Source organism: Apteryx mantelli, chromosome 2 (assembly GCF_036417845.1).
Source record: "Apteryx mantelli isolate bAptMan1 chromosome 2, bAptMan1.hap1, whole genome shotgun sequence".
Taxonomy (NCBI): Eukaryota; Metazoa; Chordata; class Aves; order Apterygiformes; family Apterygidae; genus Apteryx; species Apteryx mantelli.
In genome coordinates, this window is record NC_089979.1 from 74,276,732 (window position 1) to 74,348,820 (window position 72,089).

A 72,089-nucleotide genomic window follows, 5' to 3' on the forward strand; every position below is an offset into this window, starting at 1 on the left:
GCTTTAAAAAAAGCCTCTCAAACAAAAGAAATTCAAATTTTCAATGCAGTTCAAGCCTCCCCTGTCTCTTTTTCTGTCTTTCTATTTTAACCCCCTTTGTACTTTGCACTCTTGTAATTTTTTTCTCTTTGCTTTAATCCCAGCCATCGTTTGGTTTCTTTTCTTTTGTCTTTTTTTTTTCATCCCTTCGTTCTTTAAATACAGTTTCATTGTTCATAGGTCAAGGAAATGACCTGCCACAGGAAAGAACGGCAAGAGCCTGCACATGTGGTGCTGGAGGAGCAGCCGTGGGTGCAGAGGCGGCTGCGCAGAGTTGGCCCTGCTCCCTGCAGCAGCAGCCTGGGGAGCAGGGGGCAGGCAGGCCCAGGAGCTTTTGCAGGCTGTGGGGCAGGAGAGCTGCCTTTCTTCGCTACACAGAGGCAAGAGGGAAGGGGAGAGGGTGGGCAAATGACTGGAAGCAGAAACATTATTCAGTGCTGCATCCAGCAAAATCTTAATTCATGGGGTAATACTTCCTTCTCTGCATCGTGTAAGAAAGGAAGACCTGTCAGCAAGGTCTTCTGGGACTGGGGCTTGGAAATTGTAATTCAGGATCCCTTTGTAAGGGAATTTTTTCCCTGACTTTTGTTTTAGGCTAAGGCAAATTTGGCATTGATTTATACACATGGCAACCATGCAAGGAGCAGTAAGGTGGCAGGGGACGTAAGTCAGGGCGAAAGCTGGTCCTTGGTAGCAAGGTGCAGCCACTGCCAGCAGTGCTTGGGTCAGAGCAGGAGGTGCTTCTCAAGTTACTCCCTGGAAGTAACCAAACTCGCATCCCTCTGGTCTAAAGAGGTGCTGCATCTCTTTTGAGATATCTTCCTCTCTCCTCGGGCATGGTATGACTGGGGTTTCAGAACACATGATGGGAAGGGTATGTGTCACAAAAAATGGGCTCAGGTGCCATCTTGAAGTGGCATTTTCTTTGACCTCAGTGACAGTGGGTACCAGGTCACAGAACAGGCTAACTGCTCTGAAGCAAGGGATCATGGAGTACCAAAAAGCTGCAGCTGTGTGTGGCAAATGCATGAGATGTGGGCCTGGCTGTAAGGGGTGGGTTGCTACAGGTAGCTTGCTCCACACTGATAAAAAGACATCCAAATACAGAAGTTTACAAAACAGAAAAGAGATCCTGATGGATAATGAGAGGGAGAACAAGTGCTAGTTAAAGAGGGATAAGGACAGCACAAAGATGGAAAGTAGCCCAAAATGACTCTTCAACTCCTGTTCTTCATTTGATGTGCTCAAGGTCAAGCAATGAGTCAGGGGAAGATCCAAGGTTAGCAGCCTGTATTCCCAGCTATCTGCTTTCACTGTACAGGCTTGATTTCCCAGAACACTCCCTTAGCTCCAGTCAACTCCAGTTAGAGGACAGTTACAAAATATCTTTGACAAATCAGGGCTGAGATGCTGCTGCTTCTCAAAACAGTTTATCAGTCATAAATGCCAGATCTGTGATGTGTGCTGAACAGCCCAAGTTTGCAGACTTCCTCCTGTGCTCAGACAAAAAGTTCAGCTTTTTTTCTGAAATTGAGTTTCTTTTCCTGCCATGTGATTACAGATATATTCTGACTTGCTATTTCCATTTCTCATATATATTAGTAAAAAGGAAAAAATGGTTGGAAAAAATCTCTATGGCATTATTTCTACAAAAATTCATTTCATATGCGAAGTGTTACACTGCTCTGGGAAAAGTGACACTGAAGGACTTATGTGTAATTATGTCTATGTATTATGCATATACAAACACACATGCAGAGCCTGGTGAGCTATAGTAATAAAGACACAAAAAATGGATGTGACATTTACCCAGCACAACAAACACAGGTCAATAAACAAATAATTGCCATGGAATCATTAGGAGCACAGTTACACAGGAATGGCTTTACTTGGCCAGCAGTCTTGCTAGACCAGTATCTTATCATCACACAAGCATCCTCAGGAACCCTGGTTCCAAGGAATATTTTAATCCTAGTCCCCACTCATTAGAAATGGGTTGAAACCTTGCAATTGTAGAGTTTTTCTTGTTTTTCTCAAATTTGTTAACCTGGCTGGATACTTTTGTTAACTGGTTAAACATCAGGCCCTTTAAAAAAAATTCTGCTACACTTGCCCACTGAGATCTCCTGGAGCAGTAAATATCTTACTTATCTGTATGTATGCATAAAAATCATTTCTCTTTCATTAGCTTTGAATTTTCCACTTTCCTATTTCTTTGAATGCCCCATGTTCTGATGGCAGGGTGAGAAAAGCCTCTTCTTTATTGTGTCTAGATCTTGTTCTTCATTCTCCCGTCTTCCAACACATTCATTGGGAGAGAGGCAGGGAGGGCAGGAGCTGCAGAACAGGTACCCGCTCATGCAGAGCTCTCATGTTTCCTGCCCAGGAGACCCCAGTCTGAAGCGCAGCTCTCAAGCTTGCCCAGTGAGTCCACACTTCGTGCATGCTCAGGGCTGGGTGACCCAGGAAGGCCAAGCATCAATCAAAATATGTGGAGATATTGCTCCAAGTGAGCTTCCAGGTGGCCAGGGAATGCTGACAGATGAAGTTTAAGAGGAGTGGGTCCATTCTGGCCCACTTTGCTCATGCTTACTTCAGACATGTTTTTCCTTCTTTGATGCTTTGCATGAGACACGTGGTCCGCAGTCTGAAGTAAGCATGGGCAAAATGAGCTGGCTGCACCTGCCCCTGAAGATGTATTCCCTTGTAAATACCCTGGCCCCTACAGGGATGCTTCAAGACACTGGTTGTCTAAAGCAGCTAATTTCCTCCTCTTCCCAATTCTCTACATGGGACAGAACTGAGGTCAACAGCTCCTTGTCTTTGCCCATATCAAAACATGGCTTGGGAAAGGGGTACCTCACCAGGAAACCCTTGGGGGCTGAGCAGCCTGCTTCACTTTCCTTTTTGGCAAGATTTCAAAGCACCTGCTAGCCCAACAAGGAGAGGGTGGAAAGAGCCCCTTTTGGCCATCTCAGCGCTGGGTCCCAGGACCTCTCCCTCTGCATCTATCTGCTGAGCCTTGTGACGCAAAACTGGGGCCATGATTGGTGCTCGGGCCCCTTCTGGGAGACAGATTGCTCCCACCTGCCGAGCTCAGCTGGGCAGTGGTGAGTCAGGAGCCATGCTTGCCCATTTCTCCACGTTGTTTCATGTTCAGTTAAAAACAAAGCTGTCAGTAATTAACAAAACATGAGATTTTTGAGAAACTAGATTTGCCGAGCTGCTATTTTAGCAAATCATAACGGTGTCACTGCCAAAATCATCACTTCCCTTCTCCTCTCTTGCCCCCGCTCCAGAATCAGTGGTGCACTGTGAAATTGAAAATCTCTGTGTACAGGAAGAGAGTGAGGTTCAAAGAGAACTGTGGTTTTCAGTTTGTTACACTACCAATGCAAAATATGCCATAAACAAATTAATGGCACTGTCTTAAAAATTCTCTCGTTTGAATTTTCTTGCTGTCTAAGTAATAATAAGCAAGCTGGTCCTAATCAAACAAAACAAGCACCTACTAAAGAGTTTTATGAAGAAATTGTCCTTCTCTTCCTTCTAAACAGAGGGAAATCTAGGCTGGCAGAGTTGTAGTAATTCATGCAATGTGGTTTGCAGGCCAGGAGCAAGACCAAGTATACAGCTCCATGGGCCCAGTCCAGCACATTAACTGCTGGACTGCAAAGTTGTCACTTCCAGTGGATGAGTGTGGTTGCAGGATGGGTACCCAACAACAGAAATTATTACAGAGCCTGATTCTGCACTAGGCTTATTTAGTCTTTTAAGATGTGCAGAACCCTTGTATCTCACAAACCACAACTGAAACTGAGAGTTCTCATCCCTTCACCAGAGATGCTTAGTTTTAGCCAAAAAAAAAATGAACCCTCTACACTACAGAACCTTATTGTCTAGACATTTCTATACATTTGCAGAAGCTGCTTATTCACCAATCTTTAGGCTTTGGTCTGAGTTCAACAGTGCTAGCAAATGACCTTACTGCAGCCAAGAAATCAGGCAGAAGTCAAGTACTGCATAGAATGAGATTCCCTAGGAGTTTTGTTACAGGAACAGGACTGTATGAGGTCAGACTTTAAATAAGTTGGAAAAGGCTATACAAAAGGCCTGAATCAAGACCTGTAAGAGTCATCAGAAAGTTTCTCTCTGACTTCTGTGGACAACGGATCAGGCTGTGAAAGAATGTTATGATTTAACGCTTTAATATTCAAACTTGAAACTTTAGGATGACAAAGTTAGACTATTTACTCTCTTCCAAGGCACTTGGATTTGACTGCACTAAGTTACCTCTATTTTTCATATAACAGTCTAATAGGAGATACCTTATTTTAGAAGCCATATACTAAACCTCTAGGAATTTGTTTTCATGCTGGGATGCTAATGTTAAATACACTGATGTAATGGATCTTTGTTGACTCATGGTGACATTTTCTAAAGTGCTTAAACAGCTGAAGACTATAAACCAATTAAAATGAATTTAAGTTTCTTTGAAAAAAGGGAGGCATTTTCAAAGGTGTCCAGTTTGGATACCTTTTCCCATTAGAAATGAATGAGAACTGAGTATTAACTTTCTGAAATTAGTTTTGAAAAATCTCATCTTTAATTCTTCCTAAAGTCTGTATTTTAATCTTTTTCCATCCCAATATGTTTATGCAAGCACTGTCACTCCATCTTGCTTTCCTAACGCTGCTACTTTCAACAAACACAGAGATACTGCAATACTCGCATAACGAAGATAACTCCTCCGTTGATAAATACGCTGCAGCATCACATTTCTCAACATGTGAGACAACTTGCGTCCAGGGATCTGATGGAATTTCCTGGAATGCTTTAGCTTCTATCTGGCATGTGAGGTTTCTCACTCTCCTCCTGGTGGTTGCTCCCTACCATTGACAATACCTGAAAATCAAAATAATTTGTGCCACCAGCAGTGAGTACACATGTGAACACAAAATTGCCCTTTTATCCCTAACTGTGACCCATCTAGGCTGAGAACCTTGCTGAGGACTTTGCATCCTATTATGCTCCTCTGTGGGAGCTGTAGACAGTCAAATATCTGATGTACTGTTAATATGCAGAGATTACTCTGACCTCACCCTAGAGGCATTTGCATAATTATTTCATGCTAAGTAGAAGAGCTTCATGCGTTGAGGAAGCATCTTTGCACCATTTTCAATAATGCACGTAGGATCACTAGATTTCCTTTTAGCATTCCTTCAGAACTAGGTGTCTCACATCTCAAGTTATTGGATACACAGACATCCCCCCTCTTGCTAGCCCTCAAGTGTGAGTTAGGTATGCTCTCGGAGCACCTGTTCATTTGGGCATACCAAAGCAGAGGAACCCAGAGCTTGAGAAACCCACCAGACCTTTGATATGAGGTAGACCTCTAAGCAGCTCAGCAGTAACATGGCTGAAATTGTTTTGCAGGTCAGCACAAGCAGAGAGGTAGCCAGTGGAAGGCTCTTGGTTAAGCAGGTGGTTAAGGGTCGTAAGGAGAAGGTCCATGGTGTTGAAACACTGAAATTAAACCATGGTCAGATATACTGTTCAGGCTGCTGGTCATCCACACTGAAATATTGCCTCTTTTAGCCCAGCCCCAGGTGTTTGTCGTGACTGGTGGCTACCACCTCCAACACATCTCCAGGCATGTGTACTCCAACTCGGTTCAGGCAAAACAAGCTTGTTTAGCTTCAACAATTTTCATGGGATTTTTTTTAACCTTAGATTGTTTTGGCCAGTTGGGGAGTGACAATGATGCTGGCAGATCTGGGAGATCCTGGAAGGGGAGAGCAAGGGAGATAAGTGACAAACAACTGAGAGCAGGCTGGATTTGGTAGTCTCTCACTCCATATCAGCTGCAGCCCAAACTGCTATTTTACATCTGATTACAACCTTTGTCTTCTAAAGAGCTTTGAGTGAGTCCCTGGGTGGATTATAGCAGTTTGAAGAAACTATCTGCTATCTGCATGTCCTACATTGCTTAGGTATACAAGTAAGATCCTCCTTACTGCTCCTCCCTCAGACACTCTGGAGACATGAAACAGACGATTCCAGTCTGGATCCATTCCACTCCAATTATCCACTGTTTTTTGTAACATATATTTTATTTAAATAAATCAGAAGGTTTCATTTAGCACATTGCGTTTATCTTGGCATACACTTCACACATGCAGAAATTCTGTGTTAAGGCTTTCATATAGCCATTAGCAGAAGAATCAGCCAAACGTATCCCTGGTGTAACTCTACTGACTTCAGTGAAGTTTCACCAGGGGTATCCCTGTTCTGTTGATTTGTCCCATTCGTTCTCTTTCCAAAAGACAAAAAAAACCCAAGAAAATGCATGTTTGTATTTAGTTAATACAATGTATTCCCTGTATAATACATATTTAATCCCCTGCACTTTCCTTCATTGACTGCTATATTGCATGCTGGTTTATATGAATTATTTTCACATTTGTATGTTATTCTGGTTTTAAAACAGATATCATAACAACACAGATATTGCAAGAAGAAGCAGTGGGAAGTCAGGAAACATAAAACTTAAAATCGCCATTTGCCCCATGCATATAAGCAGGCCATCTTGAAGTGAGTCTGTTTGCACCGGCAAACATCAGAACAGCAGGAGTCACTGGGGTGATAAATTATGAGTGCCAGTCTCCAGAGAGTAATTCTTGGCCCTATTAAAATATAAGGGTTAAAGCAGCCGTATCAAAGAGGCAAGAAAATGCAGATCTACTTTGCATGTTGATCCCAAGTACTAGGTAGGTGGGCAGGACCTCACCTGGTTTACAATTCAGCGCATTGCACTGCTTGAACAATCCTATCTGGGCACTGACATGGTTCCATATTTCCTGGACAAGGTGTCAAGTGATGTACTTCTCTCTGCAGTATAAAAACCAGGTAACCAAAACACTGCCTGCTACAAGACTCACTCCAGGAAGAATTGAAGCAGAGCAACATCAGTCAAGGAGGTGAGGTTTGAGTATCTCCCCTACAAATTAGTTCTTGGCTCTCTGCTATCAAACACCTCTATCAATGACATGGGTGGAAACATAACTGTGTTACAGACTAAGTCTACTCTGACAAAAAGAGTCAGTGGGAGTGATAAAGATTACAAATTGCTGAGGCAAGAGCAGTCTGGAGCACTTGCTAAATTAGGCACAAGCAAATGACGTGCCTGCTGATATAGGCCTGTATCTTACCAACAGAGAATTCTTCACACTGAAGGGGTGCAAAGTTTGCCCCAGCAATCAGTGTCCAAAGATGCAGTAGGTGATGTGGTAGGTGGCTTGCTGGGCCTGAATTCCCAGGGTGATGTGCTAGCCATTGAAATGCTCAGATGTAGTCACAGGAAATATTGTTTCTCCTTCGGCTCATGCTTCTCCTATGATTTGGCAGTGATGTGATCTGTGCAGAACCATGCCTATTTCTAAATGCTGAAGAACTGGAGAGTATGCAGAAAAGAGCTGGCCATGGGAATGATGGGCTTGGGACACATGACTAAGGCACAGACAGGCCTGAAGGTGAAAGGGTCAAGCAGCTTGGTGGGGTTAGCTTGTCAAGGAGAAGGCTAAAGACTGACTCAGTCACCATCAAGACAGGTAGCAGAATCTGATAAAGAGTGAGCTTTTCAGTTTACCAGATATATAACAAGATTCTGTGGCTGGAAGTTGAAACCAGTCAAATTCAGAGTAAAACTGACATGCAAATTTTTTAACATTCAGGATAATTAACTAGTGGAATTATTTCCCAAGGGCTATATAGAGTATACATCACTGGAAAACTTTTTAGTCAAGACAGGATGTTTTTCAAACAGATACACTCTAATTCAAAGAGAAATTAATTCAGGGCAGTCCTGCAGTCTGCACAATTCAGGAAGTCATGCTAAATGTAACCCTCAAAGCTTTGGGCATCTTTTGCTGCTTTAGAGGCCCAAAAGCCAGATTGTATGTACATAACAACAGTCTTATTTATTGCTAATACGTAGCAGTATGTCAGGACAAACATTATTAAGCTAAGCATTAATATGCTCAGTATCCATGGGGCAGTCACCTAACGAGTCTCTGCTGGCCAAGATGCTGTCAGTCAAGAAAAGATGTATCAGCCTCTGTTTCTACTTGGAAAAGGTTGATCCTCAGTTCTGTTGATACACTATATTCCTCCTTTCTGCTTCTGGGTTTTCAGATCTTGTCAAGTCAGTGATGGTTTTCTGCTTTTTTCCCACTGAATCTCTGATGATTTTACCTCTCTGCTTCAAACTCTGACTCAACAAGCTCACCTCTGTGGTCCCTCTTTGCTTCTGCTTTCTTGCCTTGCATGGTTTAGTAGCTTATAAAATCTCTTACTTGCAGATTAAGGTGGGAGCTACAGCTCATCTCCAGCAGAACTGGGCTTTGGGTCATATGAATGGTTCCAGTGGTACCTTCTGATATTACAGTGTACAAACATACAAAGATCCTGACTGCTCCAAGACTTCTGTTCATGGACTGCATCCCACGAGAACATGTACCTTAATGACAAGCTTCCACGCAGCCTGCTTCTACATGAGGGCTGCAAACACACCCAAAAGGCTGTAAATGGAAGGAATGGTTCCTGCCTTACCTCCTAGGAACATGAGCCATGACTAGAAAGCTGGAAAGTCAAGAATTAAAAAAAATCTGCTGTTGTACACAAACACTGAGGGATGTCTATGAAGCATGTGCTTTAAACCTTATACAGGCAAATGAACGTGTCAGATAAATAGATAGTACTAGGCACTGCTGTGCTCTTATGTTTCACATTTCATAACTCTCTTGATAACTTTAACTACTCAGACAACCCAAAGGCACAGCTGTGCTGGGGATAATGCATGTACCAAAGTTCAAACATCTACACCAATCCTCCAAGGTGTTAGAGTTGCTTAAAAACCATAGCAGAAAGAGTGCATTTTTCCCCATTCTCTGTAATTCAAAATTTAAGTACAAAACAAAATCCAGCAACTCCAGTCTGTGTCTTTGAAGGGATATATAATATTTCAGGTCAAAATGTCGACAGAATGATAAACATTCTGAAAATCCCCTGTAGAATAAAAGTATTTTAACTATGGGAGTCTCCAGAATGTAAAGCGAAGGTTTTTCTAGCACTAACAACAAGCGGTACCATACTCAGCCTTTAACGTCCTGCTGTATAAGCCTCTGCTAGCACACCACCGTCCTGCAAGCTACACAGAACCTGCTCTTGCGCCCCACTCAACACTGCTATTGCTAGCAATGGAAAAAACTTCCTTCAGTTTCAGTGGATGCAAAATCAGCCCAAAAACATTTTTGGTGGATATGCAAGTAATGTTTGTTCTGGCTGTAATATCTCTTTTAAATGTTATGTATTACAGTGCCTGGAAACTCCACTAATGGCTGTGTGTGAAACTGTGACAGATGGATTACAGAGATAGATAATACTGGACATTTTAATGTACTTGTAATCTGACCAAAAATATTTCATTTTTATGTCCATGGATAACTTCAAAGTGTAAAATGACACAAAGACCCCCCCCACACTAGCAGAGATGCAAAAGAATCTGCGAGGAAAATGAAGTTAATTATACATGCATCTACATCACCTTGATATAAGATTTAAGTGACGTTTCTGCAAGGATCGTACTTGGGCTTGAGTGTCAGTCACACCACCATGTACTGCCAGTATGTAGAGCTGAGAAGTGTTTATTTTTCTACACGAAGCTCAAGGGAGATGAGATCAAGCAAATTCATTCCTTTTGCATTTTCTTGAATTTGACCACTCTGCTGGAACTGCTGCAGGTTTGGAGCCTGTAAGGCTGCAACCTGCCATCCCTGCTTGCTGTTAACATGTTGCTCCCTGCAGGACTGGCAGTACTCTTGAGACAGGTTTGTTTCATGGTACACACTGAGGGCTCTCCAGTCTCTGAAAACTCCCCATGGGAACCTTGTTTGGAGGGATGTGACATGCTTTGAGTCTGGCTCAAAAGGGAGAACACACCTGATGGTGACTTTTGTCTAGAGTTGAAACCCCCTAACCTGAATGCCCCTTCATCTGTTTATGTTTATGAGACAAATACCTCCACTTCCTTTAGTTTGTGCAAAAGAAATTCAGTTTGTCTCTTCTTTCCCAAGCCCCTTCTTGCCTGTCTGCTCACCCAAACAGCATCAGAACGAGCATGGTTCCCAGAACATCATTTACTTTGGTTCCTTTTTCAAAGAGTCAAAAAAAAAAAAAGACAGGGTTAATGGTTCTCCAAGCACTTTGCTGCTTCTGCTTCTAACAGAAACAATGCATGGCAAAACTGTGCAAACAATTTGTTGTTTTTGCTTTAAAATAAAGCACTTCCTTTCCAAGAGAGACTGTTTCAGTCTGGATTTTGAGGCAATGTTTGGGTTGTTTCTTATTTAAAGGGTCTCATCCATTCTCAGTCACAGCAGAGACTCAGCACAGTATAAGGTGTCTGCCTGGGGTGTATATGTGTGTGTATGCATGCATCTTATTTTTGAGCTATTTTAACTTACGCTTCATATTCTAGTGCTTTTTGATAAGTGGAGTTTATGTCAGAATAATTGGCCTGAGGATTTTTCTTTCCAGTCCACTACATTTCTGAGGTACAGCTACATGGGAGATAAAGGAAATGCCTCTAGAGTATCTGTCTGACAAGGGAAACAGCAAGAGTAAGGAGTGAACACAAAACAGGGATGTTGTCAAAGAGTGTGCAAGTGAATCAGTCCAATCAGTCACTGTGGGTGACGTATCTGAACAAATTGAAGCTGACACAATGGTCAATTTGACTGGGAAAGTATAATTTTGGATTAGGGTGAACACCTTTAATCTGTCAATTGTGGCAGTCTTAAACCTGTAATTGAAAGAGCACAGCACTGCTTTACTCCAGATGTCAGTCAAACCTGTTCACCCTCTTCTAATCACTGATCAGTTTGCAGTCTCTTCTGCATTTACTTATCACACTCCTATTCATTTCCACTTTTAGACAAAATTCTTTGCTCCACTTTAAGATAACCTCATCTAATAAGGAGAGCCCTTCAGAATAACACTGGATGCACCTGATTTTCAAGCAGATGGTATTCAGGACACAGAAAACGAAACAGAGTATCACTATGTGTTTAATTTTAGCTATCACTCCCTGAACTGCTGTTTAAACCATAAAACACTATCTTATTTTTAGTCTGCATGTATGCCTGAAAAGTACCAGCCCAGCCATTCCAGCACCACAGTCTTGTCTCTCTAACATAGTTCAGAATGGGACAATTTCTTCCCTGGGAGCACCACTCCCTGAAGGTGGTCAAGTTTCCAGCCCAACCTACTTGTCCATCCTGGCCCAGTCTGGGAAAGGTAGGTGAATGATTTCCATAGACATCTTACCCACCGATCTGTCTGTGAAGCCACACGCCAAGAATATGGACTTATGGGATGCAAGGATCCCTTAACAGCTTCAAGAGAAGACTTACTTCATCTCTGCACACCTGCAAGGGGGATAGTCCATATGCTGCTCACAATCTCCTGAGACTTTTACCCCAACAATGCCTCTTCCAGTGTTTAGATTAAAGCAACATGAAATGTACAGTTCAATTGGCCTGACCTTGCAATGCACAAGCACATAACAGAATGATGTGCTGTGTGAGAGGGCCCTCCAGTTCTGTTCAGCACCTCAGGCAAACTCAAGAAGAGCATTTTCTTATCTTCGCTCGTGCTGCAGGTGAGTCATGCCCCACACTAAGGTCCTTTTCTGAATTCTGAACCTGACATTCTCCATGGCATTTTGATTCTAGTCTCTTTAACTCTTCAGTCATCACAGATACAGTTGTTTTAGATGTTTGAGGGGCCACTTCTATAGCAGCTCTAGAGGGAAAAGGAGAGGGAAACCTCTTGTAACTCTTAACAGTGATCTCGTCTTTGGGAGGCAGTCCACAGAGAAACACTGAAGAGAGAAGCAGATTCCCATCCAGTAGGATAAAATGCAGCAAAGGATTAAAGGGGCTAAGCAAACTCATTGCTTCAGCATGTGAGGTTGAAATAAACAGGCAAAGAAGCATCCCACCCTCCAGAGCTTCTCAAGAGTAAATCATCCAAACTGTTAGTTCTGTAACTATTAGTATCTGTCCTCTACTCTGTCATTATTCTCTGCCTGTCAACTCCTTGTAGGGGCTGACTGTTCCATCCCTCTTGTGTTATTATGGTTGCCATGCCCTCCTCTCAGCAGCTCCTATCAGTTATAATGAATAAGTGAGGAAAAAAAAAAAGGAAGAAAAAAACCCTTGGGTTCCCAAATTACCAGGAATCAAAGGAACAAAAACAAAATTGTTAAAAAAGGAATAACAGGAAAACCAAAAAGAGAGAATGAGAGAATTTTGCAATCTGCAGATGATTTCTGCTTCTGGGATTGCATTCGTCATTAAGATTTATAGGTCAGTCCAGAGCTTAAATAGCAGATGTTTTTTCATTATTTATCTTCCTGGCTAAGGCACAAGATTCCTTTTTAAGGAGATCTGCGTAACATATGCAATGAAAATAGACTGGTCCTAGGATCAGCCCTTCTAACCAGTGAGCTGAAACATCCATCAAAGAGAAGTTTCATTTCACCCTTCCACAACAGGAAGAAGTGTGCTTACTAGGGACTTACTAGGGACCAATCCTGAAAATTTCAAATAACAGAACTGAATTTTATGTCTTGTCCAGCTGCCCTCCCATTACAGTCATGAGCATTTGAACAGTTTCATGTACAAACAGTCAACTTGCTGGCAGGCTTCAGCTCCCCTCTGAGAGCTGTGCTTTTGAGTTTTAATCAAAAGTTGGCGTAGCAAGTACTGTTCTGAATAACATCACTGCTATATGTGTTCTTTATAAAGCACAACCTGTTAGTACTGGTCTGCATGTACTAATATTTAATAATTCCATATTATTAAATATGAAGCAAAGTATTTCACATATAGTGAAGAGCAATGTCTTAAGAGGAAAAGAAAAGTCTCAAACCATGCTGAGCAACAAAAAAGATTGCATTTCTTCAGTTCCTTCCATTTAGGTCTGGACTTTATACCTCATCTTATTCTATTACTTTCAGAATCAAAAATGGAGATTTACAGTCAAGTCCTTTCACCTTACTCTCAGTATCAATAGAAAACCCATCTCTGCAAAATACACCTTCCTCATTAAGATCCTTCTACCTACTAATAAAATTATTTCTCCTACCTACAAGAATTTACTGGCATGGTAGAACTTTCACTCTACTAGCATTTTCATTTTTCTTTACCTAGTCACTCAAACTGATCAAAGTGGTATCATTTCCACAGGCATCTCTCCTCCTAAGAGCCTTTCTGGGCTTTTACTGCTTCCTGGCGATGTAGGTAGCCACTGAACTGAAACGCCTTTCACAGATTCACATACCTAACCATTGTGCCCCTCTGCACAAACCAGTGGCCATTTTGTTTCAAGTTGTTTGCAAGCAGAGACTCACATGCCATTCTCTATCCTGGAAGAGGGGTGGGGTAGAAATCAAAACAAACAAAAAAATTCCCAGCAACTAGACTTCTGAACTTTCTTGTTATGTTGCTTAAACCAGAAACTCCTGATTCAGAAGTACAAGAATAAGCTTTGCTTCTTGGGACATACTTCCAAATCACGTTGTTCTGTAATACACATTTCTAACCTCCACAGCTTGTACATGTACTGCAGACTCAACAGAGTCTCCCTTGTCTGTTGCAATTGGCCTGGATGGGAATCCCACGCGTTCCCAAGCCAGCTGGGTCTGGGTCAGACCCTGGAAGTTTTTCTGACTCTGGGACTACAGGGTACACTTGCATGTGAAGATCCCTTTTCTGGCTGCTCCTCCTCGAGTGTGGGCCTCTGCAATTCTGCTGCTCCAGCCTTACAAATGCTGCCGAGACCACTCAGGCCTCAACATCTCCTTCAAAAGCACACACCCTCAGGATGATAGATTTGCTTTAGAACTGAAAGTAATGAGAAGAGAAAGAAACACAGGTTTGCATAGCAACCTCACTCTCAAACCACACAAAAGTTATAGCTCTTCAAGGAAAATAGCAAAAGCCTTCATAATCCCTGCCGTGTCAACAGCTTCTTGGGAGTCCATGGGACCTCCTTTCCTCTGCAGATGCTGAGGCATGAGAGAAACCATGTCCTTCCCTGATATCTCAGTTTCTTATGCCAGCTGCCCTGCTTCACAGCTTATTCAGGCAATTAAAGCCCAAACTCCATTGCAGATGAACTAGACAAACAGCTCAAATCATTCAGTCTGAGAAATGCAACTGCTGATCCCCACAGCAGCTGTGATGTGAAAAGTGGCCCACATTCCAGTGAGATACCATGTGAGATTTTAACTATAAGGACTGCCCTCTGTAAGTGCTGTGTAAACATCACTCTCCTGGTATAGGTCTACATTCAAGGACACTTTTGTTCATTTGCTGCTGGTCCAAACCTTCAGAGCACTTAAGTCACTGCACCCTCCCACTCCCTCAGCTAGATCAAATATAACAGTAACTGCACAGGAAATGAAGAACATCTATTTCATTATACAGGCAAATAGTCCACCCTCATCTTCCTCTGTTGATAACTGACACACACTGTAATGAAATGGTGAGAAGCCTTTGCCCTGCCGTGAAGCAGCTGTTGTACATTGCAGCTGCTACAACTGAGGAGAGAAGAGACAATTCTGCTGCCCACCTCAAGGCTTTTGGACTTACCAGCCCCTGTCACCAACTAACCATTCATGTGCATTGCCTTATAAACAAAAAGATAATACCTCTATACGTTGTGTGACTGCCCTCTAGAGTTCACAGGATACTACTCTATGACTACAGGGGCAATGCCCTCACTGACAGGGAACAGTCTCACCAGGTCTGAAGATGGCGGGCAGAGTTGAGTACCAGTAACAGGGTCCATTGACAGTCCCAGACAAATGCAAGTGACAAACCAAGTCCAGGGTCCATCTAGAGTCTCCAGTCAGGATCAAAAGGAGATGGGGTCAGAGACAGGGCTGGAGAAAAGCTACCACATAGATCTAAGAGGTCTATCCATGAGACAAGCCACCTAAAGAGTAGGTCCAAGGTCCATCCAGGAAGCAAGGCGAGAGACAGGACAAGAGACAAGCACACTTACAACGTAGCTCAGGCAGGGACCAAAAGCCTGGGCCTGAGCTGAAATGGGACCCTGAGCCCATGGGCAGGTCATGTAGGTGGAGGACCCACGCAAAGCTGGTCAGGGCCAGTAAAGCCTATTAGTGCACTCAGGGCTCTGACATCCACTACCCCATTATAGAGTATTGATTTTTGACCTTGACCTTTAGGTATCCAGGTTAGGCACCTCACTTAGGAGCTGACCTATCTATTTCACAGAGGCAGATATTCAGATTCACTGTAACTAGATGTTTTGAATTTGCTTAGATTAGCTAGATGGTGTGAATACTCCACTGCAGGTTTTAGCATCTGCCCCTCTTCAAGGAAGTATGATAATTTTTCTGTTCTTGGAGCCCTAGGATGGTGCAGGATTCAGCTCCAGGAAGACTATACTCTGGCTAATAGTGCAAGTCTCAAAATTTGCTCAGTCATTCTCAGAGCAAGTTGCCTCTAATACTTGTCTTTAACCCCTTTCCCAGGTATCTGCATAGTAACTCAAAGAAGTGTGTGTAGTGCCAGTCTCTCTAAGCTCTGTTCCACTACCTATGTCCATGAGGAGGTAAAGAAAATACATTTAAAAACTGTAAAGCCAGTGGTGTGTGCTAACCAGCCATGTCCCCTGGAAAATATTGGCACTGTTCATTATTAACATGAAAGATCTCTTGGTAATTCATACACTGCTTTTAGCTCTCCAGTATTCCTTCCCTCTTTGGCTTCCCTAAAGATATGTGCTCTACAGGCTAATACAAGTGTTCAGCAGAGTTCCAGTCCAGCACTTTTCTGTATTAGGCAAAAATGTTGTTTTCATTACTGATCTCTTGTCCTTACAAAAAATAAAAAATAAAATAAAATAAAAAAATAAATAAAAAATCCTGCAACTGAGACTATTTCTCATAAAGTCCACATTGCATAAACAATTGCCCCAGGTACTGGGAACAACAACCAGTCCACACATGGACTGCACCACAAGAGCAACAACTCATACTGGTCAGGCCAGGGCAGAACAAGGACGTGCTCATTTTGAGGGACAGATGGTATCTATTTAACTAAACATTCTTCCACTAAGGCTGTTTTAATGCCCAGATCATTTCTATCAGCTTCTTATCACATTTGGGAGCCCAGCATGCTTCTGGTGGAGGCTCTGTAAGTGCTTCCCAGAGACTGCTGCAGTTTCAGGGATTGAGGCAACATATCAGCATGAAGAGGAGGTGTGTGTTTGTGTGTGTGGGGAATAAAAACAACCCCATGCCATGTTTGCTGATTTTGAAATGTTCTTGGATGGATTTCCAGGTAGAATATAGATACAAGAACGTGGGAGGCCTCCTTCATCCATGCTCAGTTTGCTATATGTTCAGGGCCAGTCTGTGAGCCTTTAACTCTTCTATTCCTGTGCACTGTGTTGCAGACATGAATGAGCTCTACCAGTGCTCAGAGGCACTGGAAAATCTCACAAGCATGTGCAGCATGATACTTAGACCAGGCTATTCTGCTTTTTTGAGCTGGCTCACATCTGGCTGCAAAATTCAGTGTAGACATGCAACTTATCATGGCACCCACTCCTAGGAATGCCTCCTTTTCCAGATACTTCTGTTGTGAGGAGAAGGTGTTACTTATCCTCATTAAGCATATCACAAGGTGTCTTACCATCAGGCTGTCAGGCAGAGCTGTTTATCTGAAACCTCTACTGCAGTGAGGCCCTGTGTCAGTCCTCTTCAACTGTGAAAGTACCACATATGAAACTCTTAGCATGACATCTGCACAGTGTAGCATGCGCCCAAGCACCTTGATGTGAAGAAGAGCTGGAGGGTGGTCAGAGAGAGCAGAGAGGAAAGTGTGGGACACCTATGAAAGGCAAAGAAAAGTCTTTCTTCACCAGGGAATTGGCTCACACACTATTGCAATAACAAGCACTGGCAGGCTGCCCAGCAGCACTGTACTCTGGTTGTAAGTGAACTGTGAGGCTCAAGCAGTCTTCTGGAAAAAGTTCACACCAAATATATTGTATGTTATGCTTTCCCCTCTTTTTTTCTTTTAACCAAACCAGTCTATTATATTTCTTCCCTGTTGCATTATGTATTTCTTTAAGACCCCGGGAGCTGTCCTTTTGAAAACCAAACATTGAGTCATCTAGCAGATCTGTTTTTAAGGTAACAGAGATAAACCAGTAATCTTTCCCTCAAAGAGAGAGCCTTCAGAATAAAATTGGAGCACAACTCATTATGGTTTTCTGTTGTTGGGCTGCTGTTTTTTTTTTTTTTCTTAGATAAATCCAAGAAACTGAGTGTTAGAGAGAAGCATGTTATTAAAATACTATCATTATCTATATGGTGTACATCTTCCATAGACTGGAAGCCAAAGAACCCTAGACTTTAAAATAACAGTGAAGTAAAAGGGAAGACATTCCAAAGAGCATATTTTGTATTTGTTCTGGACCTTTCAAAACAAGTTTGACATGGTTTTACAAGATAGTCCTGGTCAGCTCACAGATACCAACTATAATTCCCAGTGTAAATTGAATGGGCACACAGAGATTTTATTAGAAGCACATGAATCTGTAGACCTTGAAGAATGAAGAGTTGCTCGTTCTGTGCTGCAGGCAATAATAAGATGCATTAACTTTTATTTTTGCTCATCTCCAAACATGGCTTTTACAGATTCATAAAAAGAGAAATTTTGTAAGTTCACAAAAACCGTGAACACATTGGAGAAGATTTATCTGACAAATCAGATCATGGGCAATCAGCTGGAAACTGGGTAAGAAAAATAGGCCCATCTATACATAACCAGCCCAAGTAATATCCCCCATTGCTTCACAAATGCAGATACTGTGAATTTATTAATATTATTTACTGTTGTTGTTACCAATTAATTTTACTGTATTAGTGTCTGGAGGCCTTTGCTAAGCTCTTTGTTGCACTGTGTGAGGTGTATCTAGGCACAGAAAATTCCTGCCTCAAAAGGTTTGGGAGATGAAGCTAGAGTCTTTTTGCAGATGGGGTGGCACTGTACAGAAAGTAAACTCACAGCAAAACATGACACAGTTCATTCAGCTTTGATTTGCAGTGGCACTGAGTACCTGTAATTCCTGGAGACCTCAGCAGGAGTTTTGGGTGTTCAGCACTTTCGAAAGCCAGACCGAAGTTCCTTGCTATACTTCTGACAATAGGTTCTTAGAAATTAGAGACAGAAAAGAATTATTAGGTTATCATCAGGCCAAATTCATCCCTGATGAAAACCTATTGAAGTCAGTGGAATTTCATCAGGGATGGATTTACCATAGAAAGATTGTTCCCTGTAGTATATTTAGAAGTATTTTGTCCTATGGAGTTTTAATTAGCTCTACATCAGTCGAGGCACTGTACCATTGTTTCAATCAGCTACACTGGCAGAAAACTGTCTCTAGCTATTCTTGTCCATGTTCCCCTCACCACTCCTACCTCTTATTACCTTCTTCTCAGCCCCTCATTATTTTATGTCTAATTTGGCTAATGAATTTCCCAGGACAGATGCAGCCTTCTTTCGTGTTTGAGAAGGACCTAGCCTGTTCTGAGTTAAAAAAATACAAGAAAAAAAAGAACAAATTCTTATATGGAAAAAAACAAAGGTGTCTATGAAGCCTCAGGCTTTTCTTTGTCACTCCATCAATCCCTGTATAGCCAGGCTACAGTTTTTCACCACATATTGTGTATTAAGATGTACATGGAGACTTTAGTCTTAACTTTCCAGTTCCATCACTGACTCACTGCATTGTTAGAGTCAGTGGCTTCACTTTTCAATTCTCTGCTTAACCATTATTACAATGGACACAGTTATGCATATATAAAATATTTCTTAAGTTGCTTCATAGAAATTAGAAGAGCATTTTAAGTTCCTTAGAGGAAAAGCACAGGGAGGAATTCCTTAGAGGAATAACACAAGGCATAGCACTGTGTTGTCATCAGTACTACTATATTTTTATTTTCACCATTTAAATTCAAAAATTCATCTTTTCTCTGAGTTTTGCCCTTTTTTTTTTTTTAACCTTCTCTGATGAAAGTTCTAACAAGATCATAGGGAATTTATAGTCTATGCTCTCAGTCATATAATTATAACTAAAACAACTGTGCAAGGGTTCAGTGCTGCCTCCTGTCAAAGAAAAAAGTGTCCACAGCTAACAGACAAACTCTAAAACCACATTGGATCAGTTACCAAATCCCATCTACCTAAAGCTGCATGTGTTCACTTCTGAGTCACCATGCAACAAGCAAGACAATTTGCTTAAGGAATCAGGAAGACCATGCAATATAGCCATGTTTTCAATTTTCTTAATGCTCTTCTAAAACATGCACAGACATATACTCACTTTAAAATTAACCACAGAGCTTAATTAGGCTTCTTCTGATCATGCTGGGAGGGTTCCATGTTGTCTTCCTGTGGCCATTTCATCAGCAATGTGCCGCATGCCTGTCATGGCATAGGATCATCACAGACACCTGCTCTCAGCCTGCAAATACAGCTTTTAACCCCTCCCTCCAAAAAGGGGTGACAGAAGGCCATATTATTTAATTACTCATGCATACTCTCCAAGACAGGGTCCACAACTCTACTTGTTTCATATGGCTCCTGCTGTTTTGGGGGGGTGATCAAATAGGATACTTCACCATAGACTTCTCTTGACATTTGGTGAGAACATTCCATTAACAAAGCAAGAAAAAATTGACAAGATGAGAACAGTTACAGCAGGAACTGAAGAAAATCTAGGTATGGCAAATACAGTCATAAGATTAATTATTTATAGTTTCTTAAACTCTCACTGCGAAGGTACTTAAAGCTGTACTGTGTAACGTGGTTCTCCTCCACTACAAGACCAAGGATCTAGGAGAAATGAACTGTGATAGTCACCTCTAGCATGCTAAGGAAGGTGAAACCAACTTAACTTACTAAAGCCTTAGTCTAAGTTAGATTTGCACCAGTGGTTATGTTTCCCTCAGGTGCTAGAAGGGGGGAAAAAAAAAAGCAGGAGGAAGATGAAAGAAGAGGTATAAACTTTTGGCTCTGCTTAAATAATGTATTTAAGTCACTTCAGTCAAAATCATTCAGCAATTCCTACAAAATCCAATCATGGACCAAAGCAAAGTGCAGCTAAATGAAATGTTATATATTGTATCCGGCAAGCAATCACCATACTTGCATTCTCATTGCCCTCAACAGCACCTGCATTCTTTGATCACAGTCCTTTTATGTGCTACGCTGTATACAAAAGAGCAAGCCAGCAATTAGCTATTCTAGCACTGGATCCTGAAATCACTACGAATGCTTCAGCCCTTTAATGAATCCCTAAATAGAAGGAAGTTGCAAACAAAGTTCAGCTTGTGTATTTTATGCCAGGTTCCCACAGCACTGTAGGTTCTTAGAACTTAATTAATAACACTTGCATCCTCTATGCCTTCCAGAGTTTTAGTGGAAACTTTACTGGTCACTTCAGATGCTGACATCTTTTGGACAGTTGTCTTCAGCACATTGGTCAATATCACCAGTCTCTGGTAGGAAAAGACAGGACTTCACTGCTAATCATGACTCATCCATATCAATGGGAGGGACAAAAACTGGAGGGACAAAACATGCATCATTCAGTAGTCATCATTCTCATACTTCCACTGAAATCCTATGCTTTGTAGAGGAACCAAAATGGGGGATGAAAATGAAAACCACGGCCTAATATACCAGCATTTGGGAACTCTGCCAATGCCCCTAATTAAAATTCTGTACTAATCTTTTCAGGGAATCCAAGAAATTCTTTCAGAAAATGGAACATTCTTCTATGCACATCCAACTACTTATCCTGTAAGAGTGAATATAAAGGAGATTGTATACGATCAGACAGAGGTCAGTGGAGTGGAAAGGACAGTGTGAAAGCTACAGGAAATGAGCCATGTATGAACAAAACTACTGGAATTCCTTCTTGAACCCTAATTCACACAATGTGTTATTTTGCTAGTCCTGGTCTAAAGATCATGACATTATTGGAAAGACTTCATTAGTTTCAGTGAGTTTTTAATCAGCTCCCAAAACAGGAGAATATAAAATAGGTACTTCAAATTACAAGGTATGCCAACATGTCCTTTCCCTTCTTTTCCTTTTGTCCTACCACCATTAGAGAGTTTGGTGAGAGTGGTTTCAGATGAATGAGAAATGTAGAGGCTGGCTTAGAGAGGGTCTAGGACAGCACCTCTGACATTGGTGTATAGGCAATAAACAACACATTCAGTGCTGTTAGAGATGCAATTAGAGTTGAAAGGAAAGAAAAAGTTGGTAATTGGTTGCTAACTGGAGAAGGAAGATATTCTGGTAGATGAGTATTTTTAAGAAGGGAAAGACCAAAGCTACTTTTATTGTTAGTTAAAAAAAAAAAAAAAAAAAGCCATAGTGAAAATTTAAGGGGAAAAGTAGGGTGATATACACGTGAGAAGGAGAGTAGAAGGTAACTAGAGCAAGTGGACAAGACTAGGTTAGAATCTCATTTGCCTAGGTGAAAAAAGAGACAAGACAGGTAGGAGGCATAACAAAAGGCACAGACAACAGGAAATCACAGCAGCTAACAGAGGCAGCAAACAGACGCAGCAGTTTGTGCAACAGTGTCTGGGCTCTGACTAGAGAGGATCTTGTTGGAAGTTGTGGGCTTTCTGAGGACCCCTGAGGAACTAGAAGGTGATTGCTGCGAGCAGGAAAGGGGAAGCTAGGCAAGGACAACTGCAGGAGGCCTTGACTTCTCCTGGGAGAAGCTCTTGCTAGGAGTGGCTGCTGCTAACAAGCTCTCTTGGTTGCCCCTGACCAGAGGGAGTTGGGGCCTTTGATCCAGGTGGCCCTTGATTAGGGCAGGTCTAGCACCCTGTGAGTCAGTGCTAGGGAGAGGCCTATATAAAAGCCAGGCCCAGAGTGCAGCTCCCAGAGGCAGTGAACAGATGCAGCAGTTTGTGCAGAAGGGTGCATGAAGGCACCTTTGTTTCTGATCCCTGTAGTGTATGCTTCCTCAAGTATGGTCATGGCACGCTGCAGAGCACATTCCCCAGTAGCTATTGGAGTCACTGTGTTGGCTGTGTCGGAGGCTGGGACCCAGACCGACCCTCTGACGGTAGATGCAGCTCTCCAGGTCTCAGGCTGCAGGGAGTGCTTGGGGCCTCTCCGGGAGGCCTGGGCTGGCAGCCAGCTCTCCTGCAGGAGGTGTGCTGCTGTTGACGAGCTGTGTCGTCAGGTAAGGGAGTTACGGGAGGAGGTCAGTAGGCTGCGCAGCATCCGAGAAGATGAGCAAGAGATAGACAGGGTATTCTCGGAGACTGTACAGCTTCAGGAGTCCAACCCCCCCACAGCAGTGGAGTTGCCGGAGGGCCCTGTGCTGTGTGAAACGGTACATCATGACACCGTAGAAGGCGGCTGGAAGCTGGTCGCTGCTCGTAGGAGGAGAAAGGCTCCGACTCCTCCCGAAGACTTGCAGCTGAAGAACAGGTTTAGTGCCCTCCAGGATGAGGAGGAGATGGGCATGGCTGCAAGGGAAGCAACTGGGACAACAGACCCTGTGCCTTGTGGGAACACCCGGAAGAAGTGGTGGATGATTGTTGTGGGGGACTCTCTGCTGCAGGGGACGGAGGCACCTACCTGCCAACCTGACCTCATGCCTAGGGAGGTTTGTTGCCTGCCAGGGGCTCGCATATGAGATGTCATAGAAAGACTACCAAGGCTTGTCCACGCTTTGGACTATTACCCACTGCTGCTTTTCCATGTGGGTGCTAATGACACCAAGGGCAAACTGGAGACCATCAAGCAGGATTTCAGAGCTCTGGGGATGGTGGTCAAGGGTCTGGGAGTCCAGGTCATCTTCTCCTCAATCCTGCCAGTGAGGGGGATGGATGAGAGGAGGAGGAGACGGACTTTCCAAGTTAATGACTGGCTGCGCCGTTGGTGTTGGCAATGTGTTTTGGTTTCTATGACCATGGGACCCTGTTTGAAGATCAACAGCCGATGGGGAGAGATGGGATCCACCTCACTAAGCGGGGCATGCGTGTCTTTGCCAACAGGTTGGCCAACCTGGTAAGGAGGGCTTTAAACTAGGAAAGATGGGGGAAGGGGAGAGTTATAGAGACAGGGTAGCTGGCAAAAGACTGCTCAAGTCGGGACGCCTCCAGCAGGTGAATGCAGCCAGGGAAGTGCGCATGGGATGTGGCTATGGAGAATCCTCTTGTATCCCTCCTGGGAAACCTGCATGCTTGATCACCTCTGAAATGCCTGTACACCAATGCACGCAGCATGGGGAATAAACAGGAAGAACTAGAAATCTGTGTGCGGTCGCAGGGCCATGATCTTGTTGCAATTACAGAGACATGGTGGGATAACTCACATGACTGGAGTGCTGTCATGGATGGCTACGTGCTTTTTAGGCAAGACAGGCCAGGAAAGCGAGGTGGTGGAGCTGCTCTTTATGTGAGAGAGCAACTGGAACGTGTTGAGCTCTGCCTAGGGGTGGATGAAGAGCGAGTCGAGAGCTTATGGGTAAGGATTAAAGGGCATGCTAGCATGGGTGACACTGTTGTGGGTGCTTACTACAGGCCACCTGATCAGGAAAAGGAAGTCAATGAGGCCTTCTACAGAAAAGTGGAAGTAGCCTCACGATCACAGGCCCTGGTTCTCATGGGGGACTTCAACCACCCTGATATCTCCTGGAGAGACAACATAGCTAGGCTCAAACAGTCCCGGAGGTTCCTGCAGAGCATTGATGACAACTTCTTGACACAGGTGGTGGAGGAGCCAATGAGGAGAGGTGTGCTGCTGGACCTCATACTAACAGACAAGGACTGGTGGAAGATGTGAAGGTCGGGGGCAGCCTTGGCTGCAGTGACCATGAGATGGTGGAGTTCAGGATCCTGCGAGGAGGAGGCAGGGCACTAAGCAGGATTGCAATCCTGGAGTTTAGGAGAGCAAATTTTGGCCTCTTCAGGGACCTACTTGGAGGAATCCCATGGGTTAGGGCCCTAGAAGGAAGGGGCGGGCGTTCAAGAGAGCTGGTTAATATTCAAACATCACCTCCTCCAGGCTCAAGAGAGGTGCATCCCTATGAGTAGGAAGTCAAACAAAAGAGGTAGGAGACTTGCATGGATGAGAAAGGAGCTCTTGGCAAAACTCAACCAGAAGAAGGAAGCATACAGAAAGTGGAAAGGGGGACAGGCCACTTGGGAGGAATACAGTGTCAGAGTATGCAGGGATGTGACGAGGAAGGCTAAGGCCTGTTTGGAATTAAATCTGGCAAGAGATGTCAAGGACAGCAAGAAGGGCTTCTTCAAATACATCAGTAGCAAGAGGAAGACTAGGGAAAATGTGGGCCCTTTGCTGAACGGGGTGGGTGCCCTGGTGACAAAGGATGCAGAGAAAGCAGAGTTACTGAATGCCTTCTTTGCTTCAGTCTTTACTGCTCAGGCCAGCCCTCAGGAACCCCAGACCCTGGAGGCAAGAGAGAAAGTCTGGAGAAAGGAATTCTTTCCCTTGGTCAAGGAGGATTGGGTTAGAGATCATTTAAGCAAACTTGACACCCACAAATCCATGGGCCCTGATGGGATGCACCCACGAGTGCTGAGGGAGCTGGCGGACATTATTGCTAAGCCACTCTCCATCATCTTTGAAAGGTCATGGAGAACAGGAGAGGTGCCCGAGGACTGGAAGAAAGCCAATGTCACCCCAGTCTTCAAAAAGGGCAAGAAGGAGGACCCAGGGAACTACAGGCCAGTCAGCCTCACCTCCATCCCTGGAAAGGTGATGGAGCAGCTCATCCTGGAGGCCATCTCCAAGCATGTGGAGGACAAGAAAGTGATCAGGAGTAGTCAGCATGGCTTCACCAAGGGGAAATCATGCTTAAACAATCTGATAGCCTTCTGTGATAGAATGACTGGCTGGGTAGATGAGGGGAGAGCAGTGGATGTTGTCTACCTCGACTTCAGCAAGGCTTTTGACACTGTCTCCCATAACATCCTCATAGACAAGCTCAGGAAGTGTGGGCTAGATGAGCGGACAGTGAGGTGGATTGAGAACTGGCTGAATGGCAGAGCTCAGAGAGTTGTGATCAGCGGTGCAGAGTCTAGTTGGAGGCCTGTAGCTAGCGGTGTCCCCCAGGGGTCAGTCCTGGGTCCAGAATGTTCAACTTCTTCATCAGTGACCTGGATGAAGGGACAGAGTGCACCCTCAGCAAGTTTGCTGACGATACAAAACTGGGAGGAGTGGCTGATACACCAGAGGACTGTGCTGCCATTCAGAGAGACTTGGACAGGCTGGAGAGGTGGGTGGAGAGGAACCTCATGAAGTTCAACAAAGGCAAGTGCAGGGTCCTGCACCTGGGGAGGAATAACCCCATGCAGCAATACAGGTTGGGGGTTGACCTGCTGGAAAGCAGCTCTGCAGAGAAGGACCTGGTAGTCCTGGTGGACACGAAGTTAACCATGAGGCAGCAATGTGCCCTTGTGGCCAAGGCGGCCAATAGTATCCTGGTCTGCATTAGGAAGAGTGTTGCCAGCAGGTCGAGGGAGGTGATCCTCCCCCTCTACTCAGCCCTGCTGAGGCCACTTCTGGAATACTGGACCCAGTTCTGGGCTCCCCAGTACAAGAGAGACATGGCACTACTGGAGCAAGTCCAGCGAAGGGCTACAAAGATGATTAGGGGACTGGAGCATCTCTCTTATGAGGAAAGACTGAGAGAGCTGGGCCTGTTTAGCTTGGAGAAGAGAAGGCTGAGAGGGGATCTTATCAATGTGTACAAGTATCTGAGGGTGTCAAGAGGATGGGACCAAACTCTTTTCAGTGGTGCCCAGTGACAGGACGCGAGGCAACGGGCACAAACTGAAACACAGACACTTCCATCTGAACATGAGGAAAAACTTCTTCACTGTGAGGGTGACAGAGCACTGGAACAGGTTGCCCCGAGAGGTGGTGGAGTCTCCTTCTCTGGAGATATTCAAAACCCACCTGGACCCGATCCTGGTCAACGTGCTCTAGGTGACCCTGCCTGAGCAGGGGGGTTGGACTAGATGATCTCCACAGGTCCCTTCCAGCCTCAGCCATTCCGTGATTCTGTGAAATCGCATCATATTTACCAGTTTTTTCTCTCTGAGGAAACCATCAAGGTCCTATAAAGAAGAAAGCAGTAGGAGAGAACTCTGAAAGATGAATCTAGACTGGCCTTGCAATGAGTAAATCTTTTGTCTAGCTGTGCTGCTGAGTTTTATAGGTCAAACGATCCTATCCTGAGTTCAAGTTATTCAAATCCAAGGCTTTTGTTTGGCCAACATGGAGCTACAGGGTTTAATCCTTCATTGCCTTACTCTTTGCATAGTGACATTCATGCAAATTGGCTGAGGATAGACAAAGGGAAGTGGAGGCACAAGCATGTGTAGCAACCAGCCTTTGCAGGGCTGTAAATGACTACATGCAAACGAAGACAGTGGGGACTCAGCTCCCTTGGCTAATTCTCTGAAGTAAGCAAGATCTGCAATGAACCCAAACGGGATTTTAGCTCCAATCCATTTCTCATTTGAACAGCCTTCCCTCTTCTCCCCTGCTTAGAAACTTACAAAACTTCCTCTCTCCTATTCTTTTCTAAAGCATCTTTCTGTGACTAAGCCATTTATGTGTCTATATTACATGTAATTCTCTGATGTCAGATGAGATAACAGAGATAATCCTCCTAAAGGATTTGTGGCATTATAGATTACAGCTTCCATTTGTATGTTGTGTGCATTGCCTTCAAGAGGCCTTGAGCAATGGTAAAAGATCTCTGTATTCAGATTAAAAAATATTTACATTCAGCATAGCCTTATTATAGGTTTAGAAACACCAACAACCCAACTAAGCAACCAGCTGTTCAGATCCTGCTGTTCTCTTAATCCACGCAAAGGTAAAATTCTATTGTGGTCAATGGGAGTTTTGCCAAGGTAACAAGGTTTAAGACATTTTCCTTGTGTTTCTTCACCTGCATTTTCTCTATAAAGTGATCACTTAGAAAACAAAACAATTTATTCCAGAAAGAAGTCATCTTTGCTTCGCCATAGTGTGTCCAAGCCAGAGTAAGTACCTACTTTCTGTGCTTTTTTTTTTTTTTTGGATATCTCAACGCCTGTTGACATAAACCAATTGGAATCTTAGCACTTGGTTTCAGCTCAGGGGCCTACCTAGGGCTTAGACACTGAGATACTTTTGTAGATCTGCCTAAGGGTGCTGGATCTGCATAAGGGTGCCCTCACTGGGAATCTCTCAAGAAAAAGTTGAACAGTTACAGCTGAACTGCCACTCCAGAACTCAGTTTCTCCATGGGAATGTGCAATTAATACTCCAGGAGGTGATAATCACTAAGAAGATCTTTAGTTGCATTTCCTGCTCTGTAATGCAAGCTCCTCTGGTGAAGGAACTGAACAATTTTGGGAAACACAGAAGAACTACACTCAGCAATCTCGCAATATGACTATTCTGATACACAGCCAATTCTGGCTCCCAAGCCTGGAAGACCACATAGCTGATCTCAGTTATACTGGATGGTGTGAAATTGTATTCACACAAAAGCACATCCTGCTTAGCACATGTGGAGTATTCCTAGAAGGAACATGGCTAATGATGAGTCTGGGTGACATTAACACAGATATCACGTACAAAATACTTTTGCCTAATTATTAGTGTATTTACATTCTATTGAACCTTGCAATGATCATTTTTTAATTTCCTCTCCTGTGAGATCATTCAGTAGAGTGGGGAAAATTTACATGTTTGCTCTCCAATGATGATACGTCAATCTCTACAGCAAAAATCTGTGTTTTCTAGCCTCACCTGTCCTGTCATTTTGCCTGCTGCGGTTGCTTTTCTGAATACACCAACAATGTTCAACCACCAACAACCATTTCCAGTGTGGAACAAAGACCCACACCTTCAAAGAAGTTTAGGCACCTCTTGCCTAAACTACTTTGAAAGAGCATAATTTTGGTACGTACAAGCTGACATAAGTCTAATGGAAATATACTTCTTGCAGCTTGTGTCTGCATGATTTAGGAAGTTACAGATCTCAGCTGTTTGTTGTCTTTCTGACTCCCCTGGCTCTGTTGAAATCACCACTGTGACAGCCAAGATGAAGTAGCTGACTCTGTGAGCATTCCTAGTCCTTTCCAATACACAGCAAAACTCCTTAGCTTAAATCAGCACTGACGGGAACTAACTTCTTAAACAGGCTTGAACTTGATCCCTGTGAGCACATCTGACTGTGCCCAGGATTGCCTAGTTCAGCTTGGAGCTGGAGCATGTACCCTATTATCAGCAGCAGCAGCTCTACATCAGTCAGCAGCTGGCAGATGGGCCCTTGGGGACTCTTCTAGCCAAGGCCAGCGCAGCCCTATGGCTGCTTCAGTATATTCTCTCTGTGCAAAGCAGGACGCATCTCTGTGCGAATGTTGTTATTGTACAATGGGTGTCACTGATAGCAGGAAAGAGACAATGCTTGGGAGCTGGACACGTTGTTCAAACATCATTCCAGTCTTTTTATATACTCTGATTAAAGCCCTTTACTTAGAACTGCCATCATGTTGTTGCTAGCTACTTCAAGTGCACAGAGAATCTCTCAAATCCTTTTTTACCATTCTTCAAAGGCTGAACTGAATTGTATTTGAGTCCTCGAATTTGTTGTGCTTGTGACATTCTCTTAGTGTAGATTCTGGTTTATCTATAGCCAAATACATAGATCTATGTACACACACTGGTACATTCACAGTACCTATCTTTTCAGCTGCTACATACATTTTCACTATTAGCCCATTCAATTTCTCCAATACATTTCCGGGTCATAACCCCACTGTTGTCAACAATACTTAGCCCTTGACTTCCTAGCAGTATTTCTCTGGCAGTGGTTGGCAGGCCTGTTAGGCAACCAAGAAATCTAAAACAAAGAAAAACTGTTACAAGGAGGATATGGGGCAGGCAGAAGAACAAGTGGACCTAATAGACCAAAGGCCTGAGGAAAAGAAATAAAGAGAGGATGAGAATAAGAATAGCAACATTCAGAAAGATTTGGTCCCAGTGTGGGTAGCAGCAGCATTAGCTGATATTACTAGGGACAGTGCTCAGATCAACTGGAAGTTCATCTGTTGCCGAAGTTCATCTATTGCGTAAGTACAGAACCAGCACAGGGCTAAATCTCTCAGCTTCCCATGTTCAAAACATGATACAGAATTAAGCATAAAGGCAAAAAGTAAGAAATAATGGAAGGAATTAATTACATAAACCTGGATGTCTCTTTCAGATGCCCTAATTCCCTCCCACAGAACCTGTGCTACAGCTACCAGCCCCATGCCACTGTCTCAGATACCTTAGATCTCCACATTTAGGCTACTGAACTCTATCCACTATGTCCTGTTTTAGGCCTTGACCCCATGCTATTCATCCTTGGGGACAACAAATGGTAACAATCTCCAGCCAGAGAACAACTCTAACCAGCTTGAGTTACAGCTTGACTTACAGCAGCTCAGCGATGACCCAGGTTGTACCCATGGCCCATTGACAGATGTAACCCAAAGTAATTGGCAGCTCAGTTCTCTGCCTGGCTCAGCCATGTGGCCACTTCTAACAGCTTACAGCCACTCCTGTTCCCTGTCACATGTGTTGAATGCAAACCCCATGCAGCTGAGCACTGTCATTTCTCATAATCGCAGCTGTAGAACCCAGAAGAAACAGCATAATCCATCACCAGTCATCCCCATTACCATAACCACATGATCGAAGCTTCGCCGCAGCACAGCCTTTTCTCCTTACCTGTCCATCTGTTTTTCACCTGGTCTCTTCCAGTCACTGCTCTTCCTCACCCAAGCTCTCGAGTGGCCATGACAGGAACGCCTGAGGAGATGAGATAGAAGCACCTACAGCAAATAAATAAACCAATAAAGCAATAAAAAGACAAAGTGAGAGAACAAGGGGGACATGAGCTGTACAGAGGCTTGAAGGCCAGCCCATAGAGTCACTCAGTCTAGACTCCAGATGTGAATGCAGAGCCTCAGTGAGTGCAATACGGCACTCCGTAAATATCTCAGACAGATGTCTCAGGGCCCAAGCTACAAATCCTCAAAAATGGTGACAGAGTTGGCTGTTGCTGTTTGTAAAGATCTGCTTCCAAGAGAATCAGTGGTCATTCAGTCAGCAGCAGTTCATTTTTGCTGCCAGATGGGAGAGAACCAGGCTCAGAGTTGCAGTTTAGTCTCATAGCAAACTCAGCAGTCGGTGGATGGGTCATGGAGCCCTCTGTGGGTACTGAGGTTAGCTCAAAATAGCAATCCGGGGAAAGAACTGAGAAGATTATGAGAAACATAAAAGCACATGATCCTAAACTCACAAATAGTTTAAAGGAAGTGGCTACTATGTTTGGTGTCTGAATTCATATTTCGATATTCAAGATCCCTCCCATTTGATCAGCTAAGCCTATAGATGCCTAACATTACAAAGCAGAAGTACCTTACATTTCTGGAGATGTCTGTTATATCGGCTGTAAAGAGCTTGATGCTTATATCTGTCATTTCACAAACTAAGATTTACTTTGCCTATCTTATGTTTTCCCAGAACACGCCTCCTAGACAAGGTGCCTCACAGAAAGTGATATCCTTGTCTGAGTACATCCACCTTTTGGTCTATTGGCAGCTGTATCCAAGCCCTGTGAGACTAGAGAGTGGATTCAGCTCCCTCCTCTGCCCAATTTAGAGCAGAGAACAGAACCCGTCTCTCCCAGGAAATTTTTCTACTAGGCTACAGTGTATTCTAAACTGAAGCTTTCCCAGTCTGTTGAATTTATCCCACTCTCCTTAAAATATTTAAGTATTTATTGCAGAAGGGGCTAGGACCTGGGTCTCTGCAGCGAAAGTCCACCCTCTGCAGTGAAAGCATATAATCCACCCTGTCACTGGCCTAATTTAGGATATATCTATTTATGACCCAAAACTTTTTCAGCAAGTCACTCAAAATTGGAACTGACTGAATAATTTATGAGATGATTTGCAGGCAAAAGCCCTGAGTTGGGTTTACTCTGATTCACAGGGATAACATTATTTATGATTTTTTGTTCAGATATAATGCACGAACATGTTTTAGTGTGGCCAGTAATTGTCCCAAGATTTGCAGTAGGATTTTTTTGTTCCCCTGTTTTACAGTGCCAATAGCATAGTGACTTATACAGTATAAAAGATAAGCTTTTAAACCAAACAGCCCAGAAGAATCGGATAAGGAGACATGTGCTACCAAATCAGTCTCCTGTTCCTGTTGTGCAGTTATACCCTGAGGTGTGGCCCACTGGAAAAGTATCTAAAAAGGTCATCATGTCTCTCTCCTTATAGGACCTAGACTCACAGATATAACCTGGAGTGAAATAAGATTAGGATAAGTTACTGCATTACTTCATATTTGCTACAGGCTGAGAGCTCATATATAGGCAGCAGCTGATGCAGGATGACTAGTTAAGCTGCCATGGCAAACCACTTGGGACTCTGAGCCCTAACTAACAGCTGCTTTTTTCTCATAAGTCCTAAGGGAGGTCAGACATCTGCCAAAAGACATTCTGAAGAATACTGGGCTCCCATCGTGGTGTATTTCCTTTGAAGGCTGCAGGGGCTAACTCTGATTTACACCTGTATCGCATCTGACCCTCAAACCATAGTTGGAATCCACTTAGTTCTAAACAAGATGTTGCCAGAGCTGCAACGTTTGACCCTGGGTCTAAACTGATTTATCTGAACTGACAGGTGTATGATTTTAAGATTTAATTCATTTACCTTCCTATCCTGAACATGACCCCCCAAAACATAGCACAGAAAGAGCTGTGCTGTGCCCTTACATCCTTTTCCTTATTATTCTGCACTTTCCCAAGAGAAAAGGCCTTGAATATAATGGTCTAAATAAGAGTTAACTCCAAGATCTAAACAAGAACATTGAGCAATTTATTCAGAGCACATCATACCATTCTTCCACTTCTTTGGTAATGAATGCACAGCATCACCATGGCTGAAAGTTAAAGGGGATATTTCTCCAGGTCCCTTAGGTTGGCTTATCCAGCAATTGTGTTGGCAGCTTGGAGCTTTTCCCAGGATCTTCTATGGCCAGGGATGCCACAGGCCATTTTATTAAATGTCAATGCCCACTGCTGGTTATTTTTTAAAAAGAAACAAGCTTATAATATTTTTTTCTCCTGCTCCACATCAAAAGGGCATCTACGTAAAGGTCTTTTTAGAGGGGATCCTTTCTTTAGGAAAGAAACAGCATAAAAGAATTGTACATGTAACCCTACTGTGCACCAGTTTGCTCTCTCCAGGATGAGAAAGTCATTTTCCTTGCCTTGCCCTCAGATCTGCAGCAGTGTAGCAACTCTTTCTCCAGCACAGGCTCAGAATTCATCCCAGACCCAGAGATGCAAGCTCCAGTGGGTAAATAGTTAATCAGCAAGTAGAGAGAAATGTAAGATAAGTGAACCTTTTCCTGTTTCTGTACAGATCTCAGAGAGGTGGAAATCATGTAGACAAGTAAAAAAAATAGGTGGTCAGATACAACTGAAATTCCAAAATCCTTATCTCTGTCCCCTACAAAATCAGAGTCCCTCCAAATGACAGACCACAGCACCTTCCTCTCTTGGAAGAACACACTTATTTTTCCATTCATGCAAATACAGTAGTTATCTGATAGACTCAAAGCTGCATTTGTCAATACCTGTGGCCTTATGAAACTTTTGGGAAGACATGGCAAACCATTTTCAGGGAAATGGTGCTTCACTTACTTTCCAGCCCTCAAAGAATGTTTTTTCTTCCTCTGTTTTGTAAAGTGCTGTCAACACTTACAGTGCAGTTTATTGTAAATACACAATAATAACAATTGTGCACATTCATCTCTGATTCAATTCCTATGTAAATTTATGTTAATATGTATGCAGATTAACGCTGCTCCCCTTGGTCCTGGAAAGTTGTCAGAATGACATGTGGGTTCTGAAAAGGTTGTGTACCACTGATCAGCATATTTCTATAGTATTCAATAACTGATAAACCAACAACACAGAAACTATGGATATTTCTGTTCATTTTTGCTGGATAAATCAGTGGAATCTTTAAGATGGAGTTACAAAGGACTAGTCTCTAGAACCATAATTTGCCCATATTTTTTTCTATTTCACAAAAGAACAAATATTTACAGGTGGGTTCTTTTGAGGAACAGGATGGTACAGGGGAGTTTTGCTAGTGACCCTTCAAGAGTTGATATGCTATCTCTTAGGTACAAAAGCAATTTTTCTCTCTGGTATTCAGTAACCACTAAAGCAATGCCTAGCGATTATGGATAGGCCTCCTTTTTTCCTGGCTAAATTAGTGCAGTCTTTAAAAGAGCTCTAAAAGGACACATGTATTTTATTCTCTCCCTCTTAGCCTCCCTTTTCTCTGTTTTAACATAGAATACACTTACTTACTTTTCTACTGTGTGGGCAGCCAGAGCCATTCTGAGCACCCAACTCGCACCAGTGGCAAAGTAGCTGGAGTGCTACGGTTGTTCTCTGCTGTCCTGCTGGGGATGTTTGGCTATGACACTTTCTGGTACTTTGCAGTAAATAGAAACTAATCTTTAGCTCATTCCAGTACTGATTCCCTATAAGGCTCCCAGGCACTTCTTAAATAATCACAGCAGGACCTAAATGGGACTTTGAAAGATACATGGGCTCTTTGCACAGGGATGAATTTCCAGTAATCCAAAAGGGGATGGGGAAACTGCTATCAGAAGCAGCAGGCGCCACAACAGTCGGCTAGGAAGGTACACCAGACAACAGAAGTCCAATTGCCAGAAAGTATTTTTACTCCTGCAGTTCACAGCTGAGGACTTGATCTTGACCTTTGATACATAAAACAGATTTGCTCTGCAGCTGGAAACTCAGTTGCAACATTTGTGCTTGGAGGGTAAGATTGTGCCCAGAGCTGATAAAGCTGGAAGCTGAGTCATCAGTTGTGAAGTAAGGCAGCAACCTCTTGACCAAAATCGGATACCACTCCATTTTCACTCTAATAACGCTTAATGGGCTAAGAAGGCCAGTGGTTTTGGAGAAAAACAAGTAAGAATAGGATAACTGTACCCCACACAGTGATAAGAAACTTCAGTCATCGACTCTATTCAAGTCTGTCAGCTGGTTTTAAGACTGACACTGATGCTGAGACAAATCCTTTCCTCTCTAAGCTCTTATGACTTGACTCTGTTTTAGAGTGTTATTTCACTCTACTTTTTAAATCTCATTTTATTGAAGGCAATCTTAGCCCCAAGAGCAAAACAAGTAAAATAAAAGCAATTAGAGCCTGGAAGGAATCTGTATTTTTCCTTTGAAATAGAGCCCATGTCAGACAGCTTTTCACATACCTTGTTCAGGGTAGGTTCCATTATGGCATCCCATCAGGCCCATTCAAACCAGGTTGCAGAAGTACTATGGCTGGGATCCAACACTGCCTTTCTTCCTGCAATAGTTATTGGTGGTGATTTCATCTCAATCATTTTCTCTTTCTCTCCACCTGTCATGCAGCTGCCTGCCTGTCTTGATAAGACCAAAGTGTAGCTCATGGAATCTATATGATAATCACAAAAATAGTTATTTCTGCTGAAAAATGGATTTAATTCCCCCTCTAAACCTTTGTGGATTGCCAACTGGGGGTGTGAAACCAGCTGGCAAAATATGTGTTCAATTTCAATTTCATGACTTTCATATACTGCAGCTTCCTGACTTTAAATGGTTCCTCCCCTCTCTAATGAGAGCACCAAGGCCTTGAGTAACAGCCCTCGCTTTAAACAAAGTTTTAAAGTAGCTTCTTTCTATGGAAACTTCTCTGGGGAAGTTTGACAGCTTGCTGAACCCAGGGCAACCTAATGCCTCTTCTTTCACAGCATGAGCATTTGTCAGAGAAACTAAGAGTCAGGCTTGGTGAAGACTTGTATCCCTGAGTACTCTGCAAGTAAGTGGCACAAAGTGTGGGAAGGAAGCTTGAAAGTAGCGCTGGTAAAACAGTGAAAAACTAATTCCATCAATGTTTTCAGAACGTAAAAGTTTGAAATGGACTCTGCTTTACTTTTTTGAATCTTCCAACCTTTTTCTTATAAAATTATTTTAAAAAGTGAAACAAAATGCCTTTTTATTTACTGAAAACATTGTCTTTAGTACATTGTTTATAGGCCAAAAAAGGATTTTGGAGAGGAGGGATGACTAGGGGAGGAAAACATGATATAGGGAAGAAAATCCTGTTACATCTCTTTACAGTTAATCACACAGAAGAGAAAGGCTATTTCATGGGAAGGAGTACATTAGGTCAGGTAAAGTCATCTAGGTCAGAGCCTCCAAAAGTTAGGCTGAATAGTGCTTTGGATGTGAATATTGAAATCAAAGGTGTCATCCATGGAAAAATACTATTTGCTTGCAGACTCTGGCCTTTCAGACTCTTCCAGCTGCCCAGTTAATCAGTGAAAGTCTTTAATAGACATTAGATGAGCGCCTTAATAATAACTGAGTCTTTGATTCTGGAGTTACAGAAATTTTAAAAGAGCTCTACTAGCAAGCTTGCCTGAAAAGGACTGCAGTATACATCCTTCCTGGTCAGAGGCCAAAATGCTCCCACTTTGTGACCTTGCCTCCTTTTCACTGTTCTCCCTTGGGAGATGGGAAAACAGCAAGGCCCTTTCAGTCAAGCCTGCTAACATTACTTGAGGTGTATGTCTAAACTGCAGTCATGTGGTGGCTGCTGTGTAGTGTAGGGTAGTTCATATCCCAAGCTATCTGCGAACCAACAGAAGTACAGTTGTGTCAGCAAAGAGCTCAGCAAACCTACCTGAAAATGTAAGGTTAATTAGCCTGTGTTGAGTACTAATGTTGCCATAACCCGATTGTTACAAGCATTTCCACTAGCTTAAACCTCCCTGGATGTTTCTGTACCGTCACTGTGGCTATCACGTGTGGGAAAACTGTAGCAGTCTGCAACTAACTAGACAAACCCAGAAAGCATGACTGAGCTAGGGCTAGACCAGAGCTTTTGTTTAACATCTAAATGAAGTTTTGCTGTTGTTTTGTTTATTTATAACTCCTGGCAGGCAGAAGGTTTTATTTACATTCAGCCAAAGCCTTGAGGAAATACTGAGGTTTGGGAGTGGAGGGAGGATAGAAAAAAAAGAGAGAGAGAGAGAGAGAAAAAAGAAAACACTCTAAACAAAAGCTCTCATGAAGTTGATAGCATCGCCAGACTAGCAAAGCAAGCAAAAAAGAGTCAAAAATTCCAGGCACAGAATTCAGAAGCCGCAGCTCTCTTCCAGGGAAGGATGACACTGCATCTCATTTCTGCTCTGTCTGCTGATACGATCTACAGAAAATCCATCACCAGCTGAAAGAGGGATGCATTCATTGTCAATGCTTTCCATTGCTTTGGTGTCCCAACTTTCATGGGTTTATTATATGCACAGCCATGGACTTTTCTGTGAAAGAGAAAGACAATACAAGCTTGTTTATTGTTGCTCTGATGCTTTATACATTAATTTCCCCCCTTTGATTGCTTCAGCTATCAATAATTGCTATAAATTGAGCTTACTACATACTATGGCATGTATCTCCCTATATACATTTATATATAAATATGAAGAAGATGGACAGTGAATAGCAGAATTTACTGAGAAGCAAGAAGAAATTAGCATATTCAGAAACGGGAGAAAACTAAGACTTGGTGATGAAGTATTAGGGCATAAATATTAGATAACTTCACATTTTCTTCTTCTGTCATAATTCTGTATCCAGGATTACTAAGATTTCCTCTGCACACCTATCCATTCAGGGAAGAAGGCAACAAAAGGGAAACTACTCACAGAAAATGATCCACCTAGTTTTGTATAGAGAGAAGGAATAAACTTGGAATCAAGTGATGGAAAAGAGCAAGGCTCAGGTAAAGGCTAAATTATAGCACCAGTCAGGGAAGAATAGTAATATCTGTGGAGCATTTGCCTTTGAGCAAGAGCTGAAAAGGACAAATAGATTAAAGCTAACAGTGCCAGATCCACAACTCAGTGAAGTCAGTGTACATATCCCCATCAACTCCAGCTCCATTGGAGCTTCGGTCCAATGACAGAACTTGTGGTACTTCTCACTGTAGCTTCTTATCATAAATACCTCTCTCCATACATATTTGCTTCTAACTGATAGCAATATGGAGGCAAACTTCACCTAAGTGAAGGGTAGGACTGTGAAAGCAGGCCATGCTTGAAACCTGATTTAATAGGTCTCCAGCAGATTAGGGGGTGGTGCCAGCCCTTCCATCCCTATGACTTAAGAGAATGGTAGTTGTCTGACTGTCTCAAAAGACTGCACTCTCTTGATTTGAGCTTAGGAATCTCTACTATTGTCATAACAATAAGTTTTCATTTTTACCTGGTCAGTGCCAACCAGACTGAACTGAAGATAAAGAAAATCACCTTCCAGTAACTACTATACCTCAAAATAATGAGCATAGAACTATTAGTCCCATTAAAGATAATAAAAGCAAGACTCTTCTGGCAAACCTGTGCAGTTGCTGATTGTGAAGCATCCTTCAATCCTTTTTCCTCAACAGCCAAAAATGATGGCAAGCAAAGATGCACTGTGTCTTCACTGAGTAAAAAGCATTCAGCCATTTACATGTAGTTAGAGCCAGAGCTCCACTTTGAACTTTGCTACTGCATGGTTGGTGCAACATCCATTTCAGGATCAATATTAGAGGTTTTGTGTTGTAGTATACTCTTGGTGCAGTATTAGTGACAGGACTGTAATCTTTCATACTCCAAGCCCAAGGCTGTACATACTGTTTCCTTTAGCACGTCATTATGTATGAGAGACAACTGTTATTTAAACCAGTAAAGATGTACGTATCCCAACCCAGAAGACAGAAAAGACATGCAAGTCCCACACGTAATTCAAACTGAAACATTAGCAAGTGTGGCAGGCATCCCAGGATTCTAACTTAGGACAAGAGCCTTTCAGAGCTTAAAAAAAAACAGTTACACCAACAGGCAAGCCTTAGGTTCCTTGCCTAGCTTCGGTAGTAAATGGAGCTCTATAGGTCTGTGTCTGCTCAGACATTTGCAATGCAACACAGCTTCCTCCATAGGCAAAAGTCATTTTGGCTTTCCCTGACCAGTGAGGGAACAGCTCAAGCTGATGGCCCTCACCCTTTTGCATCACAAGACATTTCTAAGATTACAATAGAGGGAAACTATAATCAGTGGGAAGGGAGGAAAGAGGGAAGAGGCAGGAAGTAAGTTTGACCTTACATAGAGCCACCTTCACTTCTATAGCCTTTTGGAAGATCTCATTGAATGGGAGTGTGTTCATCCACTGGTGAAACTGGACCTGAAGTCTGCTCCATCTCCCAACAAATTCATTGTCTTTTGTTCTGAGAGTAGATTTGTTTTGGTTGGTTTGTCCTGAGCAGAATGTCATAAAGATTATATGACATGGGATCCCCCACAGAAACATCACTTTGTGTCAGAGTATCTGACAGTCTAAACATTTCCTAGTAGACACTTTATTTCTCAGTGGAGTGTAGCTTTCTGCAAGAGTCCTTAATAGGCCAGCTGGATGTCATTACATAATTAAGCATATGAGCCAAGATCCTCTGAGGTAGACTTGTGCACGGCAATTTTACCACGTAAGATCAAAATGTTTTTCTTCCTTTCAAAAGATGTAGCACCATTTGTTGTAATACCTTCATGCAAGGGATCAAATATAATATTGACTATTCATTATCACCTGTAAAGAGGTCAGTAAGTTTCTGGAATTCAGAAGGTTTTGGGGTCTGAAGGGATATAGGCCCTGGGGCTTGATGACTCATCTTGACCTGAAACTTTGGAATATCACCTGCTGTCTTGATTGTTCATGCTTGCTGCTTGGCATTTCAAAGTCTCTCTGTCTCTCTCTTTTTCTCTTTCCCCCAAGGCATCAGTCTTACAGACACTGCCAGATCTAGAGATGTGAAGAATATACAAGAAAGAGAAAGTGAGAAGACCATGCGTTGGGAGCCCGGTTGGTATACATCTGCTTTGCTAAGCTTGAATTGAAAATGAGTATCATTATTCTTGTCTTGCATGCATCCTACTGTGTTTAGTTATTGCATCACACAGAAGAGGCAATGGGTATATCCTGTGGCTAGCTCCACTGGGCTCAACATGGGTTAACTAACTCCTGAATATCCTAACATAGGGAGTTTTTCAACCTGTATGCACCAGTTTGATCTCCAGATATGTCCTGATGGAGGAAGGTTTAGAGGAGACTGTGGGTGTCATTATGTGGAGACCCTGACAAAAGTTAACACACTCTTTATTGATTTAAGAAAAATTCAATGTTGTATTCATCTAGATACTGTATTAAAAAGTTCCCATTTTATACAACATTGTCTATATGTTGTAGAATATAACCTCCAAGAATGCTTTTTGGCAGATGGTTAAATATTTAAGTAGTTGGGCACAGATTAAAAAAAAGAGAGAAAGAGAGAGAGAGATAATTAGAAGGCTTGAAGCAGTTAATATTTATTAGTCACAAAGAGTTTGACAGATTGGATGTCTTCCTACCCACACAATCTCTAGTAGAAAAAAAACAAACCCCTCAATGTTCATTATATATGAAGCAAGCCCTTATATGAGGCAGAAGTGGACAGCATGGACTTCCTGAAGTTCTTAGTATAAGAGAGTGAGATTAGCAGCTACTGCTTAATTCAAGAACAGGCCAGAAAAGAAAATGTAAATGAAGAAGTTTTTCAAATCCCTCCTGTGGTAATGCACAGAGCTCACCCTGGAAAGCACCCAGGACTGAAACCTAAGGACTGATTCTTCTGCCTCACTTCAGCTTTCACTATAAATTATGCTGTCTCTAGCAAAGTTCCAGGGCTATTTCAGTCACTGGGGATTATCAGACAGCCCATTTTCTATTAGCTTTGCCCCTTCTGTTGGCCCTGATTGTAGGAGAGAAGGTGCACAGAGTAAAGAAAGACCAGTTCTAGAACTGCATAGGACAAGACTCTCCAAATAATTGGTTAAACAGGCAGAGGAGGCCAAGAACTGACAGATTTCTAAGACTACTGTAGGTGCCAGTTTCACTGGATGCATCCTCTTTTATCTGCCCACAAACCTGCTGGAAAAGAAATGTTGGGACATTTGCCTCTGCTTGCTGGCAGCCCCACAGAAAGGTCAGAGCAAGAGCAGTAACAGTGGTTCTCACTAGGCTGCAGATGCCCAGCTGCCATGAACACACCAAGGAACACAGCTCAGCACTTCTCATGCCAAATCAGGCCATACAATTGCACTGAGCCAATAGCCAGCCCACATAGGCAGCAGGTTGGATGAGCTCAGGATGGACTTATTATGGACATGTGGCCATCAGCACAGCACATACGTGGTAGGTCTAACGTGTTCTCCATCTGTCAGATTCCTGATACGTGCAATTGTCAGTGTCTCTGTCCAGACAAATCCGGTGCAATGAATGTACACAATACTAGTGTACAATAAGGCAGCCACTTGAAACTGTTACCTTCCTCTGTAAGACTGATACTGACAATGTCAGTAATTCATAAAAAAGATGAATCAAGTAAAATAAAATAGCATTATTTTTATACTATGTGGCTAGAAACAGATGAGGCATCTTTATATCTTGCCTCTCTTTTTCTAATAGCTCTACTGAATGGTCAGCATGTGCCACAGAACACAATCCCTTGGGCTCCTTACGTTCAAAGGCAAATAGAAAGTAAGATAAATCCAAACACGGCATCTTAGCAATGACATTTGCACCTATCCACATGCAGTGTTAAAAAGAATGGCTGCATAGGATTCACTGCAGCAGGCAAGAAGACGAGTGGAAAAGAATTTCATCGGTGTCTACACAGTGAGGCCCAGAGCAAGACAAACAGTCAGATATAATATACCAGCTATACTTCTTATCTGGTACAAACCAGTAGGATCAGACCAACCGCCCTGGCAGGCTGCTGAACACAGTCATGATCTGGAGTCACCCCAGAACTGCCTCAAGAGAACCCAAGAGAGGGATCAGACAGCAGCTATGGATGCTGACCTGTGGTGAAGCCATCCCCCTCTCCAAAGGGATGATCCCTGAAGAAGAGCGATCCCCTGGCTATACCCTCCCTCCCTGTGGCCAGAAAAGATGAATTGCCAAACCCACACAGGGGGGTTTTCTTTATACTACAAAAATCTTCAAGTGCCCTCTCTATGGTATACAAAAGGAGAGGATGCTTTTTCAGCTTTTTTTCTTTATTGCTATTATTTTTGAAGGATTTTTTCCCTCAGTGCCTTTTTCTTTTCAGACAATAGCAATTCATGCTTTCTTTATCTCATTGCTCTAGTGAGAGTCTGTGGAGGACTGGAAAACTGGTAGGGTTATAAGATACAATGAAATCAAAACCTGTTTTAAATGAAACAAGATTCAGAAGTTTCAAGCTTTCATGGGCTTTTTTTGACTTCATGTTTCCTCTAAAATGCTGAAAAACATTTTGAGAACATGTCTGTTAAAGTTTCATTACCCTTTCTCTTCAAGAAGAGATCCACAATCCTCAGCCCTAAGAGCAACAGCAAGACTCACAGCAAACGAGAAGACAAGAGAGGAACAGAACCTAGCTGGAAAAAAGCTGCAACCTTTTAAAACCAAATATCACAAGATTCCTTTACACACCATAAAAAAACAAAACGGAAATGAACCCACATTATTTCCTCTTCAAGTCCCCAGAAGAAAAAACTGCACCTTAAAAAAGGTTTGACCTCAATAAAGGCCATAATGCAAAGATGTGAGGATCTTGGAAACTTGTGCTTTTCCTGGACTGAGGCCCAGATTTTGTAATATATCTTGCCTGTTGCTATTTTTCTTGCTTCTTCCAAAGTAGAAAAGGCTCTTTTGAAGAAACTTGTTTTCTAGACACTTTGATACACCACTGTTGGGGTCTGTTTAAATACTTCAAGCTTGATATATACACAAATAGATGTAAAATTTTCTGGATATGAGCCAACATTGCCTGTCTGGATCCAGTTCTTGTTATCAATATGCTGTGAGACACTAGACAGAGTAGTCTCTACACTAACATGTAGAGTATATGCTAGGCCAGACAGATAATACTTATACTTGCTGTGCCTTTATTTTCTTCAGCACAGTTTTAACTAGCAGCACCTGAAAGAACTTATGCCCAAATTGAAGTCTTCTGTCTAACTTAAAAGAGGACTACCAGCACACACTGGTAGTGCACCACACCTGCTTGGTAAAGGAATGGTTTTTTTTGTTCTTGCTTCAGGCAAGAAGATCTATCAACAGTTTGATCCAGTGATTGACCATCTGTGGGACAGATACACTTTCAGGAGCCATTTTGCTGGGCTGGACACAATGCACTTTTGCAAGCCGACCTGCTCTTTCATTCCTGACACTCTACAGGCTGAGGTGAAACTGAGGCTACAGGTTAAGCCTACGAGAAGAAGCACAGGAACAGGAAACCATCAGGTACATTCCTTGCTTATTCTTTTTGATATCTACAGAAGACATATGCAAATGCATCAGACTTTCCTGCATGCCATCTCATACCAGTTCACTGAAGGCTCTCAGAGCTTTTTACCTTCAGAACTACTGAGACACAGAGGGTCGGATTCAGTTTTATTGCTCCAAATACTTCTCTAAGTCCAGCTAGAGGGTGGCCAGCAAGAGAATAATTAATGTTTACTAACCCCACTAAAATTACTTCCTGCAATATCTTATCAAACCAATCTTCCATGAGAGAAAGTTTTCCCTACTAGTACATGCATAAGTCACTCTAACTTTGTGGCTGCAAACTGAAAGCCATTCCTTCCCCACCTTCCAATGTTTGCTCAGGTGCAGTTTGGTTTCCATGTGAACTGATTCATGAAAACCTGCCTCAACCAGCAAGCTAACAGGAATCACCAACCAACTTGCACTGACTTTTCAAACAAAGTCCTCAACCTGAAAGAGACTGTTACATAAAAGCATGCTCCATAAAACCATCTTCATATTTGTGACTTACTGTAAGTGCTTAGGTGATTTGCCTTTAAGGATGAATACATTTTTAATCAATCAGCAAGGCATGCAGTATGTAAAGCTCATGTTAGCTTGAGCAGCAGTGGACTGTGTTTTTCCCCTGGTGAACAACCCCCTCGTAGCCTGTGAGCTTTAGCTGGTGAGGTTACACAGTCTGCCTATTAGGACTGCTCTCAGCCACATGCCTGACTGCACATTCAAGTCTCAGGGCCAAGAGTAAACTTTAAAGGAACCCTGACAATTAAATGTAAGCAGAAAACAAAGACTGTATTTTTCATCAAAGCCAATGTGATCAGAAATGTTCTCATGATGTTGGCATTGATAATTATTCTTATTATTCTGCATTCAGTGAAGATGGCTTCTAATGGAAGTTGAACATTAAAATCTGAAACATAAGAATAAAGCTATCTAAAAATTATAGTTGATCAAATTGTCCACTGGCCAATGGAAGTAAATTAAATACATTTTGCTAGTAGTGAAAAGTAAACCTAATTTCAAAACACAGTAAAGATTTTCTGTGCCAAATATTTTATAGTCTTGTTTTGTGGATCTTACGAGGCAAAAAAAGCCTAGCTGGCATGCATTATCTACAAGCAGCAAAGACAAAACATTGCAGAAAGGTTATCCCAGATGAATTCCAGTAAACTTTCTATATCATGTCATAATCCAAATACACTGCAACAGGCTACAGAAAACATATTTGAGGAATGACATAGGGAATTTTATAGAATATACTAGAATTAGCTCTTGTACTGTCTCCATTTTAAACATAATTGATTCAGGCCTCAGTTCAGAAAAAAATAATGTTCCAGTTGAAGTGCTCTGCTGGATTGGGACCCTATTTACAGTGAGTTTAACTATACTGACAGACTCCAAGGAGGTTTTATGGACTTAAAAAGGCAACACTTTCAATCCCTTTATCTTATTTTTCTTTTCAAGATTAGAAGCAAGTGGTGAGCATACTACTAGGAAGCTCATCTCCAGTGGTTAAAAGGCCACTTGAGTCTTGTCTTGGACAACTATGAGATAGCTGAAAGGTGCAACAGGAGATACGGTCATCTGTTTTTTCAGAGCCTGTCCAGAGCTTTTGGTGCACCATAATACTGAGGAAAAGTAAGAAGCACGTCAAGAATTTCAGAGTGTCCGAAATAGGCATTGGGTTGCTGGCTGCATTGCATCTACAGAATTCTTGCAAATAGATCTTGCTAGCATGTATTGAATTGATTTCACTCCAGGCCTCCTAACAAACCCTCCTGAATGTCTCAGGTACATGCTGAACGAAAGGGAGAACTAAACATTCTGCCTTAAAAAAACTTTGATCCAATGAACCTTTGCTTAAAAGACAAGTGGGAACATGACCATTCCAAAGGGATCCCAATAACTTCTTCCATGATTTCCATAATTCAGTAACTTACAATTACACATTTCAAAGTCATCTGAAAGAACCAATAAAGACAGATTGATTACTTTTATTTGTATCCATCACTATGAAACATTATCACTCAAAGCTGCCAAAGCCAATTCTATGCCAGCCCTTGATCTAAAATTAGACTAAGGACAAGGAAATGTTTTCTCCTCTACAGTGATAACCTAAACCCGAGTGAGTCAACAGAGGCTGAAAGTCTGCAAAACAGTCAGTACCAATGGATGATTACTGATGAAAAGCCTCAGCATCCAGTAAGCAGGTGCTGAAAATATCCACTAGGGATGGGTCTTGCAATTTACACAGAGGTAGTAACCAGTCAGAGAAAATAGATATCTAATGTAGTGGTTCTAAGCACAGAGAGTGATTCTAGTTTCCCAGAAACTGTGAACCACCATAACAGAAGTGGAAAAATTCCTTCACTGGCCTCTTTTACCCTAGTTGCCTACTACCAAGAGTAAGATCATATAGTCTCAATCTCTATAGTTGTACCCATGAAGTAGCCTGAACACAGTGTGGAAAATTGTAGTGCTATATCTGGGTGGAGGTAGTGTCAATTAACCAAGCTTCTCATTTCTCAGAAACTTGCATGCCTTTTCACAGATACTGAGTGGAGGTCAAGGAAATGGTTTTTGGCTCTGACTTCAGCAGACAGTTTTAGCACTTCCTCACACCCAGTTGATTGCACTTGGATTTGAGCACTTGCTTAAAGTCAAGAATCTGTTTGCTTCTCCATGGAAGACAATGCCTTCCATATAATCATGACCTAATATAAATATAGGTCAGCACTAATCTTCCACCACAGCCATTCCATCTGGGGCCATCTGTGAGAGTTTAGGCTAAGCAAAGGATTGTCCTCATCTAACTCCACAGTTCCTCAGACTGTTACCATCTTAAAATGCAAGATGGGTTTGTACATATGTATGTAAGGATATATGCCTCATATTATTCTGTATGCATACTTTGTGTGTGCACAGTGCACATAGGCCTAGATCTGTGAGTGTGTGTGTGCATGTGGATAGATAAACAGATAATTTGGAATTATTTCAAAGCAAGTGAAACATTTTTCTTTCTTTCTAGTTGTTTTGCAACTTGGCCTTGGGATCTTCCAGGGAGGTGAACGTATGAGTGACATGCTTGCCTGTTTTTACAGCTCCTGCCTTATGTCAATTTAAGCATCTTTCCTACACCTGGAGGAGTTCAACAAACATCAGCTCACAGGTGTCACCCTCCATTGGCTGAAGGCTGGCTCCAGAGAGTCTAGCCAATATCTGCTTTGGCTATTAACAGCCTTGGAGATGCCAAGCTCAGTGTGTGGGGGGAAGGGGGGAGGAGAAGGGGGAAGGAAAAGGAAGGGGGGTACATGTATGTGCGTGTGCATTTGCTGCTGCTTTAACTTTCCATCCATTTAAGAGTTTAAATACTAGTCAAGCACTTAAAATAACATTAGGACACATTCCAGCTTTCTCTGCCAGTCAGAGGGAAAAATGTTTGAAACCCTGCATCTCAGCACCCCAAGGGCTTTATGATTTGTTAGGTTTTGTAGTTCAGAGGATTAAAAAGACAGAAATATTAGTAGAAAAAGAAGAGGAAAAAAGTCAATGTATTCACTGAAGCAAATCTAATGGGTTGCTGGGCCAGAGAAGAAAAGGTTCTACTACCTGACTGAATCTTATTTATATTTCTTGCTCCACAATAAAAAATAATTTTCTACACATTTCCCCCCCCGCCTTTTTTTTGCTATGCTAGTCACGTTTCCTAAATCCTTTATCAACGGCTGTTCTGCATATGAATGGGCTGTAATTGAACTGTCACATTCATGAAGGTCAGTAACCTTTCATTAGGAAGAATGTGTCTTTCTTGATAAATTGGAAAGTCCCTGAGGATTTGAAAGCATTTTTTTTATTTCATTCTTTCAAATATACCTTAAAAATCTAAGACAGATCTTTCTCTCTCTTTCTTTTGCTCTCTTTTCATTGCATTCTGACAAACCCCTCTTCTTTGTCTTTGTCATAGGCAGTTCCATGCAAAATATTCAATCACATGCTTTCATTGTGACCTTCTTAAAAGCAAAATGGGATGTGTAAGGCTCCCACCCTCAGACTCTCACTTTGAATTGCAGATAGCTGATACTTCTGCTTAAAAAAATACCAAAAGCTTGGGATTACAGTTGTTGCCATGTTCATGTTTCTTCAGAGTGACTGGAGTATCAACTGTAAAGTCACCTAAGTCAGACAGTGTTGGTGCCAGTATGTCTGCTCATCTTTATGGTGTGTCCATTTATCTGTATAGATATTTATCTGTCACTTCAAGTAGTGACAGGCAGTATGGGAAAACCAAATTGTGAGAGAATTGTACTAAAAACCCACTTTGGCACCACAGACACCTTTTGATACCTGTCACAGGATAGATCCATACAACTCAGCCTTCACTATGTAATGGAAACAAGCTCTTTAGAGGAGTTTTTTTGCACCTTGATCTCAGCCATGATACAGAAGGATCTTTAAGAGAAGCCTGGTGGTTGCCAAACCCATAACCGCTACCAAAAGCTCAATTCCTCCACCAGATTTCAGTTAGAAAGCATGCAGTAGGGTGCACAGAGATGTGCTGAGTGTCCCACCCTTACCAGGGCAAAGGTGCTTTCAGATGTCTTAACATTATTACCAAGACTACTAATTGCAGGGACAGAAGTCATCTGTTCCTGTTGCTCCCAGGACTAAGCCATGTTCTAGCTAGCTTCATCGAGGGCCTACCTTGTGTCAGGTGCCAGCTGGATGTCAGGAGGGCAGGAAAAAGGCAGCTGGATGCTGACAAATTTAGTCACTATCAAGACAGAAACATCAGCATGGAAAGGGGGCAACTTGATCTAATGGAAACAAATGTCTGGCCTTTGGTGTTAACTAGGCAAATGCTTCAAGAAGTAACATGAATTATTGGCTCTCCAGAGCTGACAGAAGGATGTTTATTGTCAGCACCTACAAAATTATGGTGACTGAAGATTCACTGCTCTAAGAAGGAATACAGAGGAATGAGGGACAAGGTAAAATTGCAAAGCAGCTCGGGGTCCTTTCATGGTGCAGGCCACACTGGAAGCTTTTCAGCTGGATAGAGGAAAAAAGCAGAACATTTCTTTTCAATTTTGCAAGAATGGTTGAAGAATGAATACTTATTTAATTAGGCTTAACTTACATTTCTCAAGTATTCTCTCAACTAGTATAGTTGTGTTCAGTTTACATGCCCAGCTTTGAATGGAAGTTCTTTACTGCATGGCCACAGTTGGATCTTCTTATACTAGTGAGGGAAGCCATGCATAAAAAGACTCTCCCACAGTACAAGAGAAAGATTTGACCCAACTTCCATTCTAGTGCCCTTCTCCAGCAAATGACAGTATGTCTGAAATCATAGGGAGGGGGGTCTTGATTTAAAACCTAGATGTCCTCTTATGCTCTAGTTCTGTCACCCCTCTCTAGACACAGGGTTCATGCGGAAGGCTAGCCAGGCTGTGGCCAGAGGCATAAATCAGCCTAGATCATCATCAGAGGTCTCTCTACCACTGCTGAATTGCAGGCACCTAAGATAACACAATAGAGAAAGAGGTCAGCCTTTACTAGTGACTAAAGGTACATGGCAACCACTACCTAGGACTCTAAAACAACAGAAAGGTCTTCACAGACCATCAGTTTCATAGCACCATGTTCAGGCTGGTCAACATAACGGCCTAACTTAGAAATCCCAGCTACAATGACATCTAAGGTCAATAAGCAATGAGTGATTCAGCCAGACTCCTGTCTTTCATGAGCAGCACTCACAACACATCAAGTAGGCAGACTGACTTCTCTACGTGCCTAACTTGGGTACCAGGATGACTTTTTTTTCCACTGACTGCACAGGAAGCCAAGGTCTAGCAACTTGGCATAACAAGTGGTCAGAATTGCTCATCAGTCTCTTGACCTGACATGCTGTCACTGCTCCCATGCTTCATAGCAAGCAACTGGAATACAACTCATAGTTTCTAACTCTCAGCCTGATCCTGGCTCTGCAGAATAAATAGATATATTCTGTGCACTGCTTTTCAGTTGTACATTGGGAGATGACTCTGAAGTGAGCCCTGTTTCAGAGGCAAGATCCTGACTGCTTTACTGGGGAAGGGAACAGTAAACAAAGTAGAAAAGCAGAGCTATATTTTAATGCAAAGCACAGTTTATGGACCAGTTTCCCAGAGATCCTTGCTGTTTTAATCTCCCGCGATGTATGTGGGTGTGCCAGCGATCTGGAGGATGGTTTCATGCAAGCGTCCAAACATTCAGATACTTTCAGTTGCCAAAAGAACAGAATTAACTGCCAGTCAAATCAAGTGGAAGCCTGCAATCTTGGGAAAGAAATCTCATCAAAATATGTATTTTTTAATATATTTTCAATCCTGCCTGGCTTAAAATACCCGTGGGGCAGCACTTCTGATGGTATACTGTTGCTTCTCTTCTCAGCTAGAAGCTAATAGCCAAGTGGATGTGAGGTTACCATTTGCAAATCTCTGGAGAGATTCTATTCCAATTCAGGCTCTTGTCTCCTCTGTCCAATTTTATCCAATTTTTTTTTCTCACTTGAAATTGGAGGTAGCTTCCTAACTCTCAATATTTGGATTCATACACAGCTAAATCTTTTTCTATATCAAGGAATTTGGACTCCAAGGTTTCTGTTCAGGGCTACATCAAATGAGGCTCTGACAACTGCATATGGAAAAAACATCAAAGTGCAGTGTATCACCTCATTATATCTCCAAACCAAAACAATGAGGCTTCTAAAGCTCTCTGTACTGTGTATAAAATAAAAGTGGTTAAAGAATTTGTTTAGAAGTGTGTTAAGCATTTTCCAGGCAGGCGGTGAATAAATCCACTTTACCACTTCATGGCTTTACAAAGAAGCCCATCCATTAACATGGGAATGCTCTTGTTTGCATTTCTTAACAGCTGACATTTGTACCTTTCGAAGGAAAGTGAAGGGCATCTCATTGCTTCATTGTTTAAATCAGTGTGGAAATAATGGGGATGATAGGGAATTGGAGCTAATTTCCTTTGTCTCCTATTCAGCAGATAATGGTGGTATGTGCGGGATGCTAAAGGCCAGGCAGAGGAGGTGACCTGAAGATGACTTCATTCTTATGAGGTTTATCAAAGGCTCCTGTCAGTCAAATACATGCTGAGAGATTGGGGACTGGCCATCTGGTCCAAAGTTAATCAAAGAGGAAAAAGGAAAGTAAGCAGGTGAAAAATCCCCGTCAGCTTTGTGCAAGGTGGAGGGAGATGCAGACAGAGGAGGGAACTCCTCCGCTCCAGCAGCCCAGCACCCAGGCTCAATGGCCAGGCTGCATGCAGAGGAGTAAACGCAGTGGAGTGGGGTGGAGGAGTGTGGGCAAAAGGGAAAGATAGCGCTGTTTCGATTTTTCACTGCGATGATCCCGCGCCAGTTTTAAGTGGTGATTCTGAAGGTCACTGCTGCTGTTAGCTATGCAGAGCAGAGGCAGAATTGTTTTACTTGTCCTCAGAAAGAAAGGGGAGCGAGTGACTCATGGCAGGGAACTGGTGTACTATAACACAGGGTTTTCTGCCAGGGAGCCAGAATTCTTTCCTCAGAGCTATGTTTCTTGCAAGCAGGAACAAGAGGTACAGTCATGCCACCTTCTTGTCCTGCAGACATGACCTACACACAGCTCCTCACCTTCCACCCCTTCCAGGCACTGGGCTTAAAAACAGGTGTCCTGCAAGCATTAGCTGCTTCTAAGAGATCTGTGTAATCAGCCCATAAAAGCTTTCATGTCCTTATTGGCCCATACGCATTTTTACACTGTGTATAAGCTAGAAGAGGGGATTTAACAACATAGAGTTTGGTATGGTTTATGTTGAAAGGGTCTCACACAATGCTTATAAGAAAAAAGACACCAATCAGACTACTGAAATACTATTTAAATGCGTGTGTTACATATACATACATTCTTTCACCTTAGATGCATTCTGAAGTAAAACACCCCAGTGTGACAGCCTGTTAGTCTGATTTCCTTAACCAGCCGTGTTCGGCAGCACAAATCAGCTAAATAGAGACATATTTTTAAAACTACAAACATCCAGATTGCGAATCCCTCCCTCAGGCTGGCAAGTAGTCATGCTAATGAGCAGTTTCCTTGACTCCAGGGGAAAAATGCTTGCCAGCAAAGGTTTCACAATCCCGGCCCTAAACATTTATAAAATGATTAATCAATGTGAACTGACTTTTTTTAAAAAAAAAAAAAAAAAAGGAGGAGAGGAAATGGGGGAAGGTTCTTTTGAAGGGCTGCAAATTAAGGTTGAGCACTAAAAGATGTTGTTGTGGACTTATGCAGAGCAAGGGAAGAACGTGCTGCCTTTAGTACCCCCCCACTGACGGAAACATGCTAAAACCGGAAAGAACTAGAACAAAAGAGTTTGGCCACTCGGTATACCTTGGGGCGGGACTTGCCTCTCCATTAAGTTTCCATTCGGTTCCCTCCTCAGGTCGAGGTCCAGTCAGGCCCCCGTAGGGAGGAACATACGGAAAAGAGTGGCAGTGAGTTCTGCTCCACCTGCAGTTTTGCTGGGCTGTCTCCTCCGATGCCCTGGTTGGGAGCGCTGCTTTGCATGGGTGAGTGCTGTTAAAAAAAAGATGAGAGTACAAGAGTGGAAGAATGCAGGGCTTTAAAAACAAAAGCAGATCTTTACAAAGAGCTGAACCCCAAAGGACCTCTGCAGAACAGAAAATTTCAGCCAAGAACATGCAGCTCTGTCCGTGGTATTCAATAACACCACATCCACAACTATACACTGCTTGCTGCCCTCAGATTTTTAGTGGCTTTTTAAAATAGAGAGAGAGCAACCTGCTGCAGACTAGGTAGTTCAAAACAGGCACAGCCAAAAGTGAACAAGGATGGAAACTGAGAGACCTTGAATTATTGTGCTGCTAATGCCTGACATGACCCTTATGTAAGGGAATGAAAGTCAGTGAAGAGTTTCACATACAGCACCACACACACACTGTAATTTTATTCACCCTGACCTGCACTTGCTTTTTACCAAGCTTCCTTACATGAGCTGTGTTGACTTCTGAGAGAGGGGATTTGGTAACAATAGTTTTTCTTACCTACACAGCTCTAAACCTGAGAAAAATCTGAGTAAGAAAAGGAACTTGCCCAATGTATGGAAAGAAAATGATGCCATGTGGATCCCAACATAAAAAACAAGCATCAACATGTCCATACTACTGTATCTGTTTTAATTAAAACTCACAAGCAACTACAAAACAACTTTGTTTCTGTCTTCTTACAGCATGAAACCTGCAAATGTTCAGAAATGGGCTGATGGAAAATTCAGCAAGCAAATTCCATCAGGCAGAAACCTACTATGCCCTGGATGAATTAGGGCTGTTATCAGAGAGACAACCATTCATTTCTGGAAACAGAAATGAAGAACGCAACAGCATGCATCATATATTTATGGTTTCCCTTCCCTAGTTCCTGTTGGAGCTTACAGAAGGAAAAAGCTTTGGACTTTTGTGTGTCTGCAAGGATTCCTAGTCTAACACATTGGCAGGATACACAGGCATGAACAACCTTCCTTCAACAAGTCCTCTTTCTTCTCCCCAGCTTCTCATGGGCTTGAAATAATTTGACATGCCAAATTAGAAACTTCCTCAAATCAAACAGTAACTCCATTTTAGCTGGTAGCTGAGACTTTTTCCAAGAGCAAGAAGGGGATTTAGCCACATAACCCTAAATTAATTGGAGATAAGCAATTACATCCCCTTGACCACATTCAGAATGTCAGTCTGTGGTCTTTTCCCTACATCCCCGCAACTCCCTTATGTCTAGTTAGAAATCATTTCATTGCAACTATTGCACTATTAAGTCCTTCCTGAGGAACCTTTTCAGCTCTCTTCTCCGCTATACTGCGTGGTCAACATCAAGCATGCTGAACATACGCTCTAATGGTTGCCACAACAATAATTCACAGAGAACCAGTTTCCTTTCAAAACATTTCAGAACAGCAAAGGGTTGGGGGAGGGAAGTTATCAGGATGCTGGAAAGCACTAATACAATTTATTAGACAAACCCTATGTGGATGCAATGGCAGGTCTGCTATCAAAGGCAAAAGCCTTCAGGCATTTTACATCCCATAATCCCGATGAAAGCCTGTTTCTGCAGATACCCTGCAGTTCATGAATCACTGGCTGTAGCATACAAAATCCCCTATTTAAGTAATTACAGTACAATACACAAATCTGCACAGTGGCTGATGTTATATAAAATATTCCAAGGCAGTTTCAAAACTGCAATATAAAAAAATCCCAACTGTACTCAAACGCCTTGCAGTGAGCACATTTTGTGAAGTGGAGGGGGCTCTGATATAATCACATTAGGCTGGTCCTGGGGACTGGAAGAGGTCTGACAACACAGGGACCCAAGCCAGGCATGGACAGGGAATGGCTCCTCTCTCCACACATGGTTTTCCATTTGTTTTTATTTGGACTTCAGTGCATTAAATTACTATGTGTGATTCACTACTTCCTGTCTTCTCTGATTTTAAAATCTTCCTACCCTCAAGCTCCCCATTTTTACATAGCTGGATGATTTTTTTATTGCTACCTTAGTTCTCAAACATCAAAACTATACAGGGAGATCCCAAATCTCAACCCAGGCCTTTGCCATGCATTGCTCCAGTAATGGGGCTGGCTTCTATTTCTTCATCAGAATGAACCAAAAGCCTGGTATCTTAGAAAGATTTCTAAATTCTGCTAGATTATTGGCAGACCCATCTCTGTACACAGTCCTCATTCATCCCCACACACCTATCTGGATAGGGCAGATCAGCTTCTACATTCAGCAGTGGAGCAGGTAGCCTTTCTTTCATGAAGAGTCTCTATTTGCCTAACTTTGGTTCCATCTGCAGACTGTGCTTTTCATTAAGGCTTCTGCCCTTCAGCTGCTCTGTAAATTGGACTTGGAGTGACAGGTGGGTGTTGTTTTGCCAAATCATTTCCAGATCATACCAGCAACTCTCAGTTATGCCCACATAACCACAGCACCAACAAGAAAGCATAAAGAAGAGCAGAACTGCATTATGATTTGCAGACCATAATAAACATGATTAATTAGAAAATACATTCTACTCTTCTGTTTACAATTTAAAATCTGATGAGGGTCACAGCAGAAATAAAATTTGAACTGGAAAATGGGCATTATTTTAACTGCAAGGGTTTGCTGACTTCCTCCTTCAGAGGGAGTATGCAGTCCACCTTCAGAGGAAGTCAGGGTTTTAGAAATGTCAGTCTAAATAGAGCTTATCATTTTCAGAAATCTTCTGCATCTCCCACAAGGTCCAGCTCTTAAGTACAAACTTTATCTTTTAGTTCTTGGTGCAATGAATCTGCAGAACAATTTGAAGTTAGTTTGCAAAGAGAAAAATAATAATGGCCCACAATATATAAGGTCAGTTCATGTTTTGAAAGTGTTTTATGAGCTGGAAACCTTTCTCCAAAGTATTTCACTTTGCATTTCATCCAATAAAACATTACATGCTAGTGGAATTTTATTCTGTTAAAGTTGGCAAAGGTTTCTTCCCCAAATAGCTAGTTTGGTTCAGGTGTAATTTAATTTCATATCTCAAAACAAATCAATGTCATTACTCAGGTGCAGCTTCACAGGTTCCTGAGATAGTCTAAAGTGACCCACAGCAACCAAGGCACAAAAACCAATTACACAGCGAAAACAGGGAGGGACAGCAATTACCATCTTGTGCAAGGAGCTGTGTTAGGTTCATATGGAGCTCCCAGGGCAGGCTGTTAAACTGGACATAAGTTTTCATTTGAAGGAAGGCAGAGCCAGGATGCAGAAGTCTTTCCTGGGTTAGGCCTACCTTTTGCTACAAGCATCAATCACGAAAAGTACAAATGGTTTGAATTGACACAGTGAAGAGTTTGGCAGAAATTTGGCCTGCTCCGTATGTGGGATATTTTGATTCCTCCAGCTGCAATTCCCTGGGATGCATTTCACCTAGCCAACACCTGACAGGAAATATTTAGGAGGCTATAAGTCTTCTTTAGAAGAAAATTACAGCAGAAAGGGGTCCAATAGAACAACTACAACATGAGAAGAAGGCTCCTCACAGTTTATGTTCTAGGTGCCCAGCTGAAACCCTGACTTCATAAAGTCTCTTGCCATCTAGGAGGCTGAGTTTGCCAAAGTCTAGGTAGGCATTCCTTTCTTTCATAAATATTTAACCTGCTGCATTGCCTAGCATCATATACAGGGAATATTCAACCGCACTCTGTACCCCAGATATAGTGTAATGTAATGAAATGTAAATGTAATGTAATGAAATAAATGTAAAGTAATGTAAAGTAAATGAAATGTAAAATTGTTTGTTTTGCATAACCCTATGCACCACAACATGTGGTCATTCAACAATATAAAGGAGTCCCCATCCTTCTCATTTATAGGATTTATTTGCCAGAGCCAGGGGAGACAGAATTTTGAGACCTTTTTTTTGACATAGTTGATTTGTTGATGCTGATTTTATTTTTCTCTGAAGAATTTTCTTGGCTTAATAGAATACCAAGATTTTTGATTCAGGAATCATATCACTACAATGAGACAACTGACTTGTTTGCTACATCAGAGATAGAGTTGCACCACAATATTTAATCATCCCTTTTTATATGCATATAGTTTGTTTTATGGCTTTAATTTAAAGAATAGAGTGAAAGATCCAGCCTTAGGAAAAAGGGTAGTTATAAGTGTCATCCAGATGTTATGCTTAACCCCCCCCCCCCCAAACCTGACTCATAATCAAAGTAAATCAAAGAGGTAGGGGAGAAAGGGTGGAGCTGATTCATGAGTGTGATTTTGTCAGTTTAACAATTCCATTGCTGTCAAAATTGCAGCAGTAATACAATAGACAAGATAGCCAGTGTCTTTTCCCAGTCTTCTCAGCACCCTGAATCAAAAACCAAGACTGATCCAGAAGTTAAAAAAGAAGGTGATGTTTTCCTCAGGCATGTCCAGTGCCTAATATCCACCTTTCCCTTTGCTCATCGTCAAACAATCAACTTGAATGATGACTGAAATGGTGGAGATGGTTTTGATCTGCATCCTTGTAGGGTGGATGAACTCATGATTCATGAATGAGATTATATCAGAGCTTCCAGAAAAACTGGATGTTAATCTAGGCTCTTCCTCTTATACTTCCCCTTAGAAGCCACCCTTCCAAACCCAGAGAATAAAATCATCAAAAGAAGAAGATAGCATTAAAAAGAAAGATAAAACCCCACAGCTCTGGTAATCACTTGGAGAGGTCTGTGTAGCCACCAACTGAAACAGGGATCTTTGGTCTATTGTGGTGTATTAAGTGGCTTCAAGAAAATGAGATGGGAAGTTAAAAATACAAAGCAGGATTTAGCAAGGCTGTGGGTGAAGAGGGACAAAAACCCCTCCCACGGTTGTCAGTAAAAAGGAGGGTGACACTCTTACAGAGTTAGAGGAGGTCAATAAATCACCACCCTTATCTTGCAAACAGAGCCTGTGACTTCAAAAATTAGCTCATTTATTCTGCACAATTAAATTTATTGAAGTGTGACAGAAAAAGTTTAGCAGTCACTGATGCAGAAAGACAGCAACAACGGAGGCAGGCAGCTGAGTGAGCAACACAATTAGTTGATTTTCATTTTATTTATCAATATAATTATTGAATTGTATTTATCCTATTTCACAGATTTTTACCATTATTACAGCCTGGGCCTCAAGGGAAAGAATTAGTTCAAATTTTCAGTTTAACTTAATGTGATTACAGAGCGGCTAATAAAAGGAAAGTTCTATAAAGTGCTACACAATCTTGTATTCAATGCCACCCCATCATCAGGCTCTGAAATCCAGAATCCTTTCATGTAAAGGCAGTAAATTGAATATGAATTGTGAATGCACTACATTCCATAGATGGCAACTGAACCTATGTCTGCAGGATCCCACCCTGATGCTACATTAAAGGAGCCACGATTCCTCCCCAGTTTTAAACTTAGGGATACATTTCTTTCTTAAAAAAAAAAAATCCAAAAAACTACAACCTCTTCTTCCCCACTACTACTTTATGCTTCCAAATTAATTCACATTTCAAATTCTGGGCAGATGGGGAAAAGTGACATTTCACCAGAGAGGAGAGAAGCACTGCAGCAACTGGACTTTTGTTAGATGAGTGTTTTCTTCTTCCTGCCAGCCACAGTATACTTCAGTTATTTGGAAATGTTGTGAAAAGAAAAGCAGTAACTTTGGAGAGACACCACTGTGCCAGAAGGGTGGCGAATGAATACAGTAGCTGCCTTCAGGATCCCCTGCCCTAGAACAGACTGATGTCTGAGAGGTCAAACAACTGTTGTGCACACACAGGTATGTTGTTTATGCAGGTAACTCCATCTCATTCATTATTTGTAATGATTTGGATGAAGTACCTATGGTCTAGAAGTCTAGGAGGTGTCAAGGGTTTCTTCTGGTTTCAAGGACGCTGAGAGAGCACACAAGCCTGGTTAATGTAATGACTATTGTTGGAAAAGAGACCATCCCCCCAAAGCAGAGAGTACTGTGAAGGGCAGACCAGCAGCTTGGACCTTAACCATGTCCCCTGCCACCTTGCTAAATCCCAGAAAAATTAACAAAGCTGTGGGAAACTGTATTCTTTCAGACTGGTAAATCCAGCAATGTGCTGAGACAGTGAAGAGAGACAATTCAGGAGGACCTGAAGGGAAGGAAGGAGGCAGTGGGGAGACAGATTTTAGAATAACCAATTGCAAATAAACCTCTAATTGTTTTCTATAAAAAATGAGAATGACACAACCAGTCTGATACATGAATCCTAAACTGCCTGTGCAAGCAGACAGCAATTGAGTAAAGGGCCTTGTAGCTATTTTTTAAAGGGGACCAGAGAGGATGAAAATTGGGAGTCAGCAGTGCAGCTTGACAGGCCAACAGGGATAACATGCTCCCCACAATGGCCCCTTCACTTGGGACACATCATTGGAGTTTGTCTCCGACATGTGGGGAGATGATAGGAGTGAGTCCCAGAAGTGTGGCCCTGATTCAAGGGAAAGGACACGGCAGGGAAGAAGGTGGTCCCTGGAGCACCAGCCAAATGAACCTGCAAAAAGTTTCTCCTAAGAGCTGCAGACACAGGGCACCAGCTGCCCTGAGCACACTGCTCTGGCAGGGGCAGCTCCACTCTCTTTGAGAGTGTGGGTGTAGTTTGGTGGGCAAGCTGCAATCCAAGCATTGGCACAAAGGCCTGGTTGGGTCTGCGCCCCAGAAACCACTTTGGGTGCCAAAAACAGCTTCTTCAGGTTGCAGAGGCTGGAGGGGAGGAAGCATCTCAACATAGCCCCATGAACACCATCTGTATACAGCAAAAGAGATGTCTGAGCTACAGCCTGGCCCAGACACATCAGACCTGCTTATGCCCACTAGTTCCTTGCATGATGCCAGAGGTCTGTGGAAGCTGAGCAGGGCAACACTCAAGCCACCTGGAGGCACTTTGAAGGTTGACAGCCCATTCCCCATCGCAGCTACCAGAACAAACTACCGCCACTTACACAATTAAAACATCAGAGAGATTCCAGTGAAAGACCTTATTTGATGGAATTTATGGATAACACTTTAACTTACACAAATGAAGGCAGCCAAAATTCCCCTTTCTGCCTCTCACCATCCAACCAGAGAAGACAGTTTCATTCCACTACCTTTCCTAGTCCAGGGCACACATTTCCCTATAGATGCTGAAAGCCCCTTGTAGGCTCAGTCTGTATCATTCACACTCAGATGTTCCAGTGGGTTTAAGTTCTTATCCATAATTACATTTACCAGATTTGTACACACTGAAAAAAATATAATACTCAAAACTGACAAATATTTTTAAACAAAGTAAAAGCTATTGAACAATTAGAAGGGCGTCTATTACCAAAAGTAACTTTTGCTCTTGTCCAGTGCAGTTAGAAGCATCTAGACTATTCTAAGTCACTCTGGCTCACTTCTTGGTGTGCCTTTTTTTCATTCACAGTGTCAACTTTGGTTTTGAACTTGTGACACACAGAACGAGAAATACTGGACCTGACTCATGCATATATTCCATCCTTGCCTTCTACACACATGAGGAAGCAAGCGTATGTTCAGCAGTAAGCTATATAATAACTCATGTCCATTCTCACAGGTTCAGGAAATTAGACCACATGCTATTGCGAGTGTCTGACTTTTCCAATGTTTTGAAAGACTGCTTTTCCATTGCAACTAGGTTATTCAGTTCTACCCTTCATTTCCATTTCATAAAAATTAATTTATTTGCTCTGAGAAAAAGACATAAGAGCCATTTTTCTAAACGTTGGTCATAGTGTCATGGAGCATTGCCTAAAACATTAAAAATGGAGAAGGTCCAGTATAACTCTATAGCTGTAATTAATAATAATGAATATTATTACATGTAATTTATAGCTGACTTTGGGTGATAAGATGGTTCCAGAATTCCCACTGATTTAAACAATATTTTCAGGTTACTGGGACCTTGATGTCTGAGTAGGCTCTGACTATAGTTTGGTAATTTAATATAGTGACTTCTGCAGGAATGGGCAAGAAGGGAGGCTTATGTCTATAAAACATATAGATTAACAGAGCTAATAAATTGGACCCTGATCTCAGTGGGACTATTCAAGGTAAATTTGATGAGTGCTATCTACAGAAAAAGGGACCAAAAGAGAGAAAACCATATATTGCACATTTTCTTTCATGTGTTTCTTTTTGAAGAAGCCTGGAAAGTTGCTTCTCCATTTATGCTTACATACGCTTATATGCCCCATTGGGATCTGGTGTTGCTGGGAACCATGCCATAGCAGCACCTTGCAGTGATCTGCCCACCTCCAGCAACACCTGCGCAGCGGCGGCCTTGTCTCCAAAGAGCTTTCACTTGAGTGTTGGAAAGGATATGATGAAGGGACAGATGAGAATAAAAAGAGATTAAAGAACAAAAGACAATTTTAAGGCAACAAAATAAAGTTGGCACTCCAGCCAAGACAAGCAAAACCTTGGTTGCTTTTGCTTGTATTTCAGTATCAGCAGAAAAGAATGGAATATCTTCGAGGACTAATTTCTTCTTACAGTCTTTGCAGAATTCATCAAGGTTCTTACCAGCAGGGAGAAGCTGCAAATGAGTGCATGAAAGGGGTTTCTAGGTCTGACTGAGGACTCAGCATTTCAGTAATTGCAAGTTCACTCTTCAATGGTACTTTTCACTCCAAGCACACCACATCATCTTGCAAAGAAAGAGCATCCTTGTGACACAGGATCCCAATTTGCCAGGTAGATCTCCCCCTCAAGGAAAACCAGAAAGGCTTTGGAAAATCAAACAACTGGATTTTACTAGATTATAGATTAGAATCCTTAACTTTTCAAAGTAAACTGGATTGACTAAGTCAAATACAATCACAATAAAATGGATAAAACAAGCCAATCTTCCCCCGCCCACTGCATCCTTATAGGGTAAGTCCTTGCCTTCAAGTCTGGTTTTATTCATTTCAGTGGCTTTTTGGACCACAGCAAGCCCTGCACAGTCCCTTCTGGTCCCTACAAAGCTGCTTCTTCCCGCCACAAAGACACATGATTGTGAGTCTCTCCCTGCTTCTCTCTGCAGTCTCCCAACCTGTCTGCTGGGCTAGAGGCTTCTCCTACAGAGCGATTACTCCTCCTTCCTGCCTGCCAGACTCTGCCACCCCTCTGAAATCACCTCCTCCTTGAGACTGCTGCATGGCCCTAAATGGTAGGAGGAACCATCTTCCTCCCACAAGGGCTGTACTTGAACCAACCACTCCTTTTTTAAAATAAATCTAACCTGCAAACTGAGAACAAATAAAGCAGATACTGTCTGTCACACCTTGTCATTATCCTCATTTTCCAGTTGGGAAACTAAACCCCAGAAAGGGGGAGATCCAAGATCATAAAGACTGTCAGGGCACTTCTGCCTTTCCTGGCCCTCCCACCCCTCTTTGCTGGCTTAGACATTATGCCATAAAGACTCAGACGAGTCCATTTTAAACAGTCTTTTATGTGCTGAAAATTCTAGTAGAGCTTACACACTCATCCCTCAAATCTCTCAAAAGGACATTGTTCATGTGCATATATGGAGCATTGGGCTTGATCCATCTGAAGTGCAATATTTTGTGCTTTAAAAATGTCACAAGCTTGGAGGATGCTTTTCTCCACCTATGACAATTAACATTGCTTTGTTTTGCATCCCCCCCCCCTTTTTTTCTCTAAATTAAGACCTTAAACAGGACAGTTTTGTTCAAGGACAAATTTTGGACTGACTTTACAAGCATCTCAAATCAACTCAGTGGATTGCTATATACCCGTCAGGCTTCTGAGCTGACTTTTCATTTCAAATCAAATATGGTTTTCTAAATAATTATTTACCCATGAACAGGTCACAGAGCCCCTAGCAAGATTTTATTTCCCCTTCTGTATTCAAAATCATTACTCAAACGGGCAATGTGCATAAGTCTTCCATACTGCCCACCGATTCTTCTTTTCTTTAGGCCATATTATACATAAGAATTAGTGTGCAGCACCAAAGCTAGAGAAAACCTAGCCAACTCTTCAGAGAAAACAAATTAATTGCATACATTCAGTGAGAGCAAAATGCAGAGGAATCCTTGTGTATGAAATTCTTGATCCCCTCCTAAACTTTTGGATTAACAGGGGCCCAGGAAACAGTAAACAGCAGTTCTGCAAAGCACAGAAAGCAGTACCATATCATTGCACCTTTCCATACATCAATTTTCTTATTATGAAGATTCATGAACCTTACCTGTCTGCCTAAAGCACCCAGCCCTCCAGTGCTGCAAGAGGCTGCAGGCTGCAAGCATAGATTTCAGGCTTGAAACTGGGCAAGTTGGGGAAAGGGAGAGGCCAGGAGACAATGGAGGTGAGTCCACTGCATGGAATTAGTGGAGTCAGAGGAGGTGGAGCTGTACAGTGTTGCAGGGTGAAAGAACCCACTCCTCCATATGGTTTCCACTGCAACAAACAGTACCTCCACTTGGGCCTATCCTGATTTTGAATATAGAGCAAAAATTACTTTCAAGGAAGCTGAAGTGCTACAAAACCCAGCTCAGCTCTATCAACCTGAGCTTCCCCATCAGTGTTTTGCCCACCCCTTCCTCAGATTATAGCTTCATTCAGATTATAAATAACTGTACATGACACAGCTGACCTTCACACCAGTTGAGCTTAGTTAGTGGAGGGGCAGGTTGCTGCTACTTTAAAACTAGCAACCTGGATGAGACAGTGGCCAGTAAGTCAGTTACAAGAGAAAATAATTGGAGCTAACATGACTGTGAGTGGAGCAGGCAGAAGGACCAGGACTCAGACTTCATGACTCTTCTCTTACAGCTCTGATGAAACTACACTGAGCAGACTGTGCTCAGGCCTTGCACCACCTCTTACATGAAGTCTGATGATAAATAAGAGATAAATCTCTTCCTTAACCCTCCCAGAATCTTTGAACAGTAGGAAACCCACCAGCCTGAGGTTAAACAAAAAAAAATGCCTTGAATGGAGGGATGCAACTGAGGGAGTAGGCCAGGGATTTATGGAGAAGGCCAATACATAAGATTTTGGAAGAGGAAAAGCTGTATTTAACATCCAGTACTTACCTTAATGCCATCTAGGACATCAGAACACCACATCAGCATCTGCTCTGCATGTGAGTCTCCAGAACTGCGCCAGGTCAGCAAACGACCCTTGTTGTTAAACGAGAAGGTCATCGAAGGACAGAGCCAAGCTCTTCACAGTGGTGCATGGTGGGAGGACAGGAGACAACAGGCCTAAACTGAAAAAAAGAAAAGTTCAAACTGGTTATAAGGAAAATAATTTTCCCTCTGAGAACAGTCAAATATTGGAACAGTTGCCCAAAGGTTGTGCAGCCTCCTTGGAGGTTTTTGAGACCCATCTGGATAAAACCCTGAGCAACCTCATCTCATCTCATGGCTGACCCCAATTAGAGCAGGAGGTTGGACTAGAGACTTCCTGAGGTCCCTTCCAACCTGAATTATCCTATGATCATATCCCCACTGAAATTGTTTGGCTTCACATTGGCTATTGCATATTCATTGGCCCTATGTGAGAAAAGAGAACAGCAACTCTCTATTTGATAGCAAGGACTCTCTCTTTGTGTTGGAATATTTGGGTTCTGATCCCCTTTGTAATGGCCAATTAAGTCCTGAGATTAAATTTAGACATGTAATACCTCCATATTAATACCGGACTTTGACTACAGTGTGTCAACAAGTATGTAGTTTCCAGCACAGAAAGATCTGCCTACTGTACGTTGCTGTATATACTACATAGTGTAGAGGGTTGTGCTACAGTGACCAGTAAAGAAAAAAATACACGCGCATGGGAAATTAAGTTTCGTCTCCTGCCACTGGGGCTGTTCAAAGATCCAAGGTTCCATCACAGTCTTCCAGCTTAGCGCCATCTTCCCTTGTATTTCTCTGGGATGAGAACATAAGGAAATGCCATTCCTTTTACAGCTAAATTGTGCTAATCCTGCAACTACTTCCGAGATATTGGTACTGTTTGTTCTCCTAGCAGCAACTTTGGAGAGCTTGAACAGTCATACATTGCTCAGAGAAAACACAAAAAAAGAAAAACAAGCTGAAATTTTGGTGGAGACCCTAATTATGATCACGAAGTAGATTTTTTTTCCTATAAGTCCAGAATGTCTCGCCTGTTCAACACTATAAGGATTTCTAACCCTTCTCAAGTAATGTCATCAGTGACAGATATTTAGTGCAATTATTTCAGCAGTGAATGTCAAATCTCACTCAAATATTTGCATGCATCTTAGCTCCTAAACTGACAAGCATTAATTCAAGAAGATATAAGTGAAATCTGCCACAGCACGTGTTAGTTAAGATATTTAAATGATACAGGCCACAATCAGAGAGACACAGAGCACATGCAACCCTCATTAGAATCAGTGTAGCAGGGACTCTTCTTCTCATTACAGTTATTTAAACAATAAATTAACTAAAAACTCCTCAAAAAGCCCAAACCCAAAACTATTCAAGATGTGTGGGAAAAATGACACACACTTGCAATCTGCTGTTCATGGAAAAAATGGCAATCCTCTATTTTCATCTCAGCTTTAATTCTCTTTTTCCTACATAGCCCATGTGGACTATATAATACATAACTAAGCAAATGAGGCAATGGAATGTGTGAGAGGATATTAATTTCTGCATTATACCTCTGAGCAGGTTCATGTCAATAGACCCCAGCAGCATAGGTAGTGGCAGTCTTAACTGCAGGTCTCACCAAGTGGCTAAAAGAATTCTCCAATATGCCTGACTTGTGAGACCTTAATACACCATGTCCCCTTCAGTCCTTACTCTTGTGTTTGCACTCATCATTTAGAGATACAGTCAACTCCATGGGAAGACACTGTGCCCCTTTTATTGTACTCTTCTCATGAAAGCTCTCTGTCAGCCTATATCTATACATCCATCTTCCCTCCCCACACCAAAGCCTTTTGATCCTGTTGGCATATTTCAAGTCAGCTTGCTAGAGGAGTGGGAAATAAAAGAATTTCCACAAATACTGTGAAAATAAGAAGGCAGTACAGGGAAAAATTGTAGTGTTTCTAGCAAAAGAGAGCTCTAAAAGCTCTGTTATCATATTTATTAGACACTCCCCAGAGGTGAGCACTTTGAGGAATTCCCCAATCGCAGCAAAAGCTTGGAATAGAGGTCACACCTTCTTAGGCACAAGATAATTCAGTCACAGGATCCAAAGCCGTGAAAAATCAGGCTTCACGTGTGCCACTCATTAATTCCAGCTATCAGACCCTGATACTAGACCTGCATTTCGATAACTCTAACTGGTTGTCTCCACTATCAGCTCAGGTCCATGGAGGACACAGGGCTGGATCTAAACCTGCAGTGAGATGCCCGCAGTGCAACTTGGATGTAATGGAGGTGACTGATGGCACAGGAGCAATCTGCCGACCTTCACCTTACCACTGGGTCCTCCTTCAGGGCACTTTCCAAGACACCTCCAGTTCTTCTGCTAAGTGTATCCAGAAGCACCACTGTCTTGTCTGGGCCTGGAGCCCTGGAGCCTTCAACCCCAGAAGGCATTTGGGACTCATGAACTAGGTCCTTTAGTGCTGATGTTCACCTACCCCAAGGCTGGGGAAGAGGAGATATTCCTGATTAAGGTGTGCTGTTACACAGCCAGCAACAGCTCAGATCCTAGGGCTAAGAGAGACTGCACAGGAGGTACTCACTCTCATGGATCTGGTCACCTTCTGCCTGAGGGGCCTATATCCTGGCTAACTTTCAGAAGTGCTCCCTTCCCATCTGAACCCTGGGGAACTGGAACTGGCAGATGATGATAATGATTAACTATGAACCTGCTGTTAAAGTCCTGCTGGACAATCAACCAATGAATTTCCATCCTCAGATAAGTGTCTAAAAAAATAGAACATATCTGGAACATGCCAATCTCTCTCCATCAACCAAAGAGGCAGCCTAGACCATTAGACCTCTCTCTGTCACATGGGTACCTTTAAAAACTGTCCTTTTGACTCCTAAATGTCTAGTTCAGTTTTGAAATCCTTTGAACTTGAAACAGTTTTAATTTTGGACAATCTTTTCTAACTCAGTTGGAATATCTCTCCATCCCTTTATAAATAATGTTCACATGTCTACATTATAATTTAGGGCAGAATTTCAGGTCTTACTTTTCAGATGCCAAATCCTTTTAGTAGAAAGCTTTTTAGATAATAGGATATTTTTTGTATTATGTATTCACAAACTTTCTTCAGTGATAGGAGTATAGTTCAAAGATCATTTCAACACTGCCAATTAGATTCTTAATTAAATTATTTTGTTTTTAAATGGATAAATAAATACTGGTCACAGTTTAAAGGGAAGAAGAAGTGGGCCACAGAACTTGAAAAGGCTGCCCAATGAAATAAAAACAACAAAAGATTGCACTGCTCTTTCTGCAGAATTGTGTTCATAAAGGGCTAGAATGATGTGAACTGAAAACCCTGGGCTGAGCTTGCACAAAAGAAGGGGTCAGTCAAGGGTGTTTTGTAAGGTGGGGAATGAGATTTACAGCAGCATAACCAGTTGGCTAGTTCATCATTACACACTACACATGTCCTAAATTAGGACAGCATGAAACGTGTGGACACATTACAAGAAGCACATTGGGTGAGTTGTTCTCTTTCCAGTTCTTTGAGACTCAACACCACGTCTCCCAGGAGTCTGTAAATCATCAGCAGGTGATATTTTTTGGCCATCATATGACGGACAGTCAGAGCTGGTTACAACTTTTACCAGACTTTTGCTGCTCATGTTTTTAAAGTTCTCTTTTCTGGGAAGCTGCAAAACAAACCACAAACCAGCAAGTAAAGTAGCACAGCACAAAACAGAATTCCAGAGATAAGAGACATGCTGATAATATAGTCTTTGACATTTGTTTGGGAGCACTGCTGAGTTAAATACCAGTCCATAACCAGATTAATAAATGTACATCTGCTCTCTTTCTCTATGCACCTATGTAGCCCCTGTCAGTGCAGTATCTGAACACCCCTGAACCACCAATGAACTTACGCTCACAACATCCCTCTGGGGGAGCAAAACACAGAGATTAACTAACTTGTCTGAGGTCAGATGGGAAATATGTGGCAGAGAAAGGCCCTTAGTCCAGAATTCTGGTTCCCCATAACCACAGTTGACACATCTACGATATAGGGTCCCTCGTGTATCTGATATATAAAAGATTGTTACTGATCCTCTCTGTGGCCACTGAGGAGAGAACAAGATTTGTATGAAAGGAAACTATGTTGGACATCAGGGAAATTTTCTAACTGCAGAGAGGTGAAGTGCTGGGACAGGATGTTCATAGCAATGCTACAGTATGTCCTTCATACAGGTTTTTTAAAACAGAGCTGATAAATATCTGTCAGGAATGGTCTTGGCATTTGAAAGACTAAACTAGCCCCACTATTCTACACTGCAGATACAACAGCCTAGGACATTGCCTAGTATGTTATGCCATCTTTAGTTTTCCTGTGCATATCAGAATTTGAGTAGTAGGCAAGTAATGGTGACATTTATTATCATCACAGTGAAATCAGGATGGGACTAATTCTAGTGTGGCAGAAGATAAACACAATAAGATATCCCATCAAGTTATTAAAACAAATCAAGCAGCTGCAATGGACCAAGGATAGGCTCTTTCAGCAATGTTGAGCCATAGTAAGTAGAATGTGAGGGAACATCTCCGTATAAGGAGATCTAGGGCTTTGGCATAGAGCACAGGTAGCATGTAAGGACTGCTGACAACTAAAGCAGCTTCCAAGAATTCTCTCAGCAGCTGATCAGTCCAAAACCCACAAGATGCAAAGACAAAATGAAACTGCTGCATCTGCATAGGAGAAGAGATCTGTTATGGGTCCAGTCCAATTCCTTTTTAACTCAACGGAACACCTCCATCTGATTTTGGGAGCTTGGATTAGGCTTCCTCTTGACAAAAAGTGGTCCAAATTTCATGGTTTATAAGGGGCTGAATTCCTTGGGAAGTTTAGATTCTCCAATGGAACCTCTTGCTACAACACATTTTTCTGGGATTTCTGAGTATCTGGCAGCCCAGATATCCAAAATCCTGGGCCAACAGCAACTGTACATATGCAGTGAGTCAGATGCAGCAGTCAGAGTGTATGCAACTTACAGTATGTGCACTCACCAACTCACTACACATAAGCATCAAAATGCACGCATCCCACTTCTGAGCTGGGCCTTCCAGTCAAAAATATGTCTGTGCATGTGTTCTTGACTCACTTGACCCAGCCACAATTTTGCAATGCATCTTTCTCTCTTCCTTGTTTGGATGGGGCTTGCCTCTGCCCTGCTTATAGAGATAAAATAGTAACAGGGAAACAGTTGATATAAAGCATGTGTTCTGAATGATTTATGTGATTTCTGTTTGTTTTAGTTCTTTTTAACTGGAACAGCAAAAAAAGAACAGAAATACCAAACATATCTGCCCAGCTATGCAGCAGAGATGGAACTGAGAACGCAGCAACAAACACAGCCCAGCATAAAACTATGGTTTGCATTTTGGGGAGAAAAAAACATGTCATATCATGTGTGGGTATGTGAGTTTCCAATGGATTAAGCAAACGTCACCATATGCTGCAGGTCAAAAAATATGTATGTGCATGTGTAGAGATACAGATATCTGTCTGCCTCTGCTATTTCTAACAACATGCAGAGCTGGAGTTCATAGCAGGATCTGGCACTGAGAAACCAACGTGTGGTGTGAATGTGGCCCAGCAGAGCTGGATACATTTGTATACTTCTACTGCATCATGGATGGCGCATGCAGTTCACTGCATCTCTTTTGGCTAATTAGGGGAAGGCTCAAGCCACCAAGCCCTCGCAGCATATCATCTTACCTTCCCAGGGCATGCCTGACCCAAGCCACAAAAACCTCTGTCTGGGTCGCCAAGCTGCTATTGTGTACCTGAGCGTTTCCACGCCCCAGCTTGCCATGCCACAGAGTCACCACTCCACTAGCACCTTCACTACCCTCTGGCAAGAAATCTAAATCTAAAGGTTTTCAGAGCTACAGGCCTGACTTTTCTGCTCATGACAGAGCCCATTTATCTGAGGTCATGGTATGCCACATTTATCTGAAGATTATGTTCAGCTGTCCCCTTTCCAAACTTTTCGATAAAAGTGCTGTAGATGTTCACTAGCCTCTCCAGGATAAAAGAAATACAGGGAAATCTGGAAAAGACATCAAGCAGAGAGGAGCCTGGATCACCATGATGAGATATCAGGTGTGGATAAAGATTCAAACTTACCCAGGGTCTGGGATTTAGTTGGACCTCTTTCTGTCCAAAATATCAATGCTTACAAAAACCTCTCAAATTTTTAGACAAGCAACTTCTGTGACATTGGCCATTCAGGAATTCAGGTTGGTTGTGGCAAAGGCTGGGAGAACTGGCCTTTTTGGCATGGAATTGTTACTTTTGCCTCTGGGAAGCAAAGAACATAAAAATAGATCAGTAACTATAAAGAGAGGTTTACATAGACCATGTAAATGAAAATTTTGGCCAAACTTCTTTTATTTCAAACTGTTTCATCTCCAGACTATCTTTTTAGCTTTACATAAAATCTGACTCAGATCCAAGGCTAGATTTGAAACATCTGCCATTCTGGGCCAGCTGCTTTTAACCCCACACCTGAACTGCCCACTACAGTGCTTAAGCCCTGGTTCAGAAAGGTGCCAGAGCTTCCAAGCTGCCCTCTTTTTTAAAAAGTAAATTTCTTTCTAAACTTGCTGCTCATAAAGCATTACTTAATTTCAGTTTAGCCTGGCTCCAGGCAGGCCATCCCACAACTGCTCCAAGAAAACCTGTCCTATTGCCTCACACCTTCTGCCTCCTGGAGTTAGTATGTGCTGTACAGGAAACAAATGCAAACACTAATTTTCAAGTGTGACAGTGCCTTATAAGTATATTGAGAACTTTTCTTGTAATTCTATCTCTTCTCCTTCCTCCTTGTAAAGCCAGAAACCTCAGCTACTATAAGTGTTCAATACTCAAGCCTGAAGTCAACCATCATGGTGGTGAGGGGGCTACACGGAAACACAGCTGTTCTCTGCTTACATGCGGAAGTGCTACTGGGGAAGCTACCAGCATCTCTGTCCCTGCTTTGATAAACGCTCTTATCCAGACATCGAAACTATTCTCAGATCTTCTCTTCGAGCAGATACAGACCACTGACTCTGAATCTCTGTGCTCTAAAATCACTTTCCTGTTTTAACCATCACAGTTTCAAAATCTGGTAGCTTAGAAACTTCCAGGGCTAAATACAAGTAACATTAAGTCCCAGTGGAAAACAGATTCTTCCGTTTCAATAATACAGATTGTTTGGAGAGCTGACAATTCAGAGGAGACTAAGCCTTGAACCATGACTCCTGCCAAGCCTGGGCCTGACACCACAGTGACTGGGGCAATGAGTAACGATTTAGTTTTTCCCACAGTGTTGGAGTTGAGACATCATTCACACAAGTACATTTCCCTGTGCTTTTAATGATGTCTGTTAAAGGATGAGGGATCTGGCTTTCAGAGCATATCTTGAGTGAAACTGGTTCAAAGGCGAAGAGCAGTCAGCCCAAGAACATTTAGCAAAGGCCTTGCCAATTCACCTCATGTCACGTATGGACTAAAAGATGCTACAGAAACTGGTGTGAATTTGGGCTTGCTATGTCAGTCTCCACTGGGGTATTTTTCTTTTAGGAGGAGCTAACATAGCATCCCTCTAAGATGCAGCAACTTTTTCCATTCCCAGGCCCAAGTGCAGCTGGAGGGAGCACGTAGCCCAAGGAACCTGGGATTGCCAGTGGCAGGTCGGGAAGGCTGGGTGCAAAAGATTTGTCCTAAAGCCTACACTGGGACGTGACACCCACCCTGCAGTATGAACACTACACCTCCAGAAACACACATCCATGGCAGAGAGGCATCTGTCATCCTGGGGGGAAGCAAGGCTCCAAACTCCTACTGCTCAGTGGTCAGGCACATTGCCATAAGGAAGTCTGTTCTGGGTTGGGGCAGGATCCAGATATGTAATCTCTCTACCACAAGCAACAACCCCTACCATAGCATGGATCATCAATACCGTTGAAGTCAATTGGTCCTTTACTCAGAAGGGCTTACCCAGTTATGAGGGGTAGGGGAAAGGAAAGGGAGAGCTTTTGATGACATCTACATTCCCATTCATGCACACTCCAGGGTCCCACAGGGCCCTATGGGCTCCTGTGGGACAGTTCTGGCCATTAGCAAAAGGCTCACCAGCCACGGCCATGGCTCCCAAACATGTTGGAGCTTAGTCCTACACAGAAGATATGTGAGCTTTTGCAGATCCTGAGTACCTAATTACATTGCAATAATACTGTTGTCTGCATGTGGCTGTGTAGTGCTAGGCCCTAGCTGGACAACCAAGCTGCATGTGTAAATCTTAACCATGCACTTTTCTTCCACCAGAGAAGAGTCAGAACATGCAATGACTTGCATCACTACCTTGGCAAACTCTGGATGATTGACTTGATACCTCCTTGTCCAGTGCCATTAGGATCTCTGTGAGGAGGCCATGCACAGAACAACCTCTGAAATAGTGCAAAAGAGAGCTCACCTAGACCGGTCTTGGGGTGACTGTAGGATATTGCCACTCTATGCCCTGGCTGTCCCTCATGCTTCAAGAAGCTGAGAGCACTTCTTTATCTAGCTACCCACTCTGAAGAAATCTACTTGCATCATGTGCCTTCAGCAATCGCTTTATTCAGATACCCCTGCTGGCCTTTAAAACACAAAACAAAGTTCTTTTAAGGTTATGTGAAAGAGAACTTCAATAAAACATTAAATAAACTAAAAATATCTCCTCTCCCCCTTCAACTAGCACTTGGCAGCCTCCCCACTAGGTTCATACATCCTCACACATAAACCCAACACTTATGACAGCCTAGCACTGTTTCAGAAACTTTCCCCTCAGCCTGCTGGAGGCTTAGGATAAATACTGATCTAGCTTCAACTCCATCCAACCAGCAGGTCCTCTAAACACCTTGCTGATTTGCTAGCTGCAAGGTTTTTTTTATTCCTTGTCATCCTCAGCCCAGCAAACACCATCCTTCTTAACCACACAGGTCCAACACGATACAGTGCTCTGCCCCTGTCTCAGGCCTTCCTTACAGGCAGCGACTCTGCTCTTGCCCCAGGGGAAAACGCAAGCACCAGAAAGGAGCCTACCTTCCAAAATCACTAATGAGTTGGCACAGCAATTAGCAAGATCCAAAAGCTTTCTGCAGATCCCAGGAGCCAGGATAGCCAGCAGGATTTAAAAGTGTAAAAAAAACAAGCAAACTTAACCAAAGAAATCCAGCTGCTGCCCAGCTGGTTGCATTTTGGGTGATTTAATACATGGCCAACAAAACTGAGCATCCAGGAGTAACCAATACGGCTGCAATCCTGGTGTTACTGTGCCTTCCTGGCATGGCACTTATTATGACTTTATCTCCTGCGCTGACCAGTGAGTCTGTGCTGTTGTGCAGACAGCAAGAAAAGGGGTGTTTCCACAAAGCTTATGGGAGGCGAGACCTTCTCAGGGGCTTTTTGCATTCATGTGCTGGGTGCTTCCTTTGAGGGCTGCACAGAAATGGGGCTCCAGAGGCACAGCGGTGAGTTGGAGAATCATGTGTGACTTGGTCTCAAGCTGGCCAGTGCTTTGAGGTGGCCTT